The sequence below is a fragment of the Oculina patagonica genome, chromosome 12, assembly GCF_052425735.1.
Source record: "Oculina patagonica isolate OP01 chromosome 12, crgOcupat, whole genome shotgun sequence".
Classification (NCBI taxonomy): Eukaryota; Metazoa; Cnidaria; class Anthozoa; order Scleractinia; family Oculinidae; genus Oculina; species Oculina patagonica.
In genome coordinates this window covers 25,233,175-25,304,975 of record NC_135769.1, presented here as the reverse complement: position 1 = coordinate 25,304,975, position 71,801 = coordinate 25,233,175, and the positions used below count along the sequence as shown (strand labels likewise).

At 39.1% G+C, this 71,801-nt stretch overlaps 5 protein-coding genes and 3 non-coding genes across 12 annotated transcripts in view; 4 read left to right on the top strand and 4 right to left on the bottom strand.

Moving 5' to 3' along the window:
• LOC144633823 (dynein regulatory complex subunit 3-like) overlaps positions 1-4,474 on the top strand; it is a 17,038-nt gene extending 12,564 nt beyond the window's left edge. Inside the window, exons 7-11 of the mRNA XM_078492707.1 lie at positions 534-665; positions 1,334-1,404; positions 1,812-1,935; positions 2,828-2,905; positions 3,590-4,474. Coding sequence (XP_078348833.1) covers positions 534-665; positions 1,334-1,404; positions 1,812-1,935; positions 2,828-2,905; positions 3,590-3,754 — 570 coding nt within the window. The 3' untranslated portion in view covers positions 3,755-4,474. The remainder of the gene's footprint in view (positions 1-533; positions 666-1,333; positions 1,405-1,811; positions 1,936-2,827; positions 2,906-3,589) is intronic.
• Positions 4,314-6,466, bottom strand: LOC144633843 (uncharacterized). Its single transcript, XM_078492731.1, has one exon. The coding sequence runs from the start codon at positions 6,311-6,313 to the stop codon at positions 5,270-5,272; it is 1,044 nt and encodes a 347-aa protein (XP_078348857.1). The 5' UTR covers positions 6,314-6,466; the 3' UTR covers positions 4,314-5,269.
• Positions 6,467-18,597: 12,131 nt separating this feature from the next.
• On the top strand, positions 18,598-30,118 carry LOC144633856 (uncharacterized). The gene is made up of 4 exons (XM_078492753.1): positions 18,598-18,783; positions 23,883-24,152; positions 27,729-28,010; positions 29,188-30,118. The coding sequence occupies exons 1-4, from the start codon at positions 18,732-18,734 to the stop codon at positions 29,292-29,294; spliced, it is 711 nt and encodes a 236-aa protein (XP_078348879.1). The 5' UTR covers positions 18,598-18,731; the 3' UTR covers positions 29,295-30,118.
• An 11,349-nt stretch (positions 30,119-41,467) lies between these two features.
• Trnat-agu (transfer RNA threonine (anticodon AGU)) lies at positions 41,468-41,541 on the bottom strand. The gene has a single exon. It is a non-coding gene; the product is annotated as a tRNA-Thr (tRNA).
• A 176-nt stretch (positions 41,542-41,717) lies between these two features.
• Trnat-agu (transfer RNA threonine (anticodon AGU)) lies at positions 41,718-41,791 on the bottom strand. The gene has a single exon. It is a non-coding gene; the product is annotated as a tRNA-Thr (tRNA).
• Positions 41,792-41,838: 47 nt separating this feature from the next.
• On the bottom strand, positions 41,839-43,100 carry LOC144632981 (uncharacterized). Its single transcript, XM_078491738.1, has one exon. The coding sequence runs from the start codon at positions 43,003-43,005 to the stop codon at positions 42,262-42,264; it is 744 nt and encodes a 247-aa protein (XP_078347864.1). The 5' UTR covers positions 43,006-43,100; the 3' UTR covers positions 41,839-42,261.
• On the top strand, positions 41,881-41,954 carry Trnat-agu (transfer RNA threonine (anticodon AGU)). The gene has a single exon. It is a non-coding gene; the product is annotated as a tRNA-Thr (tRNA).
• An 18,921-nt stretch (positions 43,101-62,021) lies between the features above and the next one.
• The window catches only part of LOC144633839 (uncharacterized), a 10,663-nt gene continuing 883 nt past the window's right edge, over positions 62,022-71,801 (top strand). Inside the window, exons 1-6 of one of the 5 annotated variants that reach the window (XM_078492723.1) lie at positions 62,022-62,661; positions 68,087-68,160; positions 68,647-68,727; positions 69,030-69,119; positions 69,702-69,785; positions 70,556-71,801. The exon at positions 70,556-71,801 is cut by the window's right edge and continues 883 nt beyond it. In XM_078492723.1, coding sequence (XP_078348849.1) covers positions 62,330-62,661; positions 68,087-68,160; positions 68,647-68,727; positions 69,030-69,119; positions 69,702-69,785; positions 70,556-71,034 — 1,140 coding nt within the window. In that variant the 5' untranslated portion in view covers positions 62,022-62,329 and the 3' untranslated portion in view covers positions 71,035-71,801. The remainder of the gene's footprint in view (positions 62,662-68,086; positions 68,161-68,646; positions 68,728-69,029; positions 69,120-69,701; positions 69,786-70,555) is intronic. The other 4 variants (XM_078492724.1, XM_078492726.1, XM_078492725.1 and 1 more) reach the window with 4 other exon arrangements.

The following is a 71,801-nucleotide window of genomic DNA, read 5'->3' as shown; positions in this document are numbered from 1 at the left end:
GTTACCAAATGCTTAAAATGAAGAAAGCGGAAAAATGATCTATAAATGGCAAGTTGCACGGATGTGTACTTTCCATATACAGTCTACTCTCTCTTAACGGACACCTCTATAAGACGGACACTTCTATAAGACGGACACCTGCTGTTGATCTCCCGTTCCTGCCGTTTTTCAGTCATTTTACTGTAATTAAACTCCCTTTAAGAGAAACACCTTTCTAAGACGGACAGTTGGAGCCGGTCCCGACGGCGTCCGTTCTCGAGAGAGTTAACTGTACATGCACGTAAATAGAAAGTGGTGAAACATGTTGCACCCAAGCCTTGTCAGCCTTTATGCTTTGCAAACTGACAGCTAATACTTGTGGTAGAAAGCGGACAACAGTTCCGCTTAGGGAGACTTTGGGCGTAATGCAAATTGCTCTTGAAAAGTTAAAACAAAAGTTTGGTGAACGAACACTTGTTTTGAATCACGTCTACTTTTTTTTCAGATGTTCATTGTAGATGACCTAGGTTTTTTCCTCGTTGTTGCGTTTTCAGGTATTTGTGGACTACACCAGTATGACGGACCAGAGTCTTTTGGAAAGCCTGATGAAGGAAGTACTTGGAGAAATCAGAAAACTCTGGGACACACTGATGGGACTGGAAATGGAGTTAGTGGACCAGTTAGAGGTAGCGATTCAATTTCAATGCTGGAGATATATTTTTTTAATTTATGTCTCAGCTGGCGGTGATATTATACCTGACTCGTCCCCAGTCGTCTCTTATGAAAAAATCTGCAAGATGCGAAGGATGGTGGGAAGGAGAAAAGACAGGAGTCTCTCTGCCATCATTCCCCGTGCCTGCTTTTGTTCTCATAAGAGATGACTGGGGACAAATCAGATGTTATACCCATCTGACATCTTTAGGGCGGTTTTTACTTGAGTGTAATTTGCGTTAATTAACTTTCTACGCTTAGTAATTGGTTTTAAGATCTCGCGCCACTTTATCAACCAATCAGAAATAACACCAAAACCAGTCGTGACTCGCTCACATACGTTTTCCCGCGCTTCGCGCCGGCTACACGTATTTGCTTCGAGTTTTGATTGGTTCACTGGATTGTCTGAGTCCTTTGTGATTGGCCAGAGTAATTATTTTGGTTTAACAACAGACTTCGTCGCGGTTGTCTTTTACTAGCAGCCAGGGAAAGGTTCTCAGTCAGTTTTAGGCCGTAAAGAATTTTTCGTATATGTTACCTATAACGCCCATACGAACATAGAACACGCACAACGTAATATCACACAGAAATGATAATATCACAACCTTAATTTTTGTATCACTGCGTTTTTTTCTCTGTACAGGACACGATTAAAGAATTTGAACGGAACATGGCAGACCTTGTGACTGCATTTGTTGAGCAAGTGCAAGGATTATATCCTTCTGATCTCTATACTACATGTGCACTTTTTTGTTCTTTACAGTATTTCCCTCGATACGAAGATTGCTTTTTGTATGGCGGAAATGCGACGTTTTTGGTAAAAATAAGCTTTGGTATAGGTGGTAAATAATGTTTAGGTTTTCTCTTAAATCAAGTTCTTCCTCACTCTGAATTTTTGGAAGTTACTGGATTTAGTTTTGATTTGTGCCAAAAGGCAATGCAACGCCCATACAATGTATATTTTTTCCTGTTGAATTGTGACGTCAAAAGAAAGACGCGAGAGCGCGCGGAATGGTCTGGACGCGGCAGTGTTCTAGATTTCCTGAACGCGATTCATTGTCAGGACGTCGCGCTGTCTTTCTCGTTGTCTTTCTGTCATTTTTTTCCTTAACGTTATTCACGATGACGCAGTTGCGTGAACTAGAAAACGCGCATCACGAAAAAGTATCGGACATTGCTGTTGTCACGCTGGAAAAGTTGATGAAAAATGAACTGGAAGAAGATCTGCCAGATGACCTCAGGATGGTAGGTTGGCTTTATGAATTAGTTACGATGTGACTGAAAGAAGAAAATTAATATTTTCGACAGGAATTCCGTCAAACTCCCCTAGACCTGATTGCATGGGTTGCGGTTTTTGAAAGAGAAGCTGCTAAGCAACAGACCGTTCCCTTAATATGAAGCCACGCTTACCGTAAATGATCTAATAAACGCCCACTCTCAAATAAACGCCTCCCCTGACGTATAAAAATTGTATTACACGCCCCTCTCTAATAAATGCCCCGTGTCTAATAGACGTCCCCTAAGAATCGCCTCGAAAACCAAGACTGACTTATTCCTTTAGGCTCCTCGTTTAGTTTTTGCTTGACTCGGACATCGAAGAGGCCAACGATGCCAACATAATTGACGATGAAGACATCGATATCAAACTATGAACGACATCTGTAGGCTTTGCATTAGCGCAGATTAGATTAGTTTCCCATTCGCACTCTTGTTTTTTATTTCATTCCGTTAGCAAAATACGCATCTTTTTTGTTTTGTTGTCGTTGTTACGGTAAAATTGTAATAAACGCCCTCTCTAATAAACGCCTCATATCTATTTAACCCCCCCCCCTCCCCTCCCTCAGGACCCCTAAAATTTAATAGACGCCCCGGGCGTTTATTAGATCATTTACGGTACCTAACGACGTCTAAAGAACTCACAAGTGCGTCTGCTATAATTTTTTTTATTTCCCTCTTCTTTGTCGGTCTTTTCTTTAAAGAACAAAGTCCGTTTACACCAGCCAACACGATCTGAGTTTTTAACTTTAATATAAACATTTTAGCTTCTTTTTTACTCTTAAGTGCGCGTTCACGTCGTTATGTTTCTGTACCGCGCGAGTAAAATATGTTCTGTTTCGTTTTGTTTTCTTTTTTTTAGCTATTTGTTGATAAGGACACCATCATGAATGCAGTCAGTGCATCTCACGACACTCATCTTCTAAAGATTGACAACAAGGTAAGAGTTCAGTTAACAATGATGGTGAATGCTTGTTAATATTAAATGTTTACAAGTGTCGTTTTTGATTATCAGAAATCCCATACAGTCAACTCTCGCCTTGCGGACTCCCCGCTATTGCGGACACTCGCTATTACGGACAAAAGAGGTTTGACTGGAAATGACTCCCGCTATTACGGACTCTCGCTATACAGTCAACTCTCGCCTTGCGGACACCCCGCTATTTCGGACACTCGCTATTACGGACAAGATTTAGATCCCCGGCCAAAGAGGTTTGACTGGAAATGACTCCCGCTATTACGGACTCTCGCTATAACGGGCACTTACCACTAAACAACGCCCCGAGCGTGTCCGCTATAAAGAGAGTTTACTGTAACGGGCACTAAACAACGCCCCGAGCGTGTCCTCTATAACGAGAGTTGACTGTATTTAGTCGTTCAAACGGTCTAACACCACCATGTTCTAATGTACAAAATCCCTTTCAAATTAAAGATAACCTCAAAATAATAGTTTTTGAAGGTAAAAAAATAACACGAAAGTATCAGCTGAGGAAAATAAAGGCGGATAATCCGAACAACAAACTCGGAAAAATGGCCAATTATTTTCAAGATGCGAGATAAAGCTCCTGTAGGGATCCGTCATTTGGCGTGTCATGAACTGATGATGTTGTTATGGTATTTCTAGGAGGATGATATATTGACTCGTGCCACCACCAGAATGCAGTCACTGAACGAAAAGATCCACAACGATGAGGTGGCAAGAAATCGCAACAGAGTAGCAGAGATCAATAACTTAGTGGATCACTTCAGAGACGAGGCTGAAAGTTATGAAGTCACGGGGCCTATGTAGTGCATTACACTATAATTGTGAACATCAACAACTGTTTGTAAAAATTAACGGCGTTTGAACTATTGATTGCGGTGTAAAAAAATCAATTCACATGGCATTTTTAGCAAAAAGGACGATTTTAATCCTTATGTTGCGCATAGTTACATGTGTACGGTATATATGTATAAAAGGCATCAGAAAGTTACTCAAACTGTAAGTATAGTAATATTTTTTTTCGAACAATGACGCCAAATGTTCACAAAACATCGCTTCAGGCGTTGAATATGTTTTGTCAGTCGTCATTTTGGCCCGTGTAACACGTCGAGGCATGATTTGACATTTTTAAACTGTCAAGTGAAAATTTTGGCCTTCTGTTTTTTGTCAGTTAACCCCGCCTACACCATGTTTACAATCTCGTACAGCAGATCTGTCCACGGCGAAAGCTGTGATTTGTTAGCCGGCGAATTTACTCCCCTATCTTGTAGAAAGATCAGATAAAAAGTCAAACAAAGGACAAAAGGTTTCAGTGTAAGTGCAGCATTGTTATAGAACAAAGCAAGGCAGCTTTACGCATTTTCTGGGGGGGAGGGGTAACATAATGATTGTTATGGAAACCTGTTTCGTAGCAAATGTAAATGTGTAAAGTATACAACTCACAGAGTGATGCACGAATTCTCGCAATGTTAACATTATTACACAATACAGTTTATTCTGTACGTGTAAATATGTACCTACACAATTTCAAGTTGTCAGTTTTTATTGTTCATCTTTGTTTCGAATCATATCTTTTTAGGAATGTTAAAAAGACAACTTTGACAAAACACACATTATTTTGAAGTCACTCAGGATCGAAACTTTCTTCCTGTCCACACTTTGGTTCAATTCATTTCAAAGTTGTTCTATGCTTTATGAACGCCATAAGATCTGCCCTGGGGGATGTTAAAAACCTGCAACGTGCAGGAATATTTTTCCAAGGGTCAGCAAACAAAGAGGATTATTAGTTCTGAGACAAATTGCTGGAATTTAACCTTGTAACCCTGTTAGTCCCAAGGGCCACATCAAGACTCGGGCTGTTTTACACGTATCGTCTGTTATTAATTCTAAATCGCCTTGGGCTATTCGGTTTAATAACAACAAGAAATGATCAGAATTTCACTCTTTTCATTCCCCACTTTAAATTTATTGAAAAGATAAAAGAGGCCAAAGAAAATTGGAATTCAAGGGTAAAGCTAAGAGAGCCCCTACAATTTCTAACGAACGTTGATTTGTTAACTACATGAATAGAATCCTATTTGCTTCAGAAAACAGTCGATCAACAATCTTTGTCACTGTGACGTCACAAGGCTGAATGTCACGTGAAGTAGAGTTGGCGTAAACATCAAATTTTGATCCAGGATTAAAATTTGGCGTTACTTTCAGTGGTCGCTAAACTCTGTAAACACCGTTGAAGGTTAATTAATTCGGTACAAAGAGCAACCACAGCAGTTCTCTGGATTTGCTATTACTAATAAAATCATTTGTATCTTTAAGTGTTCGTTACCAAGGGTATTCATTGCCTTCCGATTTTTTTATCCTCAAGTAACGACAATATTGAAGGTCTTCGGTAGCATGCTTAGCGTCCAGAGATTTGCTAACGCCAATCCGCATATGCTTGTTTACAAAGTTCTTGTCACATTTTTTCCCTTGCTCTTTGGCTTTCGATTCTTGAAGATAAATCGGAGGAAGTTTAATTGGAGGGAGGAGATCTGACAAGGGTTTCTTTACGGGGCAGTTCTCTTCTTCTTCGGTGGGAGTCAGTGGCTTTAATTCAAAGTTTCCTCTTGTACAAACTGTATGCCTCCGTTGTTTTCCCAGAAGTTTTGAAGTCGAGGAGCTGTGGCTTTGTAAAGCTTCTTTTGTCAGCCCAGTGCTTTTAGTATTAAAACTTTTCGATCGACTGACTGTGTGTCTTCGTACCCTTGGATGTGAGGCATCACCGAGCGTACATGTTGCTCCTGATGAAAGATTTCCCTCGGAGCTTGCCTTGCTCAACTCGCTTCTTGCGTCCCAGTTTTCCATGGGTGGATTAGCTCTTCCTCCCCAACTTATCTTACGCCTTGGCTGCGATTTCGATGAAACAGACTCGCTTTTTGTGGTCAAGGATTGTTCAAAGTTTGCCACCTTTTCTGCCCATTGTTTGTGTCTAGGATTTCGATCTGACCTCGCTTCCTCGGCGACTTGTGAGTTCGAAAGATTCTTCATTGCAGAAAACAAACTAGTTTCCCAGGATGATGTAGAATCACTAACGCCAGTACCATTTGTAGAGCTAGTTTCGAACGCTGTTTCCTCATCATCCGAGCTACTCCGATCTTCGCCAAGATCATATGTTTGACCTTCCAACAATAAATCATGAGCTCTAGAGAGCAGCTGAGATCGTGTCTTGGAAAAGTCACTTTCTAGTTCCTCTTTTTCTCTGTCCAGTTGTTTATGGAAGTTCTTAAGCTCCGAATCTTTCCGTGCGTTGCGCGCAAGCAACTCCTTGATGGTCAGTTTTGGCAAGGTATACCCCTCGTACACAAGCCCTCGTTTGCCTTTACTCATGTTTGAAGGTTTCGCGTTTATGAACTTCTAAAGGGGCTGCAAGGAATTCAATGTTTGTCCTCCCGTCTCGATGGAAATTTGTGCAACATTACACCGCGTGATAGCGTTGTTTGTGGAGACGACTTATCTCAGAGGCGACCTCGAAAATAACACCTTTTGTTCCAAGATGACAACTCTTTAACCTGCATGTTTAAATAGCTTGCGTTATCAAGTGATTCCGCACATAATTTGGCTTTATCCCAACTAAATTGCGCATGCAGTTGACCTGTACTGACCCCGTAACGTTTTTGCGAAAGACTCATATAATTTTCACTTGTCAATGACACCCTTCGCCTAACTGTTGTTAGGCTTTGGGGCAAAACAAACCGTTAAGCGCAAAATACATCTCTGGTGAAGTTATTTGTCAAGAGAGATTAGAAAACCAAGAATTGCAGGAGAGTTCGATCATCAAATCTTATCTAACCCTCCTGCAAGTGATCAAGCGTGACATGCAGCCTTTTGAGAGCTTAACAGGTGTCAAACAGGTTCGATCTGATCTTCTGGTTGGTGTTTCCTTGGTCAAGTCGTGCAACCTAGCGGTATCTGCACCAAATTTTTTCTCTGAGGCATTTGTCGTTCTTCTAAAAGACATTGCAAGTACGGCGCGCGTCAATGACATAAAATAATTCTCTGGTTCGTTTTTCTAACTTCCTCGTAATTACTGGCGATATACCCTGAGTTGGGGTTTTAGTCTCGTGTGCTATAAACCACAAAGAGCGTGAATGTTGACAGTTCTCTTTCTGATTCTTGGTCTGTGCTGACTACTGACATGACTTAGTCACGCTATAAGGAAGAGAAAGCTGCAAAGAGCTTTAAAGAACACTGAACAGCCTTACCAATATATTATCAAGAAATTTAGAAAGTGAATTCCGTACTAGCCTGCAAACGTAGCCAGCTCTCGTCGCCCCCAGCCCGTGGGGCGTATTCTCTCCTTCGCGAAACGCCCCACGGCTGGGAGAGCCGGCTCTGTTCGCAGGTTAATTCGGTTTAAAAAGAGTAAAAAGTGGCGTTATAAAACAATTATTTTAAATTGTTTCTCTTTACCCGCTCGCCATCTCCGTGGAGACGATTAACGTGACGCTTGCCCTTCTCGATTATTTCCTAAACTCTCAGTGCGCCGTGTTATAAAAATTCCTAAAAAGATAATCGTTTAACTCTTAATTAACATGCCATTAGCCATCTTTTTATTGAAGAGACCTCTACCCGCTGTACACCATTCGAATTATTGAAAATAGTCTTTAAGAGCTATAGAGCTCGTTATCTCGTTCAAATTACCTTTCGATTCTTGGTAAAAATATTGAAGTCCTTAGACTCTGTTTATAAGATTGTCTAGCACTGGGTGTGTTCTAAGCATGTTCATATAACTGTGTCGTTTCACGTCGGTTCTTACAGCGTAGCCTATACGCGATCTTACTTGCATTTGGTAGACCGCAAGCTGTCGTTCTTTTCTTAGGCCTCCAAACGTAAAACGGAAGATGAATTGGAGTCGCGGAGTCGCGTGCCCCGTGAGCTCTTCAAGAGAAAGAAGAAGGCCGATGCTCTCTAACCAGCAAGAGGCTCGATTCCAGCTGTTTTCTGGGGATAAACTTTAAGCCTACGGGCAGCCGTACAGCTGTACTGGGCTCACAAAGTAGGTGGAAATAGAAAGCGCAGGTGTCATTTCTCCACACCGCCATTTGTACTGTGGGCAGATTTTCAAAACAAGTTTTCTGCGCTTGGAACAGCCAGTTTCACGATCTGATCTAACATGTACATGAGCAGTTGTTCAGATTTCTCTACTATTTCGTTTAAAAAGAACTCGCCGTTCTCAGGTTTCTCAGCCATTAACGTTTACGGCACCAATTCAGATCATCAGATCGTGCCGCTAGCCGAGCCGATTGTCAAATACTTGACACCTGTCATCAAGTCGAAGAGATTACTCGAATAAGCAGCTCAGACAGTTAAGCTCATTAACGGCTGGTTTATGACAGGCAATTAATTTAGTGATAATATCATTCGTTCGTGATTGCGGTCTGTGACTCCGTAAAAAACATTTCTAACATTCATCTCAATAATTGGCTGATTTCCGAGCAGATATGAGATATTCTGGTGACCACCGTTATCTAACCGTGGCTACACATGGAACAGACTAAACGCCGGCTTTGTGCGAGTCAAAATGTTATAGATATAAACCAAAACTGCAATATTACGTATCTGAAAATTCCAAAAGTAAGCAACCCCACCCCCCCCCCCCCAGAAAAAAAAAAAAAAATAATTGTAAAATTCATTTAATATTCATGCGGGTGCAAACCAATCCCAGTACCATATTCAGATCACATGTACTCAACTGTAAACCCCAATACAAATCAGACAATAGAATTAACTTTTGATACAAACTCCTGCTCAGCTTATTGTTTTCATTTTACAAGTAGAATAAAATATTCGCGTCCGATCTGTATGGGCGTTTACAATGGCTCGCCTATCGGCTCGCCATTGTAAACACCCATACAGATCTCCCGCTCATATTTTATCTACTACTTAAAAATAGTTCAATAAATAAATAAATACATAAATCCACAATCTCAGACGCAAAAATCCTTCCCGAAAATAGGCCCATGGGTTTATATTTAGTTATATAGCTCGTAAAAGAAGATTAAACTTTTCCGATTATGAGCCCGTACTGCAGGGCTTTGTTTTGTATTTCACGTTGCTAGAGGATGTCCATGAGCGACTGTAGGACTTGTTTTGGCTTTCATATCGTTGTGTTTAGAGTTTCACTATGTAGTATTCTTGCACATGTATGCATAATAAAATTCCTGTCACAGTATCCCGTCCAAATAGAGACCCCAATGATTTTTGAAACGCAAATAACCATCCTCTTTTCCTCATGCGTATGGGTAACTTATACTAAGGACGTAATCCGATTTCCAGAGTAATATCATAGGTGACAAATTACTCCTTAATTTTGGCGCGAAATTTTAGGGGGGTAACGTAGTTAGCGGCAAGATGGCGTCCGTAACCGGAAAGATGTTTTAAAGCTTAAACTTTATACATTTTCGCTTGAATTTCATCTTAGCCAGCTAGCCTTGACTTGTAATAAAACTTTTGATGATATTTTATATTTCAAAACTTCTAGAATTAAGCCAATTACATAAATTGCATCGAGCGGATTTTTGAGCGTTTTACACGGGCAAGCCGTTTTCAGTTCATTCAAGACGAACTACGGTCATAATGTGAGAAATAATTGACAGTTGATTCATCTTTGAAAAGTTTTATCAACAGCAAAAAGAAATCTCTAAAGAGTTTTCTTCAAAGACTAAAAAACTTGCGAACTTGAGCAAAATGTATGCTTTCAACTTTTCAAAGCTCGGAGTTCGCGATGCAATATACCAGTCAAAAACCTACGATTGCAAGCGTAATTTGTCACCTATGATATTAAAATGTAAGCAAATGGTATACTAAAGGCTCGGGAAATTATTAGCATTTTGACAAAACGCGCGTGAAATTATTTCCTAATTTCACTCGTCACCATTTCATTAACATAATCCATCAAATATTTTTCGAAGGCACTATTGGTCTAAACACATCACGTGATGCAAACTAGGGAATATCAGATGATGTCCTCGAAATGATATTCTTTAGTTTTTTTTTCAGTTTTTTCTTGCGATTTGCGTTCGTAAGTTTATTTTTATCAAAAGGAAAATTTCAAACTGAATAGAATTGAACATTTTTTAACAGACTAACAAAAGGTCTTCCAAAATTAAATTAAGAAATAAAAATAACATAACATATCTTTAACATAACTTTATTATTTCTTTAGCGCAAAAGCCATGCACATATGATCTAATGCGCTAATAGCAGCCATGTGCTGATGTGTAAAATATTGGAAGGATAATAAACACAATTGCCTCATTTTGGCTTCAAATATTTAACAAGAAATTATATTTGTCCTTAGACACTGTCTGTTCCTCAAAAAATCACAGTTTTCCTCGAGCTTCACTCTCGAAAAACTGTTCGCTCCTCAGAACAGATGACGTCCGCGAACAAATACCATACAATCAGTGCATATTCAGTCGCGCCAAATGAAGGTAATTAGTTGTTAATATGGTCTCGAGACAGAATTATAACATTTTATTGTTTAGGTTCCCAGATCTGCTCGGAGGAGATAATCCTCGACACATCCGGCTTATTTTATCCCGTGGTTTTATCTAAAACGGCGGTTATTTAAGGGTTGATTTAAATTTAACTTTTATAATACTATTATTGATAATCATTCTCGTCCCAAAGTCCACGATCCTTCTGGTCTGTTCCAGGGATTAATTCCTCTGGCCGGCTCTAACTTTGGGAGTCCGCGATTTACGGACTCGTTGTCAAATCTGACAAATCTGATTGGCCGAAAATACAAAACGAGTACTCTGTGCATGTTCACAAATCGGGACCGGCCTTCACCGCGGTCAAACGTCTCAGGCAGGTTTTCTTTCCATTTCACCGTTTTTTGTTCAAATTGAAGTGTTATTACGAGCAAGGATAGATAAAAATAGTTGCCGAGTGAAAGCATAATCCCATTCCCTCAGGTAAACGAGTGTATTTACCTTTTAAATGTTCCGCATCCGAGCCAAAGTGCTTTGACAAATGGCGCCGACAAGTCCGCATATCGCTATTTTCAAACACGTAGAACTTTTTGAGTAAAGCTCCAAAAAACTTAGTAAACCCTTAGGATACCGGTTATGTATCGAACTTTGAACTGTGAAAATTAAAACCTTATCTTTACAGTACTTTTCTTATTTTTTGCATATTTCTGTCGTTTGACCGCGGTGGAGGACCGGTCACAGGTCTCAATCCTTGATGCAGACCAGAAGAGGGGTTTCAAATGGTCTTTGCGAGCATTTGCGAGCATGCGAGCACAGCGTTTTTCTTTGCGAGCACGAGCATTGACAAAGTTAGCCTTGCGAGCAACGAGCACTTTTCAAAAACCTACCTCTACTAAAAACCGAGCATGCGAGCACTTGTAAAAATGTGCGAGCACGAGCAAACGAGCACCCACTAAAATTTTGCGAGCATTGCGAGCACTGCGACATTACGAGGGACCATTCTTGACTCCTCAGAAGGATCGTGGACTCTGGGGTATGAGAATGATTAATAATATGACCAAATATCAATTCCGAGTGTAACATCACGAAGTGCCAATTTGCTGCACAACAACTACAGTGGAACCCCGATATAACGATCCTCGATATAACGATATTCCCGATATAACGATGAATATTCTATGTCCCGGCAAAAGTTACAGTAAAATGTATGGGACGGAACCCCGATATAACGATCTTCGATATAACGATATTTCCGATATAACGATGAGAATTTAGCGGACCGAACGTATAATCCTCCCGATATTATCAGTACACAGTCACATTATATTTGCAAAACATGAAATTTAATGCAATAACATTACGGTAATCGAGTCATCTCTGCTTTGTACGATGATATACGAAAATGATACTGTGTTCTAAGCCTTCTTATCAAAATTATTCTCTTTATCCTCCTCTAATACGCAGTAAAAAGTACTCGTTAGGTTTACCCCAATATAGCGATATTTTCGGTTATTTTACGGCCCACCCATATCGTTATATCGGGAGTTTCGATATAACGATTCTTCGATATAACGATATTATATTACTGCTCCCTTGGCATATCGTTATATCGGGGTTCCACTGTGCAATTTACAACAGTTTGCTGAAGCCCGCATCTTCCGATCCCCGCGGATGACTATTCATCCAATCCGAGTCAGAGAAAATGTAGCAAAAAACAACTGTGACCTTCTAAATTTTTTTATAGCTTTCAGCGAGATGTTTTATTGTGAATTTTTTGGGCTAATAAGATTGACCTCTGCATTCAGATGGTTCATTTTAAAGTGCTAACAATCAGGGCTATTTATACGAAAAACAAATAAGATGCAGCTTAAATAAAATAATAAGATGCGAATTAGAGGCATTTACAGTCAACTCTCTCTTAACGGACACCTCTGTATGACGGACACCTGGTGTTAGTCCCGTCCCTGCCGTTTTTCAGTCATTATACTGTAATTAAGCTCCCTATAAGACGGACACCTCTAAAACGGACAGTTGGAACCGGTCTCGACGGTGTCCGTCTTAGAGAGTTGACTGTATACACACGCCTTGTTTTAGTCGCGAAGCGGGATTTTTGTACCATTTATGCAGCCAGTCAAGATACATTCTTTTTATAAGAACGTTTTTCAGGAAGGTTGAGGCTGAGATGTTTGATCAGTTGTCAGCTGTAATACGTTCTGGAAAACGTCACGCAAAATATATTTAGTATAAACACCCCTCTGTAACAGACCTGGTGAAACCCGACATGGTGGGTTATTTTGCCCTCCCTGGTGGAAATTTGACCTCCCTGGTCCCTGGTGATTATTTGAAAAATTCCTGGTCAATTTTATTTCTCCCCGGTGAAGAATTTTGTTTACCTGGTCAGGAAAAATTAACCAATATCTTTCTGCTGGCTTCAACAGGAGAAATCGACGCGCGGCAAAATAATTTGCTAGAACTTGATGTAAATAGCAAAACGTAATTGTTTACTTTTTTCTATTGTTTTTGTCGCTTGTTCTGCTGTCATGCACGTCACTGAAGAGACAAAACAGATTTGTTTCCTTTTCTGTATGTACGAGGTTGTGAATGATTCAGAGCGATTTGAACAATGCGCGCGACCCAAAGCGAATGTGTGGAAGTATTTTCGACCCGGCTATCTACAGCGTTTTATAGAATAAATACGCAGAGGATAATCAGCTTGACCGATATAATTCTCGGTGAGTATTAAGTGGCTTGTTTCCGTTGATTAAGCAGCCTTGAGCAGTTTGAGCGACGTTTGATGCCCGGGGGGGGGGGGGGGGACTCCCATATGAAAGTGACGGGGATGCTCGTCGTCTCGCTTAGGGGTATAAATTTTGGAGTTTGGGTCTCGCTTAGGGTGTTCTGGGGAAAATGGCAATATATTTAGCCGCCAGGGTCTCGTTTAGGGTTGCACGCGAAGAAATACACAAATATAAGTTCTTTTTTCAGAATTTTGGTATCTTTTAGGGGTCTAAAATAGCTTGAGCCACACCCAGATTGGTCTCTTTTAGGGGTTCTTTTCAAAATTTCCGACGAGCATCCCCGTCCCTTTAATATGGGAGTCCTCCCCGGGGTTTGATGTAAATATCGTGTTTAACTTTGCAGCCCGCCGGCACAATATGATGTTCAGTACATTCAAGATCGCTCAAGTGGCGTATTACGGTAATTTTTAATTAAGTTGCCTCAAATTGTAAGTACAGTGTAAATAGCACTTTGTGTAGCTTTCACCTGCATGAAACTAATATTGCCTAGCTGGAGGACAGCAGTCATTTAATAACACGTATTTTTCATTGCTCGCTAAATCCCAAAAAGGGACGATTCATTCGACCTATAAAAGATATAAGGAGACGGTTTTCTTATTTTGATTCTTTATGCATTCACCTTCCCAATATGGATCAACGTATAAGGGCCAGCATTTTGAACATTTTGCAACTGTAACGGTAAACGGACGACACAGTTTAAATTCAAGCGCGCGTACTAGACAACCTCTGGATCTGTCTCTTGGTGCACGTCTCTTTTAATAATAAATATTTATTTCAGTTACCTTCTGGAAAAGTAAATAAACTTGTATTCAGATTAGCAGGGCTTGAGAGGCGTTTGAACTAAGAAGTCGAGAAAATGATCCCACGAATATCTGGCTGAATTACATTAACCATTGATTAATTTTAAGTCGTAAGTTTATGTTTTGGCGGGTTTAATCCGTCAAGCGCATGGTTGGCATCCTCGGAGACCCAGGGGCAGTTAGTGGGGGCGGGGAAAAGTCTATAGGGGCGAAAAAAAAAAAAAAATCGGCGAAGAAAAGTCAAGAACGAAAAATTCTTCGCCGATTTTTTTTTTCGCCCGTATAGACTTTTCCCCGCCCCCACTAACTGCCCCTGGGTCTCCGAGGATGCAAGGTTGGTTGCCTGTTGAAGCGCGCTCCCCTTTCAAAAATAATCGTGATTTTTACGTTTACTTTAAGCTGCCTGGTTGCATATAAAACTCCCTTCAAAACGCACGAAATGTGATCTCGGGCTGTCTAATATTTCAAAGTTTCCCGGGGAGGCATGCCCCTGGACCCCCAGTAGCTTACACCTTCGGCGTTCACACAATTGCATCTTTCAGATCTTTGGTGCTCTGAAGAACTGTCGTTTTAAATCCTGCCTACAGGCCTGCTAAGAACTGGAAAAGTAACATGCATATAAAGGAAGTTTTTAAATCATTATAAGGCGATGACGTCAGTCCATCGCCTTATATCATCAGGCGGTCGGCGAAATTTGTATTTCTATTCGTCATCGCTTCTGCATGCATTGCGTGCCGTTTATGATGAACTCTGATCCGATGGGCAAAGACTTGCGAGAATTTCAGGAATATAACCCCGGCGACTGCTACAAGTCGAAGTGCGAACTGACATTGTCAAAAGTAGGGTGACTTATTGGCTCATTGTGACAATGATTTGCTAAATTTGAATTTTAGTAGCGGTAATGCAATGTGCGATACAAAGAATGCTGGGGGATCGCAAAATCAGCCCGTTTGCCGTATAACGCGAAGGCCTTTAAGGACTTCTTATACAAGAAATTTAGTCCGATGCCTTTATTCGATTCTGTTTCTCCTTTGTCCCTTTTCTTCGTGTAAGGGCAGGATACAAAGAGTACGTTACTTCAGTTGTTTACGTACGATGCGAAAAAAGGACGGTGTCATCTACAGCCGTTAGTTAGGCGACATTGGTGCGGAAAGTTGTGCACGATTACCCCGTCAAGTTTATTGCATATTGGGTCACAGAGTTATGCATGTTTAAACATACATGGTTAGATTTAATAAATCATCGACCTCTTTGGTGAAAAAAGTAATCAACCTGGTGGGTTTTTGACTGCCCTGGTCGATTTTGTGTTGAAAACCTGGTGGAAAATCAGGTGTCACCGGGTCTGTTACAGAGGGGTGTGTATAACCACCAGAGCCCCTCCATGTAGGCCTCAAAGGGGCAAAAACGCTGCCCATCTCCGCCCCTCTCGCCCCCCCCCCCCAATCTCTTAACAGATTGAAGATACTGTTCACTGCCGGCGTTGAACCGAACCATTTAAATTGATCTGATTTTATGTTTGTTATATATACACACCAGAGTTTGCATTTCTCTTTCGAAGTCTGCCTTTTTAGCTCTTTTTGATAATCCACTGCTGATGATTTTTTATTGTGTGAGGTTTTAGCTACCGGTACATGGATGGACGCTCTTTCCAAGATCAGAACTAGACAGACACTTCAAAAAGTCGACAACAATATTATTATTCAACCGTGTTTATAAATAATCAAAAGGAGAGCAGTAACTTTGTAGAGAATTTTGCTGATCAATCGAATGACTTCGCTTTTCCTGGGTCGTCACGAGGAGTTTATGAGTGAAGTTCACGGACAACTGATAAATGATCAAAATGTTTATTGACAAAGTGCGTCTCTAATTGCCATCTAATAATCGACCTAAATTTCACTGAGAACAGTAATTTTGATGCAGAAGACAAACGACCAAAATACTAACTACCAACAAACAAAAACCTACCTTTTTCCTGACAGATTACTTTTTTACTCATCTAAACCTTCTTTGTCTAATATTTGACTGATTAATTTATCCGTTTATCTGTTCCTTTACGTTTTCTGTTACTGTTCTGTTAGAACAGCCGGAGGCCACGCATCAGGTTTAAACAAAAGCTTTATCTGCTAAACCCTGATTGTACATATACCCACATGTACCGAATGTACCCACATGTACTGATCGATTGAATAAATCAATTTTTCCCGAATCAGCATGAGGACTGTATAATGAAGTTGACAGACAACTGAAAAATGACCCGAAATTTTTATCGACAAACTGCTCTATTATTATAACTGACATCTAATTCATGGCCCCAAACCAGTTACCAAGAACCTTAAAGTTCTTGCTCCGGATTGACAAACGGCCAGAATACTTACTCACAACAGTAAAAACACCTAACGTTTTCCTGACAGAACACTTTTACCCATGTAAATTTAAATCTTCTTTGTCTCATACATGTATTTGATTGATAAATTAATCGCACCCTTTTATTTGTTTCTTTACATCTTTGTTCGAACAGCCGGAGGCCATACAAAGCATGTTTAAACTATAAATGTGATCCACCGCCTTTTTACATCAACATTTTTTATCTGCTAAAGAAAAAGAAATCAACTTCGAATTACCATAAAGTTCTACTTTTAGTACTAGTCAATTTGTACACAATATTACTGATCGGATTGTAACGTCTTGTAAACTTAAACTCCAGTTCTCTACTGGAGGCAATATTTTCTGAGCTTGCATGTTTAAGCTGCCGACTGAGCGCAGGACAAGAGGGTAGTTTATAAAGGGCCTGTGTTTGAAAGACGCCAGTATAGTATATCTCCTTGACACTTACTTACACGACATCCACGTCAAACCATACGTCATACGCATCTAAGTACTGCCATTTGTGTAAATCATTGTGAAAACGACTTCAAAATTGTCAATGTTCTGCATTATCAAATATTAATGATAACATGGAGTCATAGAAACGTCGTTCGATTTTCCAACTCAGAAGTTGCAGCACTTCAATTCGATGTTGAGTACACTAAAACATTCACTATTGAAGCTGGAGTCTGAAATGTTCAGACTCCATTTGCCACCGCAAATGTAATGAGAAGAAAAAATATAATTAGAAGGAAAACAGGGCATGATCCTCAAGAGGTATTCCTTTTATTTCACAGTTTTAAATCTCATTGTAATCTTGCTAACGGTCACTTCCGAAGATGTATGTTGTAACATACGTAACGTTAAGTTTTTAAAATCAAAGTTTTTCCAACATGTGTTGTCTTGTCATGTTTGTCACCACAGTGTGTTTTTTTATTTCCTTTTCCTTTCCTATTCCAGACTAGACGAGACCCTACCCAGGAAACGCTTGGGTTTGAGTTTCTCATTTTATAACAGCTTAAAAATGCCGATGTTTTATATCATCTTTGATCGCACTTTTCAACGACAAAAATAGTTTCCTCATTTCCTCATCCTCATTTGGGAGGATAGAAGCGAGGTTTGGGACCGAGTAGCGATGTTTTCACAACTTGCAACGCGATCAATTCACGTTCTACTCAGCGGTTTTTGGACGGCTCGGCAGCAGCAAGCGATCTTTTTTGCTGCGAAATAGAAAGTATAGCAACCACGGCAACGATACCGCAGATTCAGTGATTAATCCCATAATTTCGTCGTCGTCATGTAGTTGTAGAAACGCAGAATTTTGCGATGTCGTTAGCGCTGAAATGCAAATGATTGTACCACGATTTTCAACGCAAGTGGCGATCACCTGAGTGACGTAAAACAAAGAACGACCGAGTCAACAAGAACCTCGAAACAACAGAGTACAAACAATAGCTCCGACCAGCACGGAAAAATTCTATCGCCAGGTTTTTTTTTTACCATTCCCGTCGTGGTTTTGATTTCACAACCAACACCACATGTTAACGAGAACTTTTCGGGAGACATTTTCATGATTGCTTTGCACGTTGTGAGAACATCGCTCAGATTTCATTTAAGAGAATTTATGGGAAGTTGCTCCCCCCCCCCCCCCCCCCCTCTGTTCCTCACCATTAAATTACTGAGGAGAAAGCACAAACCGTTCCCATTTAACACCCAATGGTCAAAATCCATACACCATTTCAGACCAAAAGAGCTCAAAATCCATACCTTACTATACATTTGTGACCACGCGTATCCATATAGAATACATATAGCTTATACAAGGAGTACGGGTGCAAGAAGACGTGATGGAATTTTTCTTTTTAATGACCCCCTGACCCCGTTTTTATAAACTTTCAAGTTCTTTTGTTACAGTGTACGTCATTTCACTTTATGGTGTATTGCGACGACGTGCAGTCAGTTTCGTGTAAAATTAACGTTTCAGTCTGTAATTCAGTAATATCAGGATTCTAAACATGCTAAACAAGACCCGTCTGACCATTTGATTATAGTTACACTTACAATATACTTCACTTTTTGTAAGGTTTATAGCTAATAGCTGGGAATAAATTATCCATGTGTTTGCCGTCTTGGGTCACTTCCGGGGTGTCCTTATTTTCCGGGAATCTTGTAAACTGCAGCTGGTTATTATTTGATACGCTGAGCGACAACCAGTCGAGAGGTGACGCGCAACGCACACCTAAAACCTCGTTTCTTTCTTCGCTCACTCGTTTGAATACATCTGCTAGCGGATTTGATCACTACAGACAAAAAGAGCTGTTAGAGAGAAGATCGTCCGACGCTGAAAATGAAAGGTTTCGTGCTGAGTGTTCTTGTTTCTTCTGCAGTTATCGTGGCTGGTGAGTAACCTGAAATCATACCCTCCCTCCCTAACGCCTGATCGCAGGTTACTGGTGAGTTGATCAGAAACTGGTCAGAAACTCTAATACGATCATACACTCTTATGATATATAATATTGAAAAATGACTGTCAAATGCCGTAATCTTTTCGTTACTCTCATCAATGTGCAGCCATCGTGAGTTGCAAGAACCGGAATTCGAGTCAACGGGGTAAATTTGACTCAAATTTTGATCAAGGAAAAATAAATTTTGTTCCAATTAGCGGGGTTTTCGAGTTATCCGAGTTCGAGTTAACCGAGTAAAAATGACTGAAAAGTGGGGTCAACTCCAAGAGAAATGGAAGTTAGTTCGAGTTAGCGAGGTGTTCGAATTATCCGAGTTCGAGTTACCGCCAGGGTTATACTGTAACTCATATATGGGAGTGTCCCCCGGGCCGTAATCTAAGAACGAACGGCCACTATTTTAACGAAGTTCGGTGGCGGACTAAAACTCTACTTCCCTGAATAAATCCCTGTTATGCTTTCCATGTAATTTAACTTCGGGTACACGTTTTGGCTATTTTTTCAAGCAAAACAACTTTGTGCGATTCCAAGAATCGCAGCCAGACATGTTGTTCTGCATGAGATTGAGGCTCTAGCTACGTTCGGCCAGTCCAAGATGGCGTCCAAAGACTGAAATCGCCCAGCTTTGCAATACCAGCGTGACTGAGTTTGGAAAAAAAAACCCGACGCGATTAGGTATGCGTTCTCTTTCGTCGAACGCAAAAATATGCCAACATGCTCATAATAAAACAATACGTAGGCCTTTGGACTTTTGGTTTTAGGCCATCGTAACTTGATTGAAATGCAATTTTTCATAATGTTTATCACCGCTGTTTGTTTTATTTTTGATCAAAATACGTGGACAGCTTAGCATATATTAGTTCGATGCCACCTTCGATTTCTCGAACCATTTTCGTTTCCCTGTGCAAAATTTGCTCCGGCTGGTAGAGTACTGATCATACAGTGGAATTGATCCCAAAATCTCGAGCCTCCAACGCATGGTTTAAATCCAAAAACTTCCTTGTCTTCGCGTTTTTAAAAAACCCTCATCGGGACGACTAAAAGGCGGCCGCAGCGGCTAATAATTGAGGTGGCTCCTCAATAGGGGTTGTGTTTACAGAATTTGTTGTCAAGTAAGTAAAAGCAAGTACTACTATAAAGCAGCTTTTTCTTTATAATTAGCTTATCACTAGAAATTATTATTTATGTAACAATTGTATGAAGTATTTTTTAAAATAGTTGATGTTTTAACCATGTGGAAGTAAAGATTACTCACCTACCTACAACAAATAAGTGAAAGAAAATTCTTAGGTGTCCACTTTGTATTGATGAGCATTTCACATGGAAACCTTATATTATAGCTTTGCATGTAAACAAATCTCTAAGTCAGTTGGTGTATTAGGTCTAGATACTATTTATCTTCTTATATTCATCTTACTCTGTACTACACGTTAATTTACCTATTTATCACTTACCGTAATTCAGCCTGGTCGTCTACATATGTCACTAACTTAAATAGAATTTTTTTTATTTACAAAAACGGGCTGTGCGAGCTATTACCAACTCAGACTATTAGACTATCAAGAGCATACTGCGCACCTCCTTATTTGCTAAACTAGGCATCTTAGATATTTTTCAAGTCAATGCAATGTTATCATAACCAATTATTGCCTCTGATGTTTCGTAGTTTGTTTTCTACAAGTAGTCCAATATACAGTTATGACATAAGAACACTGTAGCCAAGTGTTATCGACCACATTACTGCTGTACTAATCTTAAGCAGTTTACAATACTTTAGCAGGGTGGGCGTGTTTAAAACACGAAATGGCGAAATGGCGAAACGGCGAAATGGCGAAATGACGAAATGGCGAAATGATACTGAAGATAAAAGCCAAAGTTGTACAATATTACCGTTCTACTGGAATCCTCATATGTTGCTAAATTTATTCTTGTAGATAAGTCCCGAAAAATAAAAGAAAATGCAATCACAAATTCTCCGTCACGGCATACTAACTATGGTCACGGAGTCCCGTCACGAACCTATGAAAAATTTGGATTCCAGGGTCTCTTTGTTAACAAGGCGCTTTTTGATACGCCTGAACATTCTTGATCGAAATGTCGGCGTTTCCTTTCAACATCGGACGAAAATGACGGAGAAAATGATTTGTTTATCTCGTATTTACCACCGAGCAGCGGCTATGAACTGGTAAGGCTTTGAGCTCCGGCAACATTCACATGAAATAGATTATCAAAACCGAACCTACTTCGCGATGAAGTTTATACACAGTACAAGTGGCAAACGTACTTTGCACAGAAACGGAGTGACGTTTAATGTTTATATCAGTTCTTAAATACAAGGCAAGCTTTGTAGTGCAGTGCAGATACTGATAGGCAACTTGGCAAGTACTAAATGAAAAAACGATATCCTGGTTTGCTGAGACATTTCAGTAATACGTTCAATTTGGCGTTGTGACAAGTATTCATTATATTCCTGGGCCAGAACATTGAAATGTTCCCTAGAAATAATTCAGTCCAGACATGTAAACAGAACTTCCTTGAAGTTCAAAGGGAAACCAAACTATATTATATATGGGTATTTATCTTATCATTTCGCCATTTCGTCATTTCGCCATTTCGCCGTTTCGCCATTTCGTCATTTCGTGTTTTAAACACGCCCTAGCAGGGTCTGAAAATTTGGAATTCTCTCCCAATATCGATCACTATATAGCTCGACTAGCTTTTTGAATTTGTAATGAATTGAGTCTGAATTGACCTAGCCGCACTTCCACAACTAAATTTCTAACAAATTGATCACCGAGGTGGCCTCCCCTATAAGCCTGGTGGTTTCTTGGAAGTCTCCTCGCCTTACCATAATTAGTACTACTGTTATATTTCAATGATAAAATGGCTAATAAATGATGATGATGATGATGATGATGATGATGATGAAATAACTTTGAATTACCAGACATTGATAACTGGCCGATTAATAAGGGGTGACAGCTTAATAGGTGGCCGCTTTGTAGAGGTTCGACCTGTACTGTAATGCATGTAGTAAAAAATGTTATCCTTATGCGACATCCGCAGACAGCAGTGTCTGTGGGCGTTACTCGAGACCAGTAAAAGAAAGAGAGCTTTCTCGGCGCTTCGTGCCTTGTCTAGACTTTCTCAAAGTCCTTCTACGCGCGGTTTAGGTATGTCACTGCGCGTCGCTTCGCTCGCCAATAGAGGGCGACTTGGTGCAAGTCTATTAAAGGAGGCTGCTCCTGTAATATCGCATTCTTTATGCTTAATTTTCAATGCTTCTATAACGAGTGGTATCTTCCCTGATCAGTGGAAGTATGCTAAAGTCTCCCCAATACATAAGAAAGATAACACTGATGATCTCAACAATTATAGACCTATATCGGTCATTTCTGTTATTGCTAAGCTTTTTGAAAGAATCATCTATAATCAGCTATATGATTACCTTAAGGTAAATTCCCTTTTATCAAATTGCCAGTCTGGGTTTCGTTCCCTGTATTCTACTCTTACTTCGTTATTAGATGCTACTAATGAATGGTTCTTCAATATTGACAATGGTCTCTTAAACTCTGTTGTCTTTCTTGATTTAGCCAAGGCATTTGACACAGTTGACCACAGCATTTTGCTTGCCAAATTAGAGATGTATGGTATCTCTGGAACAGCGCATCAATGGTTTCATTCATATCTTTCTAATCGCACGCAAAAATGCTATTTAAATGGCTGTCTATCAGAGTTCTCAGATATCCCTTGTGGTGTTCCTCAAGGATCTATCCTCGGCCCTCTGTTGTTTTTATTATACATCAATGATTTACCCAATTGCTTAAATTTCTCAGCCCCAAGAATGTTTGCAGATGACACTAATTTAACCATTTCTGGTAAAAATTATTTTGAATTACAGAATGGTACAAATCATGATTTGGAAAATATTAGACAGTGGCTCTTAGCAAACAAACTGAGTTTAAACACCACTAAAACAGAATTTTTAATTATTGGCTCTAATTACAATCTTGCCAACCTTGGCTATTCTCCTGAGATCAGGTTAGGTGATACAAGTATAAAACGTGTCTACTCTGCTAAATCTCTTGGTGTTTATATTGATGATCGTTTATCATGGTCCACTCATATTAACCATGTGGCAAAAAAGGTCTCATCTGCAATCGGGGGCTTGAGACAAATAAGGCAATTCGTTAATGATGATACTCTTATAACTATTTATAATTCCCTTATCCAGCCATCTTTTGACTATTGTGATTTGGTATGGGATAATTTATCTAAAGGTCTAGCAACCAGATTACAAAAATTACAGAATAGGGCTGGTAGGGTTATTTTAAGGGCTACCTATGATGTAAGCTCAAAGGATGTTTTAAAGGAACTTGGGTGGTCTGATCTTAAAACCCGAAGAGCTAAGCATAAGGCCACTCAAATGTTTAAAATTTCTACTGGTGAAGCCCCATCCTATTTAACTGACAGATTTTGCAAAGTCGAGGCAAGAAATCCTTACAATATTAGGAACAGTGAATTAAATATTAATTTACCATTACCGAAAACTGATTTTTTAAAAAGAGTTTTCTTTATGCTGGTCCTAAATTGTGGAATTCCTTGCCTAATTCAATTAAGTCAGCTAAATCTCTTGCAGCCTTTAAAAGAGGACTGGAAGATATTGACTTTGATATGTTACTATCTTCTTATTGATAGCTTGTCCCACTCTAATATTTATGTGTTATTTAACTCTATTTAAATTTTTAAATCTCACTCGGCTTTCATGAAAACCAATGTAATTGATGGAATTCCGAGGTTAAATAAAGTATCACTCACTCACTCTATGCCTTGTCGGAAAGCTTCTCTGAAACTGAAGAGTTTTAGAGATTGGTGAGGGATTTTCGTGCTGCTTTAAAAGGTGTGTTAAGTTCTGTCTCAGTCTTTTCGCAGTTGCAAGCTTTGGTCAGGCTGAACTGTGAAAGGGCGGACGTGATTTACATCGATATCTTGCAACACGTTTAAGTTGACGAGTACTTCATATTCTTTCATTTTAGCCGATGCCCTCAAGTGCTACATTTGCACCGGCAAAGGTGATGCCTGTACAAAGGATAAACTGGAGGCAGACAAAGCCAAATACCTTGTTACATGTCCCTCAGGACTTGACCGCTGTATGAGGACCTGGGCTAAAAGAAATGTCACTGGCATAGCAGTGGCGAACTCGTGCACCAATGACGTATTGTGTGATAATACCAAAATGGCCTGCGATAAATTCAGAGAAGGACAGTGTGCTGTCAGCTGCTGTGATAGTGACGAGTGCAACGCGGGTAGGCTGTTTTGTCGATTGTGTTCGTAAAAATTGGAATGTTATGCTTACAGCAGTGCTTTGAATTTTGGAAATTATGCCGAAATTTTGCTAGTTTCTCATAATTATGCTTCCTATAATCGAAATTATGGCAATGCTACGTGGGTTTAGCAAAGTAAAGACAGAACAGGGCGAATTCGGAAAACAATAAACAACAAACAACTAATGACTGTATGGGAGGCGCGGTGGCCTAGCTAATGGTTGGCGTGCTGCACTTCGGATCGAGCAATCCGGGGTCAAGCCAGGCCGCGGTCATTGTGGTTGTGTTCTTGGACAAGACACTTTATTCTCATAATGCCACTCTTCACCCAGGTGTATAAATGTGTCACATTCTCTATATTTTCCACATTAAATAGTAAAAAGCGGGCAAACTCAGCTCCGAGTTGTGCTTGTGACTAGTCCAGACCCCAAATGACCATCATGCGTTGGAGCTGCCTTACCGTCTGGTAATTAACGCAAACCCCAGCAAAGTATATATTTTCTGAAAGCTTAGGAAATGTAGATTACGGAGATATATTTACTTTAAGTAAAAATATTAATGTTATCCAAAAAGAGCGTGTTATTTCCAAAAGTACAGAGGCTCATGAATCGGGTTCGTTTCCGGACAAATTTGAGTGGGAAAAAGCGATTAGCATCGCTATGTGTTCTTCACACATTTCTCTAAGAAACTGTGTCGGGGAATATTGATTACTTGTCTGGTTTGTTTTTGACACGCAGTTACAGTGCGAATACTCGAACCGGGACAGTTGGAACAAAGTTAACCAATGACAACGTTAATTGAGAACAAAGGATGTCGACCTTTTTCGTTAACAGACCAATGACGTTCAAGAACGCAAACAATAGATTTACAGAAAAATTTGAAAACTCAACAACGTTGCAAATAGTTGCGGACCTCTCAGGAAACTCGCCTTGTTTTTGATTGGTTAGTTACGATCCTTAATTTTCAAGAGGTCGTAGATAGAGATCGTAGATAGATAAAGTTAGACAAGTTATACAAGATGAATGTTACAATATCATCTTCGCGAAAAGTTTACAAATCAAACTACGAACCGTGATTTTTCTCTTCACGGCCAGGAGCTGTGAATTGAATATTCCAAACTGTGTTCGCTCTTGTTTGAAAATTTTCACTCCGGAAATAAAATGAAGACTGTGAAATCAAATTCACGCCGTAATTATTTTCATTTCGCTCTAGCTTTTCAGTAGCTTTGCTCTGTCTGTTGCCTTGAATCGATGCGAGTCACCTCGCCAATGTTAACAAATTGCTTTTACACCTTCGTATGACTTTGAAATTCACAAAAACAGAATACTTATATCGTCGGTCAATGCCGTATAACTGTCCAAAAGTTACCACTTTACATTTTTTGACACGATTTGAGGCCACGTGAAATGTAAACATCAGGTCGAATGTTGTTTTCGCTTGTTTGCTCACGGACTCATTTTCTGTCGGTTATCTACTGTTACAACTTTGTAAACTCACGGTTTTCGTGAAAGAGGAGTTTGTTCCGTTTCGTCATTGAGTCTTCAATCTTTCTGTGGTCATAAAATTACCACAGGCTAAAGTCACTGAAACTTTTATGGGAGAAAATTCATTTCATGCGGCGAAAGCAAAATTGCCATTAATATAATATGCAAGGTCAGTTGTCGCTGTGGCGGCATCCCAAATCTTTCTTGCCTTGTCTTTCGTCAGAAACAAAAAATAATCACAACAAACACGAGTATGTAACTTAGAAGAGTGAAAACAACGGACTTTTCAAACATGAAATGTAGAACGTTTCTATTCACTTTCTGCTCACATGCGACATAAGACACTGCATACGACGGAATTGGCACTTGAGAAGTCCTTTGAAACAATTCCATCCCGTTTCGCGTCTTCGCGCTTGTCGTGAATAAAAGCGTCCTTCGTTATTCTTTACTGTGCTATCACCAACGAAGAGCAATACAATTTTATCAGAAAATTTCTTTTGAAGAATTTTTCAGCCTGTGAAAGCCAACTTTTGATTACGTTTTTACGAGCGCTACTGAAAATTCGGTGCAGTCAGTGAAAATTTAGGATCGAAACTATCCAATCAAATACAAGGCAAGTTTCCTGAGAGGTCCGCAACTGTTTCAAACGTTGTTGACTGTTTAAATTTTGTTGCAAATCTATTGTTTGCGGTCTTGGACGTTATTGGTCCATTTCTAAAAAAGGTCGCCATTCTTTGTTCTCAATTAGCGTTGTGATTGGTTAACTTTGTTGCAACTGTCCCGGTTCGAGTATTCGCACTGTAAACTTTAAGAGTGCAAGAAACAACTATTCTCTGCGTTAAAACAGCCATAACTTTTGAAAGAGGAAAACAGTTAAAATTCGCCGACACAGTTTTGTTGCTCAATTATCGGGCAACATTCTTGCCAAACTTCAGCGAAAATTGTTGAAACCCCATTGAAAACGAACTTAAAATGCACGCCCCTCTCTTCGAAAATTTGTTTACGAGATACGAAAGAAAATGTATTTTGGGGCGTACTTCTGCTCTTATTAGATTAATTACACAAGACGTGTGAAAATGACCACACGTTGAGCGATAGAATGAAGGTTCATTTTACTTTAACAATAGAACTTGTTCAAAGCGGTGTCAAAATTAATGTTGCTTCTGGTCGGAAACAGTCTGTTGCATAATTTTATTTCTACCGCTCGCTTTATAACAATTTTCGTCTCAGTGCAACAGTTTTAGAAATGTTAAATTTAAAACAACAAAAACGTGGAGTCGCAAGCATCCTAAAGGTCCCAAAGTAAGCCAAGCAACTGGTCGTGATGCCGGGTCGTGGCGTTACCGCTTCAAGCGGCGAAAAATAATTCGCTGACTCGCTATCTACTAGCGCATCTGCCAAATCTTTAGTCTTTTCCCGTTGTTGCAGCATTCTTTGAACATGAGAAAGGAATGGGAAAATGTTTCTTCTTTCACGTCTGAAAAACTATGCATTTTGCCAGCGCAAAACACCCAAAGCATCTCCTCGAAAGAACTGTGATAATCACGCAACGGTAGATCGCTGCGCTTCTTTAGACAGCCTGTTGACAGCTATCAATATCAAATAATTAATGGCAAGAAAAGTTGTTCGCTCATAACTTTGTGTAGAGTCAATCTTTTTCCATGCTCTTTTTTTTTAATGAAAGGTCTTAATGAGATCTACCAGAAAATACCAAAATATATTTTTCTTTAAAATGGTCAATTTTGGGGTACACTGATACCTTAAAATGAGCGTTGGCAGTAATGCTCGTTAGCTCGTATCTTATGCTCGTAGCAGCTGGTGCATGTGTAATCTTGCGCCTCTTAAATTCCTGAAAACTACACAGGCGTCTGATACGCGGGCTAATGCTCTTCAACAACACATGCGCTTTAAGTTACTCGTTCTCCTTTTATTTTAACTAATGACATCAAGTCCCACGCTTGTGTAAGCACATGAAGTTTTCGCAGCGGCAAACTTCCCAATCGCAATTGATCATGAATTGACACATCGATATAAATCTGACAAATACTTCAAATTCTTTCACTTTTCATTCAAGGCGTCAATTGCTTCTCTTGTATCGGCACTGAAGATGAATGCGCAAAGGATAAGCTGGAAGCAGACAAAGCTAAATACGTGGTCACGTGTCCCTCCTTGGACGATCAATGTATGAAGACCTGGGCTAAAAAAGATGACAAAACACACGTGGTGAACTCGTGCGCCAGTAAATCAGTGTGTGATGCTACGAAGAAAAAGGCCTGTGATGACTACAAAGGCGGGAAAAGTGCTGTCAGTTGCTGTAATACTGATGAGTGTAACGCGGGCTCAGCTGGATTGCAAGGTAGAGAAAAATTCTAAACCTTTCTTTGTCATTCTAATGCCCCCTTTAATCACAGGTTCCCCACCTCCACCCTTCAGCCCTCGGCTCACAGTACAGGCAGGATCCCTTGCCCATAAGGGAATTTAAAAATGTACATTTTTTTGGATATATTTTAAATTCAATTTTTAAAATCTACCCAATCAAATCATGTGTCTGTATGCCACCTTTTCTTGTGCAATAGCCCCACTGACTAAGACGGGCTAGTAGCGTTGGGTACTTGAATGAATGGTTCAAGTATGGCATACGGTAAGTGAGCTTAGCTTGCAGTCCAACATCATTGTCAATGTAACAGTGAAAGTTATCATCGAGGTATGTAAAATGAGTGGAAAATAAAACAGACAAATTTCTTTTGTTGTGACGTAAATGGTTTCGCGCAATATGGAATAGAGCGTTTTTCACATGACGTCACGGCGGCCATATTGGTGTTCCAAAACAATAAAATGGCGGCCATGTTTATGTACCAAGCCAATCCTTCTGGGTTTTAATCTTTGCTTATGTAACGCTTTTGTTAACCAATGAATTTGCAACACCTAATGCTGGCTACGTGCACGCGACAAACTGACTAAACGCTCTAATTAGTTTGCTTGCGCTGAGAGTTAGTAAGATCTTGTATAATTGGTTAGCCATTTCGTGCATAGACTAGAACGGGAAATTTTTCCTTCCTACAACAATACAATGCGTGCTTCTATTCCTTTTATCATTGATTATTATAGTTGTTAATTATAATTCGGTTTTATCATCCAGCGCGTAAAGACTGGAAATGAGCAATGTTTCACATCTAAGTACCGATACAGCGAATACGATACTGAGACGTTACATTCAAACCTTTATGCCGGTTTGATTTTGCTCCCGGCGAAGGACTTAACACTCGAAACGTCAGCTTTTCTAAATTCACCACGGCGGTTGATTTATTTTTATCAACTCCAAGTTGATAATTAAATTAGCATTCCCCTTGCCCACCGTTGAGGCGCAGCAAAACTCTTTCGAAACTATCCAATTTCTTTGTTTATTTATTGGTCTTTATTGCGTTTCAATTGCACATCCAACAACACTTTCACAAATTAAAAAATAGAAAAATTTAACTATTTCTTTTAATGGTAAGTTTTAACTTCTTTTTTTTTTTTGCTTTTTATTTTAGCTGTTGCTGTCAAGTGCACGAACGACGCCTCTTCACCTTTCTTCTTCAGCGTGTTCTTGATGACCGTTTGCTCTGTTCTAGGCCTGGCACTAGTCAGCCAGGAATAGAAGAACACGTGGGCCTTGATCATCTTTGACCGCGGTTAAACGTTTTAGGCAGTTTTTCTTTCCATTTTAGTGAATTTCGTGCATAATGAAGTGGAAGTAAGAGCAAAGATAGATAAAATAGTTGCTGAGTGTAAACAAATTTCCATTTCCTCAACTAAACGAGCATTTTTAGTTTTTAAATGCTCCGCATCATATAACCAAAATGCTTTGACACTGGCGCCGACAAGTCCGCATTCCCTGCTTTTAAATACGTAGAACTTTTTCAGCAAGGATCCAAAAAATTGGACTTGTCAGGAAACCAGTACAGTATCAAACTTTTATTCTTTTTTATTCTGTAAACTGCGGTTAATACCAGATTAATGCACAGGCACCTCGAGCTCACTCGGAGAACAGAGTGACTCACGTAAGAGGTGTAAGGAAACCCGACTATGACAAAAACTCAGCAAAATCGTATCAAACTAGCCTAGAAGGGGACAAACAACGAAACATAAACCAGCAGGATGATAAGCCTATATTGCAAATCAACTTACAGAAACAAAATTGTTGTGCGTCCCCACACTTAGAATGAGGATCTTTGAAACAGAATACCTGTTGAAAGCGAAAGTCTTGTTACTTTGCAACATGATGTGAATTTAGGCCGCCTGAGATTAATGCTTCACCCATTAATTTTAGGCGGCCCAAGTTCACTCTAAGAGAGGTTTTTTTGATTGACTTTTTGTCGTACACCAATGTTGTAGACCGAGTGTCCAGTGATAATTAGCAGAGAAGAAAATTGTACTCAGAAGCTCCAATTGTGGAAATAAAATTGTAGATCAGTCACCCAAGCCCAAATCTCCTTTTTTGACTCGGACACCCTTGTACAGAAAATGGAGAGAAGAGAGCTCAACCGACGCTACCGTAACCTTTGTTTCCACTTCAGAGCCGTCCTTGGTAGACAGTAGACCTCTTTAGGACGATTGGGAAAAAATATGAGTTCACAATTGACCTCGCTCACAATGATCTCATAGATCAGTTGGTAGAGCATCGCAGGGGTTATCGCGAAGGTCACGTGTTCGAATCCCGTTGAAGCCATTATTTTTTTTTGGCTATTTGCACTGCATAAACGAGTAATCAGAAATAAGGAGGCGTTCGACTTTTAGCAAAAATAGACCAAAGGAAAAGGAAAGCCAGGCAGTGGCAAAATACTGAGATGGTCGGCCTACCAGTACTATGCCTTATACCTCACTTGACGCAAACAGGATAAGTGCAAGGGGAAGTTCATCACGCAGCGTTTTGGAAGAAAGATTGCGTGACGAGTTGAGTGAATATAACGGGATACATTGGAATTTGTCTCTTATTCAAAATAGTTAACAAGAAGCTAAAATTACAAAACTAAAATGAAAGCAATTGCGATATTGGTGACCCTCACAACAGTAACGTAGTGGTTTTGCAGCAGGTCCAGGCTATCCCCGTCGTCTTTGGCCGACAGGGGCCATTAAACCACGACGTCCAAAACAGGGTAATTTATGAATCGGGCGCTTCTGCGACGCCCGATTAATTATCTGATGAAGCTACTACTGTAAAACAAACCAGTCAATCTATCAGTGCTAATATATTCACCACAAAACCACTCGAACCTAAAAAACAATCTCATTGACGCGAAAATTGGCTGACGAAGCTACTCGATCAATAGACCTTGGCCTCTTACGTTAATTCGCATGTTAATTATTCATTTCAGATCATGTGAAATTAAAATTGTTCTTTTATCTTTCTAAACAACAGTTACTTGAGAACTGTATGGGTGAAGTTGACGGACAACTGATAAATGGCCGGAAATTTTTATCAATGAATTGTTTCTCCAACTGACATCTAAGAAATGGTCCAAATTTTACTGAGAACTTCAACGTTGTTGCAAAATGACAAACGGCCAAAATACTAACTTACGGACAAAAACTTAACTTTTACCTGACAGAGCAGTTTTTACACATCTAAACCTTGTTTAGTTTTATGTTTTATTGATAAATTAATTCGTTTATCTGCAACTGTTCTTTTACGTCTCTGTTAGAACAGCCGGAGGCCATACAAAACAGGTTTAACCAACAAATGTGATCGATCGACTTTATTAGCTATAGAAAAAGAAATAAACTTCGAATTATCGTTAAGTTCTACTTAGTATTATGTCCACAATATTATCGGATTGTAACGTTTTATAAACTTACCACAAAACCACTTATCGTGATTCGAGCGTTGCTGGGTGGGTGAGCGAGGATAAAAGAAAATTATCTGATGAAGCTACTCAAATAAACCAGTCAATCTATCAGAGCTAATACATTCACCACAAAACCACTCGAACCGTATAGACAATCACATGCACGTGAAAATTAGCTAACGAAGCTACTCGATCAATAGACCTTGGCCTCTTTAGCTTCGTATATTGATTACTCATTTCAGATCATGTGATGTTCTCTATAGGAAACTGTTCCTTTATTTTTCTAGAAATTAAAACGTCTGTGAAATTTTGCGCACGTGAAATTTATTAAATTTAAAACGAAACAGCTCTCAAGAGTAGCTTCACATGATCACTGAAATGGAACAACACGCAACGATCGCGAGGTTTCAAGAAGTCTATACGTAGTGTTCGTGGAGTCCGTGGGCGTTACGGAGTGAGCAATACGATTCTGAAATGTTATTTTCCTGACAATCAAATGAACCCAGTCGTAAAACAGTTACATGCGCGTAAACCGGAGTAACGAGTTTCCATTTACGAGATTCCGGTACACGTTCTGCCACGCTCTTTAAAAGTCGCGCAACTCAACAAAAATATTTCAGTGTAAAATTTTCGAGTTAAGCGACGAACTCGATTCTGATTGATAAATAAAAGAGATTTCATAAGATATGTTTGTGGAGCCAAAGTGAACGGTTTTGTGATACTTTATTCAACATTTCAAACAATACAATGAAATCTGACAGTTATTATTCAGGATTTTTTTCGCTAACGCTTTCTATAGCCTGAATGGCGTTGAGGTTAGAATTACAATACTAGACTGTAGAATTATGATTTTTTTTTATCCTATACAAAACTAAAGGTAAACAAACTGTGAAAAATTTACTTGATGAAATTGAGAAATACATGCACTTGAACTATAGCATAAGAACGAATATATACATCGAAATTCGGTACGTCTTGATGTTACTGGCAGTTTAATTTACTTAACTATATGTTGTATTAAAAAAAAAAAAACAGAGAAACAAGAAAACAAGTTGAATGTGTGTACATGTATCTATAAAATAAAATAACCTTTTGACATTGAATACTCTGCTCCATTTGCGAACGAAACAACCTTACGACAAGACTAGGCATGTCTACGAAATGATATGCTGTCTTGAGTCTTGCTAAACCATTTTTTCTGTAAGTCCTTAGCATCGCCACTGATGCGATTGATTTCTTCAGAGTTCTGCGGAGCTCAGCTTTTTCTTCATCACTTACGACGTGAATGATGTCATAGTTTAACTTCTCTTTCATATAAACAGCTTTTGGTTTGTTTCGGTGTTTAAAACTACTACTGTTCATGGCATGCCTCGCGAGCTCATCTGTTACTGTCCACGAGACGGTTCCTTCGATGGTTCCTCCTTTACGAGATGGTTAAATTTAACTTTATTTCTACCCTTTGAACGGCTGAACTCAGTTTTCTTTATTTGCTATCATTTGCTTGATGATTCAAACTCTCAGACGGCTAAACCAGAATGTAGCTGAGATGTTTTACAAACTATCAAAAGTCTTCCATGGCCATCCATGTTAAACCAGTGCATCGGTACTCGCGCAGCCTCTGAATCGCCTTTATCACTGACTGTAAAGCATAACAAAGTGTCTATCTTGATGCTTCGGACTTTTCCGTTCCGTCTTAGAGATTTTTACGTGGAGTTCATTCCTGAGCCACAGCTGACAGCCCTCTTGTTCGAAGAAGTTCGCAAATCAGACAAACTTAGAGAAATTAGTTTGCGGTGTTCTTGTTTGCCTCTCGTAAATCGATCGTTCCTGTACTTGGTTAGGTTCTGGACTTTTTTATCATCCAAAGCTTGAATATTTTGGAAAATAACGCTTAAAGCCTTTTGCATTTCTCTTTCGAAGTCCATCGAAGAAGTTCGCAAATCAGACAAACTTAGAGAAATTAGTTTGCGGTGTTCTTGTTTGCCTCTCGTAAATCGATCGTTCCTGTACTTGGTTAGGTTCTGGACTTTTTTATCATCCAAAGCTTGAATATTTTGGAAAATAACGCTTAAAGCCTTTTGCATTTCTCTTTCGAAGTCCATCGCCTGCATTCAGCAATGATATATTTTTCTCAGTGTGTAACGTTCTAGCCAAGAGTGTACGTCAGTGATCAGATACTGCTAAAAATATTATTCTACTATGTTTATAAATAATTGAAAGATGAATAGAATAATTAAACGCCATGATCGAGATAATTTTGTTGACCAGTAGAACGGCTCCATTTTACCTGAGTCATGGCGATAAAAAGACGGTCGCAAGTAACAGAGCAGAAGTTTCTCAGATATTTTAATTTCTCAAACAATTAAAAAAATGCGCGAGTAACCTAGGTACACAGCACAGGAACAAGTTATAAGTGTCCTTTTTGTGCGATTTAAAGCCTTATTTTTAAACGCTAAGAAAAGTGTATCTTTTTGGATATATACGCTAGCTGAACTTTCAAACTTCAGAAAATTTTAGGGACCGAAATACTATTACCAGAATTTACAACGAAACGGTCTGCTGGGTGCCCCTGTATTTTAATAGGACAGTTCATTTTTTTAATATCTGGACCAATTAAAAAAGAGCAGGAGTTTTCGACCAATTAAAAAACGACGTGACTCTGAACTAACTAAACGGAGCAGGAGTTTCTCGTGTAATTTGAAAGAGCAATTATTTGTATAGACAAATAAAACCACGATGTGTCTAACTAGAACATAATGGACGTGAGTAACCTTGGTACACAGAGCAGAACTTTCTCCGGTATTTTAAAAAGGTAGTTAATGTTTTTAATGTCTCGACCAATTAAAAACGAGGTGACTAAATTAAGTACACAAAGCAGAAGTTTCTCGGGCACTTTAAATTTCGCATTAAAAACTTAACGGTGTTCTAAATTTTTGGACCAATTAAAAAACGACTTGACTCTAAGCAGTAGTTTTTCGGGCACTTTAATATCGCAGTAAGAAAAGATGTTTTAATTTTTTGACCAAAATAAAAAACGACGTGACTGTGAACTAAGTTTACAGAGCAGAAGTTTTTTGTGCATTTTAAGAGAGCCGTTAAAATTAATATAATTTAATTCTTTGACAGATTAATTAAAAAACGACGTGTTCTCAACTGATCAAAAATTCTCGATCGCAAAACATTTCTCCACCGATTTCTAGACCTCGACGGGCGATTATTTTTGGACTGCTGTCAGCTGTTTCAGGCGTTCACTGTCAATTTTTCAAAGGTGTGTTTGATCTCGCTCGGTTAAAATGACATCTGGGCTTATTTGTCGTATTTCCTTATACTTTGCTATGCTTTATCAGGATGTAGTACGTTAGTTGGTTGCCAGCTCAGTGATTACAACAACAACTGACATTCTCGCTCTCCCGCTCTAATGCAATCCCTCATTAGTTGAGCACGAATTTGTTCCTTTCAACTTTTTTATTGAATTTATAACTTCTTGATCAGCCACAGTCATAACGAATAAGGATCTGTTACCTTTGTACCCTTTATAGCGAAATACTAGTGAGTAGGACAAGAAAAGAAAATTTTAACTGTTTGTATATTTATCCACTTTTCGACTTGATAGTTTTGTGCCCGTTAAATCTTCGGGACCTAAAAGCATGCCCTGTATGCTAATGACGCAGGGGATTTGTGACTACATCAGGTTCGCCGTCGAACATTTAAGAAACCGAGAGATTCACGGTAGTGCTCTTTCCTTCGCTGTCGCTATTTCCTCTTTTCTCGTCATTTTATTTCTTCTATGTCGCTGTTTAAACGCCGTGTCGCTTGTCGGAATTTACCCTTACAGGGCCTCAAGAGTAGCATCACATGATTTACACCGCCAGCTACGAAGGCTGGATCTGAAATGAAACAACAAGCAACGAGGCTTCGAGAGGTCTATACGTAAGCTGCAGTGGAATTGTGCAATAGTGTTCGTGGGTGTTACGGAGTGATAATACAATGCTGAAATGCTATTTTACTGATAATGAAATGGACCCAGTCGTAAAACAGTTAAGGGCGCGTAAACCGGAGTAACTTGTTTTCATTTACGAGATTCCGGTACACGTTCTGCCACGCCCTTTTTTAAGTCGCGCAACTCAATGAAATACTGCATACCAGCGTAAAATTTTCAAACTACGCTACGAACTTGAATTATTACGGAAATATGTTTTGAGACCGGGGCAGTGAACAATCGGTTCTGTGAAATTTTATTCGACATATCAAACAATACACCAAAATAAACCAGTTACTATTCGGGCTTTTTTCGTTAATTCTTTCTATGGCCTGAATGGCGTTGAGGTTAATAGGATTACAATACTAGACTGAGGAATTATGATTTTTATTTTATACAAAACTAAAGGTAAACTAACTGTGAACAGTTTACTTGATGAAGTTGAGAAATGCGTGCACTCGAACTATAGCATAAGAACGAATATATACAGCGAAATTCAGTACGTCTTGATGTAAGTGACAGTTCATTTTAACTTAACTATATGTTGTATTTCATGTATGAAAAAAAGAAACAAGAAATAATGTTGAATATGTGTACATATATCTATAAAATAGCTTTTGACACTGAATACTCTGCTCCATTTGTGAACCAAACAACGACAAGACTACATGCATTAGGCATGTCTACGAAAATTAATGATAAACTGTCTTGAGTCTTGTTAAACCCTTTTTTAGTCCTTAGCATCGCCACTGATGCGATTGATTTCTTTAGAGTTCTGTGGAGCTCAGTGCTTTCTACATCAGTTACGACGTGAATGAAATCATAGTTAAACTTCTCTTTCAATGGAACAGCCTTTGGCCTAGTTTCGTGTTTAAACCTAGGTACTGTTAAACGTGCCGCGCGAACTCATCAGTCAAAAACTTTTTTTAACTTTGTTTCAACTCTAACGGGTGAAATCAGTTTTCCTTCAAGTTGCTGTCATTTGCTCGATAATTCAAACTCTTAGACGGTTAGAGCCATGTAGTTGAGGTGTTCAGACAAACAATCAGATCATTCGTCCACAGTCTTCCATGGCCATCCATGTTAAATCAGTGCAGCGATACTCACGCAGCTTCTCAATTGCCTTTACCACAGACTATCAAGTGTAGAAAAGTATCTTTCTTGAAACATCGGATTTTATCCGCCCCTGTTTTTATGTGGAGTTCATTCCTGAACCACCGCTGACAGCACTCTTGTTGGAAGAAGCTCGCAAATCAGATAAACTTAGAGAAGTCAGTTTGCGCTGTCCTTGTTTGCCTCTCGTAACTCGATCGTTCTTGAACTTCGTTGGGATCTCAACTCTTTTATCCTCCAAAGCTTGTATATTTTGAAAAATAACGCTTAAAGCCTTTTGCATTTCTCTTTCGAAGTCCATCCTCTTTGCTTCGGCAATGGTATATTTTTCTCAGTGTGCAAGGCCTAGCCAAGTGTGCTCGTCGACGTAAGTGATCAGATTCTGCTAAAAATATTATTCTACAATGCTTATGTAAATAATCGTAAGAAGAATAGAATAATTATAATGGTCATGATCAAGATAATTTTGTTGACCAATAGAACGGCTCCATTTTACCTGAGTCATCGGGATAAATTGTTAGTTGAGGGTCTGGGTAGGGTTAATTGACAGACAACTGATAAACACCGCAACATTTAACTGCACGGCAGATTTAGTCTCTGGCCCTAAGTTTAACTGTTAAACAAATCGTTTGTCAACCTCAGCAATGTTTCTGTCTACTGACAATTGTCAAACGGCCTAATTTTGATTGACGCCTGGCATTTCAAGTGCTTAATTGATCCGATTATAGTTTCCTTTACGTCTGTTAAAGCGGCTGGAGGTCCCGGATACAAGGCATGTTTGATCAAGATACATATTATACAGGTACATGTAAACAATAGATATGATCAACTTTATTTGCTAACGAAAAGGTATAAAATTAAAATTTCTTCAAGTATAACTCGAAGTAATTCAGTCCATGTTTTTATAATGCGATTGTAACAGGGATATCTTCGGCACTTCCAAAATATCGAAATGAAACTAGCACGCTAATGTATTCACCACAAAACCACACGAGCCTATTATACATAGGTGTGACATGAGTGGATGAGTGAGGACAAAAGAAAATTAACTAACGAAGCTCTAAAACACGTCAGTGGCGACAGAATTGTGCAATTTTGTCCGTAGATGCTATCGAAGAGGTAAAACAAGTATCGCTAATGTATACAGGCCTATTAACCACAAATCCACGAGAGTCTATTGCACATGGGTGAATGAGTGAGGACAAAAGAAAATTGACTCACGAGGCTACAAAACACGTAAGCGGCGACGGACATTGTGCAATTTTGTCCGTCAGTGTTATCGGAGTGGCCAATACCCGGCCAATATATCGAGATATAATATTAACACTGTTTAAATAATTACGTGAGTATGTGGTAAGTCTGTCTAGGGGAAGGTTACTGGTGGTTCGTCTGATGAATACCGTAAACTATGATTCCTGTTATTTGCCCTGCGCCCTGGGCTTATACAACTTCGTAAGGGGTTCTGGTGGGCTTATATCCGGGGGAGGCTTATATCCGGGGGTTGATCGAAGGATGTTTTATAGTTAAAAATTAAGTCATAACAAAGCAACACTTGATTAGCCCTGCCTGTTCAGTTCTGTCGTCCAGCAGAGGGGGACTTATATCCGGGGGAGCTTATCACCTGAAATATTTTTTTGTTTGTTTCCAGGTAGATGGGCAAATAACAAGGGAGTTATAACCGGGATTTTATGGTATTCAGGGAAGGTTTTTTTAATTACAATTACGCAACACAGATCGTTTAGCACGCCCTCTCAAAATTCCGCTTAGCCCCGGAAAAAAACTTTGTATGCCGAATACAAATAATTGCTAAGCGTCCAACTCTATTTCAAATTTACTAAAGCTATTACAAGAGAATAAAGATCAGAAACTTTACGATAATATGTCTAAATCTATTATGCGGTAAACAGACGGATTGCAAGACATTTTCGTTAGCCAACATTTCAAAGGGAACTATTTACTGAAGATTCTTCAGCTATTTGTAGGACGTTAAAATACTCAACTACATGCCTACAATACTAGGTCTACTAGAATATTACTCAGATTTTTACTGTGCAAAAAATAGGAAACCAATTGTGGAACTTACACTACACTTGATAATATTATAGCTATAGCATTTGCGAACGAAACAACAAAATGTAAGATGTCTTGATGTTACAACAGAACGTTTTCTTAACTATATGTTCGTTTTTGATCTCGTGCTTGAAAGACATGAAAAACTGTCTGTTATATCCCATAATATCCTCTACATTCAAGATATTTTTTTTTTACCTTGAATTGGGAAAAGGCTTGAAAACTGCAGGCAAGAGTGGCAGCAATTTGTTCAATGTTCTTCGTAAAGAGTTCTTACCCGATTTACTACATTTGTGAATCGTACAATGAAACCACGCAAAGATTTGACAAGATTGGACATCTTATTATCTAAAACTGTTCGAGTAAGTTGAACTACAGCTCTGACGTCCCCGTCCTGTCTCGCTTAACAGTCCTCTCCTCAACTTCTTCGCCATGCGGTCGATTTTCTGTTTCTGCGGAGCTCAGCACTTTCGAGATCTGGCAACAGTTACTGACAGATGACAAGAACGAATAATGATATAGCTATTCCAGTTAACTGTATAACACGGACTTCTCTTTGCTATAAGCAGCCGTTGGTTCTGTTGCGCGTTTACTGCTGTTCAGAACCGCCGCCGGTACATTGCGTACCGTTATTCTATAAACACTGAGCTCTTGCATGTGTACACGAAGGCAGTACATTTCCGACAAAACACCAACATCGTTCAAAGGTCTTCAGATTATCCTAAATCACTAGGCAAACTATGTTTCAGCTTGTTGTCATTTTCCGACGCTTGTGAATCACAGGGAACGCCTTGAGCCAGTTAAGATGATGAAATACTCTGTCAGACACTCGTCCATATTTAACCTGAGTTCTATCTTGCTGGGGCGCAGCTTATAAAACGCCTTTATCACTGGCCATGGCGGGCGATCGTGTTCAAATTAAAAACCATAAAACCACGTACGTACGAAATTATGCAGGTTAGAGAGACAGGGATCTACGTGGAGTACTCATGGACCTCGCTGAACCACAACTAACATCGCTCTCAGAAGAAATTTGCAAATCGGATAAACGACGTTTTTGTGCTCGCTGCCTTCGCGGTTTGCCTCTCGAAACTGGGAGCTGAACTCTGTTTTCTTCCAGGGCTTGAATGTTTTGAAAAATGACTTTTAAAGCTTTTTGCATTTCCTTTTCGAAATCCATCGTCTTGTTTGGTTCCACTGGTAGGTTCTTAGTGTGAGGGTGTTGTCAAGTGGACGCTCTTCAGCAATCAGACGCTTCTAAAAATATCCTGATGATAACCGTGTTAAATATATCTATAACTGAATGGAGAGGCTATGGTCACGAGAATTCCACTTAACCAGTAGAATGGCTTTATTTCTCCTGAGTCATGCAATAATTTGGTTATCCTTCGCTGCCTTTACGTATGTTGGTGCAGAGGTCAAGCAGCGATTATACAAACTAATCTACAGTGTTATGCCAAACCAAATGATAAACAATGCTTTCGTGGAATAAATAACCCTTTCTTCTCGATTAGTTCCGTATAACGCCGGTATAACGACTTTAAATGGACACTGTCACGGGGATGTTAATGCTAGTCGGTAAAAAGAACTAAAATTGGAAATATAGGTCTTCTTAAAAATGCACCTAGTACATCAAGATGAATTGTTGTTGAAGGAAGAAGGGTCGGAGCCATGATAATTTTTAGGTGTTTTTCCGGTCCACAAGGACAAAACTTGAAAAAATCAGCCTGACTTTTTCAAGTTGAGATCTAAAGTTTAAGTCCTGATAGCATCACAAAAATATAACTTGTTTATCGCTTCAGTACACTTGTATGGCGATTTTTAACAAAATTGGACCACTATTCGTAGTTTCCATATGTCTTTAGGCTCTTGAGTTTTAATTTTAGAGTGAAACTGGTGACAGTGTCCCTTTGATAGAAGATGGAGTACAGTTTTCGACAGTCAATCGAAGACTAACCATCGCTGTTTTGACGTTCTTTGTTGCAAGATTCCGTCTGCCACTATATGCTGTTGTGTTATGTAATTTTATGCTTCAGTTAGTCTGTTGAAATACATTTTGCTACACCGAAATCGTGATATGCTTGTTAATAAAATAGATTAATTCAGGTTCGCTTTTTTATGATTTTGATGCGGTATTTTGTAGAGAATTGTTTGATCATTGGGCCTGTGTCAGATTATCTACAGCATTGTTTTAATACTAAGCATTGTTTTTTTCAAATAGACTGCTCCTCTCTGATCGAGTAGGCCGTACGTCAACAGACTGGGGGCGTCGTATGTATGGGGGACTAAAAACAGACAAGGTGGACGAAAATAGCATACGCATACGTTGAAAACCATAAGGGACGGTTCCTGGGGGAGGGGGGGGGGGGGGGGGAGGTATAAAACATTTTCCTCTCCAATTTCTTTTTAAAAATATGCACCCCTGCAAACATTTTGTTTCGAAGAACAAACTATTTTTTATACATAACTTGCGTGCAAGCAATTTTTTGGACTTTTTAGGCCCTGCAAACAATTTATAACAAAATACCCCATTAAACGTACGGTATTTTCACATTGTTATTTAATTGATGTGAGAAGAATTTTGGGCTTGATCTAAGCAATAATTAATTTTTTCAGATTTATTTTCAATCCACTTATCCTGAATGTTTGCGAAGTTAGGGACCCTGCATTACACAACTATGACAATAATTTTAGTTTTAATAAAACCTCGACGAGATAATACCGGATCAGAATAACACTAATACAGATTATAAGCAAATGAAAGATCATCGCAGTAATGTACTCAACCTAAGCAGTTGAGAAAAGCAAGCCTGAAAAAAATTCAGGCTTGAACGGGAATCGAACCCATGACCTCTGCGATACTAGTGCAGCGCTCTAACCAACTGAGCTATCAAGCCAACTGGGAGCGGGTCACTTGTGAGTTCGTAATATACCCGTGGATGGAGAAGATATGAAATGAATATATGAAATTCATATATTTGTACTGCGGATATACATTTTAAGCAAATGAAAGATCATCGCAGTAATGTACTCAACCTAAGCAGTTGAGAAAAGCAAGCCTGAAAAAAAATTCAGGCTTGAACGGGAATCGAACCCATGACCTCTGCGATACTAGTGCAGCGCTCTAACCAACTGAGCTATCAAGCCAACTGGGAGCTGGTTACTTGTGAGTTCGTAATATACCCGAACTCCATCCACGGGTATATTACGAACTCACAAGTGACCAGCTCCCAGTTGGCTTGATAGCTCAGTTGGTTAGAGCGCTGCACTAGTATCGCAGAGGTCATGGGTTCGATTCCCGTTCAAGCCTGAATTTTTTTCAGGCTTGCTTTTCTCAACTGCTTAGGTTGAGTACATTACTGCGATGATCTTTCATTTGCTTAAAATGTATATCCGCAGTACAAATATATGAATTTCATATATTCATTTCATACTAATACAGATTACCTACAACAAATTATTACCTACATCCTGGACAAAAATAGTTGAGACAAACGAATTTCAAATATTTAGTTGTGGTACCCAAATGTGTGTCTCAGCAGTTTCGTCCAAGATTGTGCCTACATTACATCATTAGTTGGTGATGTTGATCCCAAAAATCAGTTTTGTTGACAATCTCAACGAAATTTACTTTTTCTGAGATATCGACAGTCTTCCAAATCATCTATCCGAGTCGTGACTGGGGTCTGATTCGTTCCAAGTCCCTCGCAGCCCACCGGAATTGCCTTTGCTTTTATTCCAGTTATTCGCTGGTTCTCGGGATTTTTCTTCTTCTCTAGCGGACCAGTGCAAGATTTATGTATAGGTGGGAGAATAAGCGGCGGTAAAATGTCTGACAGTGTCCTAGTCCGTTTCAACTTCTGCTCTTCTCCAATGCGGGTTGGTTGCTCTGTAGTCTTCCTCGCCCTGTCTCTATCTTTTTCGACTGTCTCCGTCGTCTCCTTTCCTTCATGCACCTCGCGGAACTGCATTGGACATTTTGAGCCTCGCAACTGTAAACTCGACGGGTCTTGCTCGGAATGACTCCTGCACCGCAGGTTGAGAGATTTTCTAGGCGCGATTCGCAAATCAGCCAGTCTTTGCGAAGCCGAGTCACTGCTTACCATGTCCGACTCGTGACCACCTCTCTCAGAATGCTCTTTCATGTGGGTATCAAACGTTTGAAGTAACAGCTTTTGCTTTTGATGCTGAAAGTCCAGTTCTTTCGCTATCCTTTCCTTATCGAGCTGTCGAGTCACTTTGCCCAATGCAATCCTGTCGCCTGAGTTTCTTGTCAAAACATGTCGTACCAATCCCCTCGAAATCTTTCGCTCGTCTGGATTGTCGTCGAAACGGTTGCTTCTAATTTTTCTGCTTTCCATTTCTAAGTTTACCTCACACACTTGTTTTGCTATGCGTAGCAGGACAGTTTCAACAACTTCTCAGTACTTTGTGCTCGTTCGCGTCACGTCCGCTGTTTAACCAAACGTCTGCCTTGTATAGAAGGCATTACAATGATTTATGTCAAGATTTCACAATTTGGTAATCAAACTGTCATCTACATCACACTGAAACAAACCCACACCCAAATTGATGTCAAATCGCTTTTAATTTAAGAATAGCACGATACATGGAAAATTGACTGCGAGTTTCAAGTCCCTGTCAATTAAAATGCTCAAACAGTCGTGAAAATATTTATTTTACGTCTTTTACGGAGCACCTCTTTGTTTCAGATTGGTATTTGCAGGAGTAACTGCTTAATTATGGCTAGCTTTAGGAAAAAAATAGTTCTGGTCTTCCTCATGTTACATTGACTACGTCAGGCTGAAAGTGTTTCTCTTCGCTTGAATGACTCTATACGTGTTCAATACAGGTGGTTTATAAGCCTTGACTTCAGCGGTATGAAAGCAGGAAAAAGGAACTATTGATGATTTGTAGACGCCATCTGATCTGCAAACAAGCAGGATCGTAACAATTAAAATTGCATATTTTCAAACACCCTCTTTAAATCCGTAGCGTGCATTTGTAAAGTTACTGTTTTCTTTCTTCTAGATTTTATTCAGTTTTCTCTTTCTCTCTGTTTAGAGGAGAGCATTGATCGCCTTTCATCGGCCACAGAGGTAAATTCACATGAGCCTCTGTTTGCTGTGTCCACATTTCAATGTCAACTTGACAAGTGTAAACATCAATAAATACTGTTAATGAACTTAATTTTATTATACAGCGCCATCTTCCTGCATTGTTAAAGTACTCGTTAATGGGAAACTGATCGGTGTTTAATAGAAACAAAAGAGAAATCTTGTTATGTCCAACTTGCCTCTACTTTCTTTTATTTCCACCCAGTGTTCTCACTTAACGTTTTACGTGTTGCTCCAGAAACACACTTCACCGTAGTGTAAACGTCGGGTAAATGTGGAAGCTTGCGGAAGTTCAAAGCTATTTACATTGACGTGATTTCCTAGAAAATTAGGAAAAGAGGAACACTTCTTGCAGAGTGCCTGATACTCTTCACACCCTGTTTATGACAGAATAGTACTGTTAACCTCATTACTGCAGGGTGCATGTTAAAATCAGGGTTTTCGTTTGAGGCCGGAGGCCGGACGTATCGTCCGGTTGTTTCCCATACCACGTCCGGTCAGTTTAATACCAATATTTGAAATTTTTTAAAATTTTTTTACTATTATATTTTTTTTTTTACTTAAGCATCTCATGAACTTACTGACTGGAGGATAACATAATAAGCAATTAAATTCTTTAAAACGGCTTATCAAGCGGGATATTTTATTGGTTTCCATCTTCATTTAATCGGAATTGAAGTGACCATTTCGTTATCATTCCTGCTCGGCCAAGTCGGCCAAGGAAATCCCCAGTGACAAAACACACAACACGTGATAGTCGAACTGCTGAAGAAATGAAGAGAATAAACGATTTTTTCCTCCCGACGGCCAAGAGAAAACAAGGTAAGTCTAAGGGCATGATCATATATGAATGAGTGTTTTCTTGTATTGATGCGGTGAGCAGTAAAAATGGTAATTTTCTCCTGACCGAAAAAAAAAACCACCATGTCTCGCGGTTGCCTTTTGCTAATGAGGTCGCTTTTTACATGGTCAAGCTTAGATTTATAATTATTTCCCTTATTCAAGTTGTTTTAATTCCTTTTCCCAGAGGAAAAAAGATTTGACCGTAACTAAATAATTTCGTGACCAGGTACCCCGGAAGGGGTAGAAAATACTCTCTTATATAAACTACTGTGTATAAATGTGCGTCGCCATCCAAAGAATATGGTTTGTGAATCGTTTTGAGCTGAAACAGTAAGGTATAGATTTTGACCATTTTGGTGCTCTGGTTTCCAGAAGAAACAAATTTTGTATCACTATTTTTAATATCTGTCATAAGAAATGCGGTGTGATTAATTCCCGGGGATAGTTGAGATCACGTATCAGACTTGTACCTGTAGAACTTCCTACTCTTAGAGACAACTGACTTATCACACACTTTCAAAAATGCAGCATTCAAAGACATCAATATGAACCCAATAAAACTTCGATTTTATAAGATCTGAAATAGGATATGAAAAATCACAAACCGTAATTTAATCTCGTCCCATGGGCGCCCAGGGGACCAAGTTCCAGTCAAGCTTTAATTAATCGGGCGTGGCCGATTTAAGGTTTACCCTTTGGTCGTCCTAGAGCGTAGTCTCCTGGCGCGGCCAAAAAGACGGGGATAGCTCGGGGTTGCTACAAAACCGCTACGGGTGACGCATACCGCAATGGTTTTCATTTTAGTTTTGACAGGAAATCGTTGCAGGCACACTTGGTCGACTTTTGGGTTAATGTGTAATCAAGTTGTGTTTTTTTGCTTCGGCGGAAGGACAGAGAAAAAAGCTTACGGTGCAAAGTACAGTATGGGGCCCAGTTCTCGGCCACTTTTGACGTAAACTTGTATTTCTTACCTCAGAAGAACCGCAGGAACTTGAAATTTCTCCCAGAGCTAGCTACATTATTCAGCTTTTTGGTGTAAAGCTATCGACCGGTCAAAAATTAATTTGCCCGAGCAATAATAAAAATAAAAGCTCCATTTGTGGGCCCAGTTCTCGGCCACTAAAAAGCTTGTGCGTAATTATCTGTAAAAAAATGCTCAATTAATTTTCACAGTCATAAAATCACTCTGTAAACCTATTTATACTATATCGATCCCAAATTATTTTTACGATGCTTTGTTTTACTTTAGAAAAGAAGGATTTTAACGCGCCTAGTTGCCTATGTGCAGGTTCTGGCAAAACCGCATTGTGTGACCCGTGCATTTAGATGGTTTATTGCAGTGAAAAGGTCTTGAAAGATTTAGGTGTTGTAGAAATAATAGACAAGACAAGAGTCAGCTCAAAACTTAGAGATAAGATTGAACTTTATTCTTAAAACATTTATTTCTTTCATTCTGGCAGCAGCAGATGAAATTATATTAAAAACCAAGCGCTAAGCTGTGATAGCGAGCAGGGTGGCCGAGAACTGGCAAATACGCAAACGTCGCAAGAAAAAATTTCGAAGTAAATTAAGACCAAAAAATACAACGGTTCAACGAAAAGTTAACTAAAGCAGAAAGCTGAATTATTCTACGTTTCACATGCCAAAAATTAGCTCGTATGGTGGGGGCTTTTGGATAAAATACGAGTTTAACTACATCCATGAATTTTAAGGAGCCGTAAACAAACAAATTTTTCGGGAATGCAAATTCACCTACCTCCGCGTAAACTCGACGTGTGAGCTTTCTATATCGAATTGAACGATCAAACTCAAGATACTTAAAGCACACGAATCAGTCTATCGTTTGAAGGAAATACCTTTTTCTTTTGATTCAACTGGAGTGTGAAAAAACGCGTTAAACACAAAGTGGCCGAGAACTGGGCCCCATACTGTACAATTGCACTTACTTTGACAAGTTAAAGTTATTTTTGTAAATGAAAAAGGTAACGTCATTGATGTCACGCAGTGGTTTTTTTTTTAGCAAACTAGATGGTTTGCTGGTTTCTGACTATGAATGGGGGTGTGATCTTGCGGTATATTTTTTGAGCCTGACTCCGCCGTAAAACTTTTTTTTATTTAGCAAGAACTGTGTCGATTTTCATTTCTGAACAATTGGTCGTCAAGTCGTTTGTCACAAAGAGTAGAATGTTTGTACAGCATGTTTTGGAATTATTTTAGATTTGGTTAGTAAGACGCTTCTGAAGACCTGAGCAAAACATTGGGTATGTACAGTATTAATAGGAACTTGAATGGAATTTTTCACAAGTTGGATAAAGGTATCAACTGAAAAAAATGGAATTCAAAATGAGAACTTGGATTTTGTTGTAATTAAATTTTATCGCGGATTGGATGCATAATATCACGGCTTTGAAAGTCTTCAAATAATTAGAAAGGTTCCTTTCTTCCTTTTGATCTTATTGTTATTTTCATGTATTGATTATTCGAAAGTGGTTTTCGTTGATACGAAAAAAAAAAAACGGGTTTTCACTGAATTGCTTGAAGTATTTTTAGACGTGATAATATTGGCTTAATCAAATTACATTGTGCACGAAATTTGTCTTGAAACTTTGAGGAAATTGAAATTTTTGTTTGACAGTAGTGTATGAAAGGCATTTTATAGAACTGAATAAAAAATAAGAAACATTGATAAAGGTTATTTCAAAGATTTATTTTGCCTGATTTTGAAGGGTTTCAGGAGTTTTAAAGAGTGCTGGTAAACGGCTGTATGTTGTTTGTGATTACGGATCTTATTTAGTTTCGAACGCTCTAATTTTTGAAAGGTTAAAACAGGTTAAAACCGGGCGGTTTCATGAGTTTTTTGGGTAGAAAGGTACGGTGGTGGTCAAAAAAAAAAATGTTTAGAAAGGAATGACTGTAGTAGCACGTAAGTCGGAGGTTTGCGTGAGTCACGGGGTATAGTATGCGTGAGCTGGATTTCCGGCGTCATAACGGCATGTTTTGTTTACTGAAAGATACACTCGACGTTTAGTTAGCTTAGTCGGCTTGGGAAACTATTTTAAAAATGAATGTTGTAATAGTTAATTAATAGTAGTCTAGAATTAACCCACTCTCGATTGGAGTCTGTTCTGGATTCGCGCTACCTTTTCGCCGCGGAGGAATTTTGTAAAATTTCGCTAGTGGAAAGAGGTACTGTAAGAACAGTATCAATAACTCAAAAGGAGGAACTTCTTTGTAGCTCTGAATTAGGACGTATGATAAAATTTTAGAATAAGAAACTTTCGATATATGGTTTTCATATTGTTTTTGTCAATTTCCTTTTGTGGCAGATTTTTTGAGAATCAGCTTTTCTTTCGTGTGATGACAGACACAGGACAGAACGAGAGGTGGATGAGAAAGATGCCGAAGATGAATAGGCACCGAAAAACGACAAGAACCGTCAAGGACTTATCTTTAGAGGGCGGGGAGTTTTGGCATACTGTATTTCGAGGACTGGACTGGACTAGTAAAACGCGGACTAGTAAAACGCGGACTTGTAAGATGCGGACTAGTATAACGCGGACTAGTAAAACGCGGACTTGTAAGACGCGGACTAGTAAAACGCGGACTCAGGTAAAACGCGGACTTGTAAAAGGCGGACTAGTAAAACGTGGACTAATAAAACGCGGACTTGTAAAACGAGGACTAGTAAAACGCGGACTTGTAAAACGCGGACTTGTAAAACGAGGGCTTGTTAAGCACGGACTTGTAGAACGCGGACTTGTAAAACAAGCGCTTGTAAATCGGATAAAACTAAACGGTTTAGCGAGCGAAATAATTTGTGTTTGAAGCTCTTGTGTGTTTCTTCGACGGCATATTTCTAGCTTTTTTGAGCACTCTATGGTCTGTTTTAGCGTGGAGATGTTTTTGCAGTATAGCACATGTTCGTTCTGCAAACCCCTACTAAAACAACGGGATTGATGCTATGAGTTGTGTGCATATGTTTCTTTCTTTCTACCACTTGACGTCTGTTGAGTGCAGTCGTTTGTATTGCTCGCACGAGGTAAAACGGGGCCCGTCCAGAAATCAACAGTCAATCGTAAATAAAGGTGACGGGCCTACACGACTCCTACGTTCGTGACATTAGAATATTTGCCGTTAAATGTTTAAATTCGGTCTTTCGACCTTATTTGCTTCTGACTTCTTTCTGAGGGTACTGTTTTAATTTGGGGGCAATATGTGGTAAATAAAGGTGACGGGCCTACACGACTCCTACGTTCGTGACATTAGAACATTTGCCGTTATATGTTCAAATTCGGTCTTTCGACCTTATTTGCTTCTGACTTCTTTCTGAGGTTACTGTTTTTTGAGACATTATGTATTGAAGAGAGCCGTAAGATGATTGTGGCCAAGGAATTCGAAGTGTCTAGAGGCGTTTTACAAGTCCACGTTTTACTAGTCCAGTCCAGTCTACAAGTTAAAGACACATCAAGACCACCCCACTGTGAATTGCCATAGCACAGACAAAATTATAGTCAATATCTTATGTGTTTTTAAGAGAATTACATAAGCACCAAGGCATGTCTTGTCTTGCCTTACATTGACATGCAATAATTTGGAAATACTAAGCTCGTAACAGTTTAAGACAGAATCCATCAGGAATTTGAGTAACATTAATTTTAGTTACGCAACAATTGAGCACCAGAATAATTTAAATCCTTGTGTTCTTTCATACCTTGTTAAAGGCTTGACATGTGATAACACCAACATAACACCAACAACAGTTCTTTATCAGTGGGGTTTGAAGAAAAAATGGAAACATCATCACACAGTTGACCCCCATGCAAAAACACTCCAGGATGTCACGGGACTGTTTGGTGTCCGTCTGCCAATTTCTAACTTCAAATTCCAATGTTAAATTCACATTAAATTTTTTCAATATTTCTTAGTTGTCTAAATTTTACTAATTCTTTTACAAAAACTATCACCTGCCAAACATCCCCAAAAATCACTCAAAAAATTACAAAATACCACAATACATAGATACATGGGATGAGTGAAGTTTCCTTGGATTCCTTGAAACACCAACAAGATATTTCCGTTTAAGGTGGCTGATAATGGGTTTCAGTATTTCCCAGTCCTTATACTTTGGTTCAGGACTAAAAGCCTTCATCAATTGCTATTACAGTAATGGTATGAAACAAATGTTCAATCATTCATCAACAAGTTGTGATCATTTTCTTGACAATAGTAGTTCCCCGGTAAACAGTTGTAGTACTGTCCCATCAAAGTGCAATGCCTGGAAAATACCGAAAAGCACACGACCTTCAGGTGAAACCGCACCTTACAGTATTACCAATACACTGCACTTTGCTAAGTCTTAAAACTTTACATTGTCTAGTCGTCTACTTCAATCGTTTATTTGTATTGTGTGAGATACATTTATAAATTGAAACCATCATGTCATTAAGTAATAATGCAATCTCGACAACGTTCTAGATATTATATTATGCACACTAATACAGCTCATGCAAGCCCTGTGACTTACACAAACACAGTCGGACTGAGTGCTACTTAAGTAACTGCTTCGTGGTTTCTGCTGTACTGAACCCTGCCTTTCAAGGCAAAGCGCCCGATTTTAAGCTTCTCAAGCTTCTCGATGTTCTTGTTACATAAGTATAAAATCCGCGTGTTTACTAATTGCCAACGAGACAGCCGAGCCAAGAGGCGAGGCTGTCGAGGCGGCAGAATCATAGAGCCGTGTGCGTATGAGTGTATAGGCAGAGAAAATCTTAAGTTCTGCGTAAGGGACTTTTTTTTGACCATATTTGGGTGTAAGTAAACCCCATATTTGGGTTGTATTGTTCTTTCCAACTGGTTCCCAGTCTCTCACTCCTTGCTAGAGAGCAAATGACCAAAATGGCGTCCACGCGGCTCGCTGTTAAAATTTTCAATGTGGTCATTCATCCCTTTACCGATAAATACACCTTTAAGGAATTATAAATCGAAAGAGAACACCCTACAGAATATTAGACCGCCGAAAAAAATGAACATCAAGGTCTTCAAAGCGATGAAATAATCTTTCGACTTTGGAGTCCTTTGATTTACGATCGAAGAGAGACATGAAAATCAAAAGCAGACTGTTGACTTCAAATAGAGTTTTCTTGACTTATGATAATGCTGAAGTCGGGTAAATGCTTCCTTTTAGTGTTGATTGTGTTTATAGTAATTGTTTGACCGATGATTTATTCCAAATCAAATACCGTTTATATTTTATTTGGCACGCATTTTCGCCCCGCGTAGGAATAACATCAATACAAAGCGACGCTCACTAAAATTACTGCATGTCATACACACAAGAAAGTCAAAAGTTTTTTGCTTCTAACGGCAAATGTAATGTTAACTTGAAAATTGTGTTTATAGTAATTGTTTGACCGATGATTTATTCCAAATCAAATACCGTTTATATTTTATTTGGCACGCATTTTCGCTCCGCGTAGGAATAACATCAATACAAAGCGACGCTCACTAAAACTACTGCATGTCATACACACAAGAAAGTCAAACGTTTTTTGCGGCTAACGGCAAATGTACTGTTAACTTGAATAAAAATTTTGTCTCCAAATAATCCTGACCGTTCAAGTTTTGTTTTTTGTTCAAAGTTTTCAAGTTTTGCGTAACTGAACATGACACTTTGCATGCGAGACTGAAATCTGACCCGTGCATTACTGGGTCTGATTACTGAAAATTATTTTTAAAAAAGCACCTTAGCAGTTTTGATTTTGGGATTTGATTTATAAGAAGTTCTTGAAATGAAACGGAAACATTTTAACCATCGCGTGTTGTATTTAACAAACAGTGATTAAACCTCATTTAATAGTTAATTATTGCCTACATTTTGTGACATTTTAACGTTGAAAAGAATTTAAAGATTTGTCAAGAGTTATCAATCTGTCAAACCCGTAGCCTGCGTAGCAGACATCTGTGTACGTTTTTTAATGTGTTTAAAAGAGTGCGCGATCGCGAGAATACGCGCGCTGGAAACTACGGCGCCTGCTACGCAGGCTATCAAGCCTGTGTCATTTATGAACACCAGAGAAATAGCACTTTTTTCGCATATTACCTAAAATACAATTTACCATATTTTGGTCATTTTAAATATAGTTATATCAAAAACCATTCAATATCTGTTCTTATGAACAAACATGAGTATTTCGCTCGTTGGCACTTACCGATAGGCACAACTAGTTAGAGTAATTATTAAAATGTATGTCAAGCGTAAGAAGTGATCAAATGTGCGTTACCAATAGCCCAATTTCGATATATTAAAATTCAGCCTAAAACAATAGACCTTAAGACGAGGCTCCGGGGACTAAACTATAGAGTTTGTGGGGTTTATTCCCCGGAGCCTCGTTGTGATGTCTATTGTTTTAGCCTGAATTTTAAAATATCGAAATTGGACTATTTATCTTTCTCATTGTAAACATACTATTCCTCAGGTGATCTTTCTTGTTTCGATGACCGCGCAAAGCTTGGGGCCGCGAATAGCTTGGCCAGGTCCGGCGAGTAATATTTTGTGACGTCACTGCTCACGATAAAGTCCTGTAACTATTTAATTGACTTGATTAAAATTAAGTGTTATCAGAAGTTCATAAAAATACAAAAGGTAAAATCAAAATAATTCGCACACAGTTGAATATTTCACATTTGTTATCAGCAGTTTTACATACATGTACTAATGGAGACAGTTTTCCCTGTTCGTTAGAAGAAAAAAAGTTCTGATCTAGCAAGAATCTCAGAGCATCATGGATATAAGCGGTTGTTTTATTTTCACTACCTATTCGTATTTATTTTATTTATTTTTTTATCACATTTCTTTATACATACGGTTAAAAACATCAGGAAGATACTACTAAATTACAGTTATACTATTAATCAATACTAATCAATAAAAATGAAGAAGTAAATCCATTAAACTAATCCTGTTTTCCATGAATGCCGTATCTAACTTTACTTTTAAATTGATAAAAGGATTGATAAAAGGAGTTAAAAGAGTAGGCTGTTCCAGAGAGTTGCACCACTGTAACTAAAGCTATTTTTCATATAGTTAGTTCGTGGATGAGGCACAACCAGTTTGTTTTCGGAATCCCTTAGAGAATTCATTTCATTTTTAAAACATGAAATCATTCAAGTGTTGAAGGCAAGCTTTTTCTGCACCGGCAGTTTCGTACTATTCACAGGGCTGTTGTTCATACTGACCTTTACGTCATTAAACGCGTAATGATTTCTTGTTGCTATGGTAATCGAAGGCAAGGTTAATCATATAGAAACCGCTGTAAACAGTTTACACAGATAAGTAAGATAGAAAATTCATGTACTGGATATATCAAGTATTTATATTGCCACAATAACAAAGGTCATCTAAACAAAGTTTAAGATTATGTTTACATTTTAAAGCGTCCAAAATTTCCTATTATCGGAACGTTCATTCCATTGTACATTAAACATCACTGAGGTCCGCTCAAGACGCCCTTGCTTTCACAGAACAACTCATTGGATTGTCTTGGTTGTCTGACAAAGATGCCACTGTTTTGTGACGCTTTTTTCTTTTAACTTGCCTGCTTCAAAGACTAAGTCTCTTCGTCAAATTATGCCCATATGCCTCATCTTTAGAAACTAAAACAACGTTCTTTACGAGTAGTTTCCTGTCCCACAAACTTGGCAGAACTTCCAGGAGCCTGAGCTTGTAACGGCAAAGTCATTGTGCGCTGCCGTCCAGTGAAGTTCATACGCGAATCTTTCAAATTGCTTGTTGACTTATCTCTGCTGTTAAGAGCTTGAATATTTTGGCGAATAACTCTTAAAGACTTTTGCATCTCCTTTTCGAAGTCCATCTCTGGTTTTCAAATCCCGGCCTGTCTTTTTGCAAGAGATTTTTAGTCGTGTGGATATTTTAATTCGGCACAAAGTTGCGTGTGTGGTCAATAACATTTCACGCTACATTATTTTGAAATGAATTTTTAATTAAAAATTATATTTTGTAGAAAGCAAAAAAAACAGCATAGCTAGGATTCTTATAATTAATATGATTGATTAAGTTTTGTTTAGAAGAGGTCAGTCGACCAATCATGAATGGTGCCATTTGCGGTGTGTCGGTTTTCATCGATATCATGTTCGGCTCGGCGATTAATTGTAGTAGGTAATTCTTTCTCTTAAGCTGCTTTCTATCATTTTGAGGATGAAAAAATTAAGAGAGAAATACATCTTGGCCATAGTGCTATTTGCGGTGTGTCAGTCTTTATAAATCATATGTTCGGTCGGCGATTAATTGTATGTAATTATCTTTTAAGATAACTAATATTTTAAGCTGCTTTGGGTATTAGTTCGAGGCTGAACGAATTAAAAGAGAAATATTCATCTTGGCCATAGCTAATGTTAGTTAAGTTGCAAAGAAAACCTTTAAAAAATCGAATCCCTGATACTGCCTCGTCCCCAGGCGTCCTCGTCCTTGGTCGTGCACGGTTCGCTTGGTGTTGTGGGACTGACGTGCACGGTTCGCTTGGCGTTCTGGGCCTGATGCGGACGGGGAAGCGGACGCCTGGCAGATCCTGTTCAGTTTCTTGGCAAAAATGTTCGGTTTCTCGTCAAAAGGCGTTTTAGCGCTTTTAACAAGTTTAACGGTCAAGAAATCAACACTGGGAGCTACGTGGAAGTTAATACTGTCAACATGGGGATTTTGACGGCCTTTCGGATCGTTTTCGTTGCTCTATCGAGCCGATTCTTTTCAGCGTTCACTGAGGCTGGTTTCAGCAAAGCGGGGGTCCCCTTGCTTTAATCTAATGTTGGCGGGAAATCTAGCTCAAAATCAGCGATTTATCCGGAGAAATGGTATGAAATCTGAGCAGAAGATTGAACAGAGAAAATCCCACTTTAATTGCGAGAAGATCGTCAATGGCGGAGGGTAAAAAATCTCTGCCGTCGTTAGAAAATTAAATTTCTTTATAAGCTTCGAACTGAGGGTAAGTTTCGCTTCAATCGATGCCAGAGCTGGTTTGTTTCGTTTCTGAGCAGTGCTTAGCTTCCTTACATTTCGGTATACTTTTATTTGTACCTCTTGGCCGTTAAACTTCAGCTATAAAGTCTATAAGCAGCGCTCCAGAGAGAGCCGTTCAAGTGCTAACAAGTGTTTTATCAAATTAATGTTGTCCAACGTAGGAGATCTTATGAGAACATGACACATAAACAATTATAATGTGTGCTGATATTTTATTCTAGCTAGGTTAACCTCATAATTTACCTTTCTTGACAGAAAGTACAATTATTGAAATTTCAACTTTGCGTAGTTCTGTTTATTTCAGCACTTAATGTGTTAGTGACCAGAGGAGGCAGATCCTGCTCAAAATTTCTTTTTACTGATTCAAGTGTTAATATCGAAATTACTCTCCGCTGATTAATTTGTGTGTTTCTCGTCACTGTACTGCTTGATAATGCATTGATACTGTAAGGAGAAATAAGGTTTTGGTCACTCTTTTGGAAGATTTAATTATAAGCAGGATAAGACTTTGACAAACTTGTAACAAAAAAAATATAGTTTTTTCTAGTTGTAGTGTCACAGGGAGTGTTTTTTAGTAGGTGTTTTTAGAGAATGTGTGGCAAAACTTTATTCCTAAGGGTAACAAAACACTGGACTATGACAGACAGCAAAACTTAAATCATTTTTGCCGGCCCAAGAGTTTATGGCTGAGATAGTGTAGGAAAATAAATTGAGATGCCAGGCAATTTTACATCAAAGGGTTTGTTACTGACTCTTAAATGCATTTCATGTGAACATGGCAACTCCTGGCTAACCATATTCAATTTGATTAAAATAAATAAACCGGCAAACCTGGAGTTGCCACTTTTTCCCCCAGTCTGCTAATAGCCCACTGCCTCTAGCAGTCTTGGAAAACAATTAAAACACTTTAAATGTTGAATGTATGCTTTGCCTACCCTGCTGCTTTATACCCATGACAACAGCTGTTGTAAGAGAAAAAGATACCTTTTTACATTTTTAAAAATATTTTTAGTAGTACTGATTTTGCAAAACCATTCAGACATTTCCCTTCAATTTGCAAAAGTTATCTAGCCAGGAGGGTTTTACCTGCATGGCCTTAACCTACTGTGAATTTAAATAAGTTGTGCATGAGATAATCTGAGGATTACTGTTTGTACGACAATTTCCTTGGTGGTGCCCTTCATCTGATTATGATCTAGACATAATAGTTAGCCTTCTCCTGAAAATTAACTTGATTGATTTTCTAAAGTGATTTACTACCCTCTTCAACCCTCCATGTACAGTTCACCCCAGCTCCTTTTGTAATTAGTTAATATCAAGTCAGTGGGAGCATAACAAAGGCCTTTAGACACCAAATTTGCAAGCACAAAGTAAACATTTCTTTTCAGTGGCTAAAAAAAGTAAAGAATTTTACAAATACATGTACTATTTTAAATTTGTAAAGAATTACAGGAGAGTGATAAAAAATTAAGAGGGGTTTGTTACTAGAGTTATTTAGAATAGAATGATGGTGGGCCTTGGATGTCCAAAGATGCTAGCCTTGCATATTAATACATAAATATTTATGAGAAAAATTATCTTTCCATTTTTACAAAGCAAGATTTCAAGATGATCTTAAATCATATACCGCACATGAACCATTCTAAAAACTTCATGAAAACAGTGTCACATTCATCAGAAATGCTCTCTGCACCTGCCCCCAAATTAAAAGCCTGCATGGCATGGCATAGGGTACATTCCAAACAATTTAGTTGCCTCAGTTGCATTCACAGCATAAATGGCAGACTCACTGCCACAATGCTTAACAAAAAAAAATGTGTATTTATCCTTAATAAATTGTGGTTTAATGGGAAAAAAGTCACCTACTGGCAATCAATAAAAAAAATTGCATTGAAAAAAATTCCAGTTATGATATCAAACATTTTTAATGTAATTTTTATTTTCAATTAATAAAACAACTATCAAAGGTTGTGCTTGATTACTGATAAGCAGATAATTAACATTTTATTGAAGTAAACCAGAGATAGTAGAAATGACATCCCAAAGACAGATGAATTGTTATTTGTATCGATGGATTCATACTGTTGTTGCATTATCTTTGTCGCGTCTGGCTTAAATGAGCGTCCATGGAATAACTAAAAGGCAACTAACTCTCGGGCTCTACGAAAAAAATTCTACACAAAACAATAATGGAAAGGATAACTAATTTTCTTGTCATTTACGCTCGGATTTACAAGACAACTTCGATAAACGGAAATGAGTACCTGTCTCTCTTGGAGTTCGGAAAATGTCATTAGACATTTCAACGTCTCTTTGCCGTAAAGGATTTAAAGCTTTTTTAACTTCACAGAGTGCCTCGTATGCTCCTCCTGGCTCTTCTCAAGCTGAGCTGGGACATGAAGCGTGCGAAAATGGTGGTGAAGTCCGTCGTCTTAATAAGAATATTTTTCATAAAAGATGTGTCCAAGGCGCTCTGTGCTGTAAAAATGCTAAATAGACGGCTCTTTTGCTGTTTTTAATACACATTTCAGGGTTGATGACATTTTGGTCCGCCATATTGAATGCAAGATCTGCCAGGCGCTCCGCGGCTCGCTCCCTAACCATCAATCCCCGCGCTCCCTGTTTTCCCGCCTTACCGCCACAACGTCCGGCCAATCGGCGCCTGGGGACGAGGCAGTCCCTGATACCTGTGACCTTCGCGAGTCCGGAGTGAGCCATGTGCAGATACGTACGTCATTTCAGTCAATTAACTCATGACAGAAACTCATAATGGACATAATGGGTTTCTGCTCATGATCAGTAGCGGCTTTCATTTGAATGCGCACTCACGGAGGTTTACCACATATTTACAATTTATAGCCTCTTTGTAATCTTGGTTAAATTCTGTCGATAGAATTGCAGGCAGAATAAGCCATTTTTGGCCTCTGGCATTATGCCGGCAATAAAAGAAATTTTGAGCAGAATAAGCAAAAAATGGTAATAAAAACAGTTAAAAGAGATGATTATTATAACAACATGGCAAAGATGGATACGAATCGAATTTAAGAAAGCAAATCCAGTTTAAACTGAAGTTCACCAATGATAGAGACCCGGGGGGGGGGGGTACTCCCTATAATGGCCTATACGGGGAGGTTCCGCCCGAAAGGGGTACCTTTTACAGGCTCCAGGTATATAAAAGGGTAGGAATTTCACAAGTTTAGGTATATGAAAGGGTAGGGAAATCTGCCATGATGTTATTTTCAAAGGCCTTTATATCATATATTTCGAGCAGACGCAACTTTTGGCTGTATCGTTTTAATTTATTAAGCGCTACATAAAAATAACAAGAAAACTTCCCGTTTTAGGTAAATGTGATGTCGTGTAAGTATATGAAAGTGGTGCCTTTTTGCAATGAAAGGTATACAAAAGGGGTACCTTTTCTATCAAAATGGTATATAAAAGGGTAAGGGGTTGGATCTTCGGGCGGAGCCTCCCCGTACAAAACTTTTGGAGTACCCCCCCGGGGGATAGAGACTCCGACCACAGCCTATATAAACTACAATTAGCGGTATACGGCGTCCAGTAAAGAGACAGAGAGAGAAAAAAAATTAAATCCCTGTCACTAAATTTTCTGACTTTTATTTTACCGAGCAGAATATGAGCAGAACAGCTGTTTGCGAGCAGAATTTTAAGCAAAGTAGATAGTAGAGCACTGCCGGAAGGCAAAACCAGGCCAATTATCAAGCAGAAGTTATCCAAGCCCACCGCCCAGTAGGCACAATAAAAGTAGTAGTGATGTAGTGAAGCTTGTTAAAAAGGAGCTCCACCCAAATGTCGGCACTTGAGACCGATCCTAGTGAGAAGGCTCGGCAAGTTGGTTTATTATATTATCAGCTTAAAAAATGATATGAGCTGCTGAAATTAAACAATCGGTTTCGTGCTATATAATAATTAGCTACATTGAATAACAACTTATCAATATTCCTATCTAATTAATTTGCCTAAATTGATTGCAAGGCTGGTACAACGGCAGGAGGGCAAGATTTATTGGCCAATATTTCAACTAGCAGAGCTAGTCTTCTTCAGGGCCAGTACTATAATATAAGGAAAATAACGGCTCTAAAATTTGAATTTGGATAATACAGTGTGGGTTAATGTTTAACTAATACAGGCTATATAAAGATATACGGTGACAAGATATTATTGTTTATACATATTATCGTGCAGGCTCCGACCTGGAAAACAGTCACGCTATCCATGGTAGGGAAATAATCTGAACGATCAGTTATATGACCTATATCGGAAGAACAAAATTTGCTCATTCTATTCTTGCTGGCTTTGTCGAACTGTTCTTTTTATTAAAATAAAAGAAAGGGTCAAGTACTCTTCCACTGAGCACATTGTCGTCTAGCGCAAATGATGACACTGCAAAAGAGCCTATCAAGACGATGACAGATCTGCCAGGTCCTGTCAGCCTTCCAGTTATAGGGACAATTTGGACGCTCTTCGTTAAGTCGCAAGGCGAGCCGCTTGAAAACGAATGTTATCTGCGCAAGCAAAAGACGTCAAAAATATGACAGAATATGCCGAGTTCAGGTGCCTGGTGTTACGATGGTTTTTATAGCAGATCCCGCAGATGTAGCGAAAGTACAACAAGCTGAGCCAAAATATCCTCAACGACTTCATTTCCCTATTCTCGAATTACCGCGAGAAACGACGAAAGATTCTTGGCGTTTCCCAGACTGGTACAACATCGAAGTGTGCTACGTAAACGGATGCGGGGCTTCCACCCAACTATTATGCAGCTCTTTAATTAGCTACGTGCTTGTTAGGCGTATCGGTTGTACCGAACCAATCACGTTCTATGATGTAGCGCACGTGACTTCGTTGTCCGGCAGTTTGCAAAATGGCGTAACGTTAGTCAGTCTCTGAAACTTTCATTAAGTCATCGATTATCCAACATCGCGAGGTAACAGGTAATCGACGTTAAGACGATTATTGAGTACACCAAAAAGGGGTATACTCAATAAGTATATACTTAAACAGTGGATAGCGTTTTTGGCGCGCGCTGATTGGTTACTCAAACTCCGATCCGCGAATATCCTTGTTAACTATTCACCTCCGAGTATTGTTACGCGCGCGAGAAAAATTGTACTCTTTGACAGAAGTAGACTAGTCAAAAATTATCCTTTTTAGTGCAGAATGCACTATTGTGATGGTTTGGTGTGGTTGGCGTCAGCTAAACCCCTAAACCACTAAACCACTAAACCACTAAACCACTAAGCCACTAAACCGCTAACGCGGTGTAAACTTTTAATCACCAATTAATTAATTAATATCAATTAATTAATTATTTCTGTAAAGGGGGGAGGGGATGGAGAGCACCTGACCGTGTGCACTTGGTAAAACGGGAGTATATTTACGATACTTACAACTGAAGAACTCAAGGTATATATTTGTTTCAGAAAGCACTATGCTCTCCTTGTGGTACAATTCTTTCTGGAACAAAATACTTTGTGCTAAACGCATGCGCAGATCAGTCTACATCACGAACATTGCGTGTTCTGCAGAAGGATTTGTATAGACTCCGTGGCGCCAAGTTAAAACCACAAATTAATTGAATTAGACACTAAGGCGTCATAGCAGTTCATGTGAAATAATTCTTGATATGGCAACGCTGTTTTCTTAGAAAAGGTGATCTAGCATCTCATAATTAATTGATAATATCTGTGTTATAATCAATGTCGCCTTGTTTGCAGAAAATAAATCACGTTACCATATCATCATGATACATCCGTTTCTGACAAAAACAAAAGTATCTCGTTTGCTGTTTCAATATCAAACTGAAATTCAAGCTATCGAAAATTAAAATAACAGGGACGTGTTTAGAAATTTTGTATTAAAGCCTAACGTGGTGTGCTTTTCAATGCGGTAGAATTCCTGTAGAATCCGTGGCGTTAATTTAATTAGACTTAAAAGGCATCACAGCGATCTGCGAGAAAAACAACAGTATCATATTACATCCGTCACTTCCTTTCCTTTGATTTGTTCTCCATCGGTTGAACTAACCTCCGTTTTATTTTGTAAAACCTCTGCCTCTTTAGTGTTTGAACATGCTTTCGTGACGGTTCCGACATTTCTTGAAAGAAATCTTCACACTACGTGCTTCTCGGCTTCATGCTTGAGTGAGCGTGTGACGTGTTCACCAGACCGTGGCGAGAGCATGTTCTGGCGCACGGAATGCCTTAGCGTGGGAAAAAGCCGCAATTTTTAGGGACAATTTCGGGGGGGAAAAGTCGCAATTTCGACATTTTATGCTTTGTAATTCATAGTTTTTGCTCTGCTCGTGCACTGTTCTGAAAATTTGTAATTTTTTAGGTCTTTTTCTAAATGCTGAAGGGCACAATGCGGTATGATTCTTGTAGAATCCGTGGCGTTAATTTAATTAGACTTAAACGCATCATAGCAGTCTAAGAGAAAAACAAAGGTGTCATGTTACAAACCTTTGCACGAAAAGCACAAATATCACGTTTGCTGCTTCAATAGTCTTTTATAAAACCAAGTTAGCGAAAGTTGACATAAAAAAACAACGGGTTTAAATGATTAAAAACTTTCTTTACTAAAAAAATTGTGCTCTTAGAATTTCAACTAATCGCCCGCTTGTGTGACGTTTCAATTACGGCAATCTTTTTCCCGGATGTAGGTTGTCACGTGATTTTGTTGTTTGCTACATTTCTTACGATCCGCCATTTTGGAAAGTGGAAGGAGGTAGGACAGCTCGACTAATCTGCTGATTAGTTCGTGTACAAGAAACATTAACGAGTGTTGCAGTGTTCACGTTTATGCTGAACACTGCTTATCTCCAAAAATAATCAGCAACTGTTCTTTAGACGAACCATTGGTGGACAGTGTGTACTTTCAACAGCCACCGTCATCCTAAGTGCATTAGGTTTGGATGGGAAATTGAGAGGCAAGGCGATGGCGTGTTCATGACAAGGTCGAAATGTATTACGTTTCGCCTTTCAATGTCTTACCGGAAATAAATTGACGCAAATAAACATAAAAACAGCGTTCCAAACTGAAGAGTAAACTCATTTGACTTATTCTCAATGGAAATTATTATTCTGTCAATTGTTTTTCCATATTGCATTCTGCACTTACCAAATCATCGAGATTTTTGGCTATATTATCTCACTTTTGTTTTAGTATATACTAAAACAACAATTCACCTCGGTGTCGGTGTCTAGTGGTGGATATTTACCGGGCCGAAAAATGACATCACACAAATTCACTGGTGCCGTGACTGCCGTCTCTCGAGCTGGTCGGTATTGATTTTTATAAATTTCGACATGCTGAACAAACGAACAATAAAACGATAGATTTTCTACACAATTATGACTATTGTGAAACAAAATATTGCTCTGGCTACAAAAAAGCGCGATTGTAATTTCTTCAATTCAAGATGTGAGTGGAGAGGCATCTACTGTAGCCGATGATCATGCATGTGCATCATTTCGCTGTTAGCGCTGTCCAGTGACGTCACAATCACTTCCCTGTTCAGTTAGCTAGTGACGTCACTAAGCAGCATAGACAACATTTGTTTCGGGGAATGCAACTTGAGACCCATCAAGGGACACGGCTGAAATTCAGGCTTGCAACTCGAAAGGCGAATCAACAAGAGTTAACTGTTCATTGATTCAAGGTTTTAAACACAGTATGGTTTCCCAGGAGACCCTCGTACGGTCTTCCTCTGGTCGCCTGTCATCATTATTTGTTTTTGTTGTGACTGCTGTTTGCCTAATGATATTCAACATCATGTTCATGGCATTTGTGTGTGTGCGAATCGACCGTCGCGTGACTAGACTTGATAGGGAACTGAATGAACTGCGATCTTCCTCTCTGGCGGGTAACGAAGTAAAATCGACAGATATGTGCAAGCAGAAACAAGCCTCAACTAGTGTTGGTAAGATTCGTGAGAGAAACAAGCGCGCCATTCCAATCATCTCGCTGCAAGAACTTAGCCGCAAAGTGGAATCGTTGGAACAGAGGTAAAGTAACATTGTTTATTTTGTTTATTGTTTCTGCGTACGTGGATCTGCGTGTTTGTTTTGAAGCAGTTGCTTCGAATTCGTCTGAGAGAAACAAACAGTACACTGGACGGGTCTCCTTACTGAGCACGGGCTCGATACGGGTCTGGACTACTGGGGTGATTTAGAGAGGACCTCTTAAGAGCGGAATTCTCTATCTTTTTAGAATTTTCGGACAAAAAGGTTACAATCGAATTTTTTTTTATTACGCCAAAAAGACCCTTTGGGTGAACTATTTTTGAAAATAATATGTAAAACTGCCAGCGAGTTTCATTTTTTGAGAAAACGAGGAAAGTTTGTAATTCGAGCTCATGATGTCTGAACGCCGAGGAAAACTAATTAATTGACAGCAATTTCGTGGCATTTTCGATGCGCAGGTTCTCAACTTCAGAAACTTGCCTTGAGTTCATTTTTACATGAGTATTTAATCATCCCTAGGTCTTGCTTTTAAACCGAAAATCTAACTGAAATATGTAATTGTTGACACATTTTTACCGTGTTAAAAATTCTATCGATCGCAATTTAATTTACATACCGAATTTGACCTAACTTCAGAGGGCTAGAACACCAAGGGTATACGCTTTTATCGGTAAAACATGGGTTCTTTGGAAAGCCCTATTCTTCCTTCTTATCATAGCCAAAGCGTTAGTTTGGCCCGTAAAAAGTGAGTGCGCTAGCACGAAAAATAGACAGGCATTTTTGACATGTTTCCGCCATAATTTCCATTCTGCAGTCAACCGGGTTATGTCGAACTAAATTGTTAAAACAAATTAAATTTGGTCTTATGCTTCGCCGTTATCAGTTTTAATGAGTTTAATTTTTTGCTACAAAACTACAATATCTCAATTTTTAACAGAAAGGAACAGTTTTAATAAAAAAATAAATAAAGCAACAAACAAGACATGCTCACCTTCATCGTGCCGCCGTTAATTTATGCGAGGGAAGAGAGTTGTCGCTGTATTTTGTTTTCATTTCCACTGAAGCGTTTCCTTCCACTTCTCAGTTTTTAAATATAAGAATACCCTTTTTACGTATATACATCTCAATTTAGACGACATTCCTGACATTTAGCAAGAATCTTATCCACCAAAACGGCAAATTCGTGCTATGTGCTGTTTCAGGTACTCGTCACGCAAGAGAATTTATTGATATCATATTTCAAACACAAGTTGACGTGACGTAGAGACGGACCATTGAAATTACCGGTGGGGTGTTGACTTCTTCCAAAAAAAAAAAAACTGTTTCAAGAAAAAAGGAAAGTGACATAGTGCATTGTTGAAAAAACAAATAATGCAAAGAAAGAACAAAACGAGCAGTAGTTGTGATATTTTAGCGGAGGAGTGGGGGGTGGGAGAAGGTTTCGTATAAGAAATTTTGGATTTTGTGGAGTGAACAGGGGAAAACGTTCTGATAAAGAGAGGGGAGATAATGAATTTCAGTTATAATATTTATAATAATTCTTGCGTATAAAATCTTACATGCGTTACGAAAAAGGCCTGTATCTTTAGGCAAAAACTGAACGTCGTGCAATGCTTGTGCCCTGGAATATAATCCTGCAGACACGTAGGCCCACTAACCCCCTTCCAGCTAATGGTCACTAATAGGTCACAAACAGGTAAAACTCTGCGTCCGCATGACCACAATGTACACTGGGGGCTATTTTTCTTAGCGGAAAATTATTAAGTTAATCTATTTGCTATATGTGATAGATATAGACGTCCACTGTTGTTCTTACAGACCTTGTGAAATTTTGTCCGCCAAACAAGCCGTAGCCTGATCTCGCGGGCCTGATATTGCTTCAGGCAGTCGGTTTATAGTCCAGGTATTAGTTTTGGAGCAGCGCAAAAAATAAATAAATAAATAAATATATCAATAATAGAAAGAGTTTTGGGTTGTTCTGATAGACAGGGAGAATGAATAAATCGTTTCGCTACTTCGCCTGCATAAGACCCTCGCAACTTTTTCCGCTCGCCTTTATTCTCGTTAATCGCATTTTTTCGTGCTACTCCCAAAGTGTTCACCAGGGTTCTTGGTCAGCTACAAGCAAAAGAAATAAGCAATGGTCGTCCAGTTTACGTTTGGCGGATTAAATTTCAGCCGCCGTATGGTTTAAATTACCGTATTTTCTATCCATAACCTTTACTTCATGCTCTTTTGTGTAGTTAAAATACCGTTTATGTTCCTTTTGTCATGTAAATCATGGTTGCAACATAAACGTGTTCAATCCGCAATAATGTACCTTTGGGAAACTGTAAAACTTAGATGCCCAGGGAAAGTTTTTCGGGGCAAAACGAAGAGCAAAATCGCCTTGCTTTGTAAAACTGCCCCTTGGTCTCTGAGATCGACAAAAACAAATCAATCTGAAAATTTGACAGAAATTTGCCTACCCTTAATAAACGCTCGGCCCGGATTAAACCCCAGCTTCAATTAAACGCCGGGGCCACCAATCCAAGTTCGAAATAATCGCCGGGGGTGCTTAATTGAGAAAATACGGTAATACAAAAAAAGGGAACATCATGATCTGACATCCAAATACGAGGTGTAACCACCCTAAATTAATGTTTTTAATGTGTACGGATACTGGATCTTTCCATAATATTCGGACAAAATTTCTTCAGATCTGTAAGAAAGATAGTTGACGTCTAAAAATACACTGTTTTTATTTTATAAGAATCTAGTTAATAAGAATATCAAGGCTGAAATTTGCGAATTTTTAAGAATAAGGCTAAGATTTTGAAAAAAATATAATTTTGTGTTGAAACTTTGTATATAGAATAGAACGGACCGTCTCTAAACGGCAAAACCTTTTACTATCCAATAACACGATAAAAATTTGCACTAGCCAAAATGTTCGATGCCCACGATAGTTCGATGAACAGTACATGCAGTGCCGTAGCAAGGGGAGGGGCCAGGAGGGCCCGTGCCCCCCAGTTTTTTTCCCGAAAAGTAAAAACAGACCTGTATAAAATGTTGAAAAATAAAATTTTATCTCCCGAAAGGTTTGAAACAATAACATTTGTACTTCTTCACATTTTTTAACGTACATACGTGCTAATTAAAAGTTCTAAGGCAACTCAGACAGTTTTTAAATAACTACAAACTTACCATGATGACTCTAAAAGGTAAAACATTTGCTGGTTTCATGATACAGAGACAGTCCGGTTTTTTTTTGTAATTGACGTTAATAGTGTTATACTCTCTTCAATGTGCATTGGTTTGCTAAGACAGTGTAGAAAGTAACGAATTCGAAATATGCGTAAATCACAAATAGCTCTTGGAAAACGCTGGAAATAGCATTTTCAAGCCTCTAGATTTCAAAATATTCTGCGGAGGAGGGGGGGGGGGGAGGATTATGCCCCCAGAACCGCTAGCAGCTCGCGCCTCCGGCGCTCACGTGCCCCTCCTCCCTTATTTTACCCTTGCGACGGCACTGACATGATCAATAGATACCCATTGCGTACTAAACGGAAATGTTAAACGATATAAACGAGTATTAGAATGTTCATAAGAATATTTTCATTCTAAATTCAGCAGAAAACCTGAGTCGGAAAAACAACAGATTTATCTAATGGACGTACAATAAATATAGGCAACTGAAAGCAAGGCTGATCGTATATTTCGTGAAAGGTTGACTTGGCGAGACACCGCCGCGACTTTAACCGATACAGAAGATTGCAACCGCAGACATCTTTCTCGTTCTTATTGGGACTCAATGCGGTGTAGCAAATCTAAATGACACCAGCTCGAAGAGCCGACGCAAATATATTGCCCAATAACCCGTACACTGTATCAAGTTCCGTACTTTGCTGGAGGAGGGTGGGGGCAAACATTTTTGGCCTACTTGTCTGGAGGATTTTATTCTAGGGCACAAGCATTGCAGCGACATTTGGGGGCTACTGGGACCGTTTAGTTCGCCAATGGGGTAAAAGGGGAGGGATTTGATTATGCCTGTTAAATATATTGTCCCTTTCTTTATCAGAACGTCTTCTCCTGTTCCCCCACATAATCCAAATGTTTAATACGACCCCTCCACCCTCCCCCCCCCCCCAAAAAAAATAATAAAATAATTAAAAAATAAAACTCCTCCTTTAAAAGATGACAACTACTTCTCGTTTTGGTTCTTTCTTTACCTTATTTTTTTTTAACTATGCACTATGTCACTTCCCTTTTTTCTTGAAACAGTTTTTTTTGGGGAAAAGTCAACACCCCACCGGTAATTTCAATGGTCCGTATCCACGTCACGTCAACTTGTGTTTGAAATATGATATCAATAAATTCTCTTGCGTGACGAGTATAGCCAACAGCACATAGCACGAATTTGCCGTTTTGGTGGATAAGATTCTTGCTAAATGTCAGGAATGTCGTCTAAATTGAGATGTATATACGTAAAAAGGGTATTCTTATATTTAAAAACTGAGAAGTGGAAGGAAACGCTTCAGTGGAAATGAAAACAACATGCAGCGACAACTCTCTTCCCTCGCATAAATTAACGGCGGCACGATGAAGGTGAGCATGTCTTGTTTGTTGCTTTATTTATTTTTTTATTAAAACTGTTCCTTTCTGTTAAAAATTGAGATATTGTAGTTTTGTAGCAAAAAATTAAACTCATTAAAACTGATAACGGCGAAGCATAAGACCAAATTTAATTTGTTTTAACAATTTAGTTCGACATTACCCGGTTGACTGCAGAATGGAAATTATGGCGGAAACATGTCAAAAATGCCTGTCTATTTTTCGTGCTAGCGCACTCACTTTTTACGGGCCAAACTAACGCTTTGGATATGATATGAAGGAAGAATAGGGCTTTCCAAAGAACCCATGTTTTACCGATAAAAGCGTATACCCTTGGTGTTCTAGCCCTCTGAAGTTAGGTCAAATTCGGTATGTAAATTACATTGCGATCGATAGAATTTTTAACGCGGTAAAAATGTGTCAACAATTACATATTTCAGTTAGATTTTCGGTTTAAAAGCAAGACCTAGGGATGATTAAATACTCATGTAAAAATGAACTCAAGGCAAGTTTCTGAAGTTGAGAACCTGCGCATCGAAAATGCCACGAAATTGCTGTCAATTAATTAGTTTTCCTCGGCGTTCAGACATCATGAGCTCGAATTACAAACTTTCCTCGTTTTCTCAAAAAATAAAACTCGCTGGAAGTTTTACATATTATTTTCAAAAATAGTTCACCCAAAGGGTCTTTTTAGCGTAATAAAAAAAATTCGATTGTAACCTTTTTGTCCGAAAATTCTAAAAAGATAGAGAATTCCACTCTTAAATACTGATGTTTTAAATATTTCAGTTGATAACGCCGACATGCTTTTAGTATGAGTTTGGGATGCCTGTAGGGTGCACTGAAAGTTTATCTCATACTTGTTTTTTGGCAGGCTGGAAAATGCATCCAAATTGGGCACAGGCTCCTCGAGTCCGTGTTTAGTTGCCGCATTACGAGGTGGGCTCAGTAAGTAAATGTACAAGTAAAACAGGTTGGAATAATATTTTGAGCGAAGTATGAATGATCACTTACACTGTGATCTAACCTCGGTCAGGTTCAAAGGATGAAAAGATAACGCCGTATATCCACCAGATAAATCACTATCCAGTGGACAGCGTAGTGTTTTTGTCAACACTTATCCGGTGGATAGCGTTATTCACCCTTTGAACAATTCGGGTCTGGATGTAAAATTACGAGTAAACGTCTCGTTTAAGATAATTACCTTTACGCGCAACACGAAGATTCCGCTGGAGTACAATTTAAGTTGTGATCACTGATCATGAAACGAAACCTGTACTGCAAAACGTTAATTGGCCTTCTAACATAAGCCCTGCATGATCCTGAGGCAGTTTGCCTATTTAGGAATAACTTTTGAGTGATTTCTATGAACTATGACGTAAGACTTCGATTAGTTTCTTAAAAATAATAATTTTTTTTTCGGTATCAATTCAGGTCGGGATGGCAGAGATGGTGCGAAAGGGGACACAGGGCAGCCAGGCAATATGGGACCAAAGGGACCTCCTGGAGTAAGAGGTGAAGCTGAATAAACACCATGCTTTACTCTGGCGCAGAAAATACCCACATGTATTTATATAAAACCTTTTCCTCCCAGAATTAAAGATCGATAAGAAAAAGGCAAAGTCGCGCACTACATAGGTCTTCATACGCACACGAACACGAGCACAGTTACACCAGCTTGAAGCTGGATACCTAACTACCTATTTTTAATATAACTGTGATTTAGGAATAACTTTTGAGTGATTTCTATGAACTATGACGTAAGACTTCGATTAGTTTCTTAAAAATAATAATTTTTTTTTTCGGTATCAATTCAGGTCGGGATGGAAGGGATGGCAGAGATGGTGCGAAAGGGGACAGAGGAGAGCCAGGCAATATAGGACCAAAGGGACCTCCTGGAGTAAGAGGTGAAGCTGAATAAACACCATGCTTCGTTCTGGCGCATAAAATACCCACATGTATTTATATAAATCCTTTTCCACCCAGAATTAAAGATCGATAAGACTGAAAAGGCAAAGTCGCGCACTACATAGGTCTTCATACGCACACGAACACGAGCACAGTTACACCAGCTTGAAGCTGGATTACCTAACTACCTATTTTTAATATAAATGTTATTTATTTTTTAGCTAGAGGGGTTGTGTAGACAAATCGCTTTCATCATATCTTACCTTTGCAGAGACAGTTATGTCAACCGATTAAGATTTGACACAAAACCTCGTTCATACTCATAGATCTGGTTGCGTTGGTAGATTATTCATTTTTATTGCTTTGGGAATTAATTAGCCTGCGTTAATTACAGACGAACAAAACTCCAGTATAGTTTAGTTTGTCTGCAACGCAGGCTAGGAATCCATCAATGAGAGGTTTATACGCACACTTGCAGTTTAGAAAAGAATTAACCTGGCACGTAATTAAGGCTTTTATTGTACGTTATTATTTCAAACGCCCAGACTAGTCTTTATTGACTGCTCACGGTACGTTGCTAGGTGACAGAGGTCCTACTACAGGTGCAGTGTACATTCGCTGGGGGCGAACATCATGCCCTGCTGGTGCACAGCTTTTGTATAAAGGTGAGACAAGTTGGGAAACACAGGGTAAAGTAAGATGTTCGGTATAGCGGAAACACGACGGAATCTTAAACCTGTGCGTTTCCGTTGCATTTCCGCAAAAAGGATACAACGGAGACACGCGCGCGCACGGCTGTACAAAATTTCTCCATATGATTGCACATTTCTGCAAAGTTTCCGTTTACGGACACCTTTTTATTTTGTTTTCGCGACGTTTACTCAATGGAAACGTTACTAAAACCTGTTTATACTGTTTTCGTGACGATCAGCTCAATGGAAATGGTTCGTACTAAATTATAGTAATTAAGTACATGCAAAGCTTAGGACAGAAGGTGTCAACGCTAAAAAACACTGTTTGAGCACTTCGAAGCAGTTATAACAATATACTTTCTCTCAAATCTGGAAGCCTTTTGCTTTAGATGTCACTGATGCAAACAGCCGGAGGCTGAAATACGTAATATTTGCACCTTGCTTACCTTGCCATGCTTGCCTTGATTTTGCTTTCATTTTCTTTTCGCATCTTTCGAATTACGGCTGTCTGAGACATGGTCGGTAACAAATTATAAGAGATTTTCAACCAAACATTTATTTAGCAAGTGAATGAAAAGGGAGAAGGGAAAAATGATCTTTCGTATGTTAAGTTGACCCTTCTTCCACTACCGTCAGACTTCCGTAAAAGGGAAGGGGCAATCTTAAGCAGGCTACCATAATATGTTAAATTGCTCAACTCGATCGATGAGATTTTTCTGATTGATCTGTCTGTCTATCCCCAGGTCGCATAGGTGGAAATTATCACAGTCATACTGGTGGTGGGTCGAACCACATTTGCCTTCCTGAACAGCCACAATACGCAAAGTACGACGACACTTGGCAATACTCTTCCTCCGCCGTATATGGCGCAGAATATGCAGTGAGTGGTTTCAATCCCTTCAAGAAGCCTCTCAACAATTATGATGCCCCGTGCGCAGCGTGCCACGTTGAGTCACGTGGCTCTCAGTTGATGATTCCTGCTAGGTACGACTGTCCTACCGGGTGGACACGTGAGTACTGGGGCTACCTCATGACGAAGAGCTACGCGAGTAAAGGGAACACTGATTTCATTTGTGTGGATGAGGATGCCGAAGTTGTGCCGTTTTCTCATGCAGATTCCGGCGGAGTCAAGTTGAATCCGGTCCAAGGAGAATGCTATGTATTACCATGTGGCCCTTATGTTAATGGACGGGAAATGACATGTGCAGTTTGTAGCAAGTAAAGACAATTCTGGAAATTAGTTCCATTCTGGAACACACCGATGAAGGGAATCTGACTCGATAGCTAAGGAAGGCGAAATATGAAACATTTTCTGATAAGCTACTAGCCTGCTCAGGACCCGCTCTCTCGCTCGCTTTGCTCGCGTTCGCCGCTAGCTTCGCAGGCTAATAAATTACAAAACACAACAACTGCCAGTAGGAGGAGAATCTAATATCTTATGTTACCGAATATCTTCAAAAGTTTAAATTGTTTCAAATGTGCATTTTTTAATTTGTTTAAATATGAGGTTCCTTTTGTGATCTTTTAAGCTTTCTCTTGTCTCTCTTCTGGCTTCTGATGCTGTTCAACATAAAGTCCTTTCAATTGCATATACTAGCTAAGCAAAAGACTGATTGGCTATAATCATGGGCTCCTGCTTTAATATAATTTGACACGTCCCGAGGAGTTTTTGGTCAGGGTTCTTTTTGTTGAGTTGCAGAAAAATATTAAGGAAAACTCAAAATGCAATTTCAGGTTTCCAACCCGTGGCCTTGGCAATTGGTTTTTATTAACAAGCATTGCCTGTCATTGACGTTGAAAACATTGTAAGTCTCGTACAAACTCTTTATTCATTTTACGCTATACGTTTGCCCCATTTTCAATATGGCGCGGATTTTTTTCCACGAAGTTTATGGGATCAGTTATTTTTTTTAAAGGTTGTTTCTCGGAATCTACTGTTAGTTAAATTGAAAATTTCATTAGGTTTAATTTTAGTCACATCACAATTAT

What these genes read in the sequence shown, in the direction of transcription:
- LOC144633856 (XM_078492753.1), top strand. Translation starts at nt 18,732, where the DNA reads ATGAAAGGTTTCGTGCTGAGTGTTCTTGTTTCTTCTGCAGTTATCGTG. An exon ending in TTCTGCAGTTATCGTGGCTG is followed by an intron (nt 18,784 to 23,882) that starts GTGAGTAACCTG and finishes CTTTCATTTTAG; the next exon opens with CCGATGCCCTCAAGTGCTAC. An exon ending in TAGTGACGAGTGCAACGCGG is followed by an intron (nt 24,153 to 27,728) that starts GTAGGCTGTTTT and finishes TTTTCATTCAAG; the next exon opens with GCGTCAATTGCTTCTCTTGT.
- LOC144632981 (XM_078491738.1), bottom strand. Translation starts at nt 43,005, where the DNA reads ATGGAAAGCAGAAAAATTAGAAGCAACCGTTTCGACGACAATCCAGAC.
- LOC144633843 (XM_078492731.1), bottom strand. Translation starts at nt 6,313, where the DNA reads ATGAGTAAAGGCAAACGAGGGCTTGTGTACGAGGGGTATACCTTGCCA.